Source organism: Muscardinus avellanarius, assembly GCF_963383645.1.
Source record: "Muscardinus avellanarius genome assembly, chromosome: X".
Lineage (NCBI taxonomy): Eukaryota > Metazoa > Chordata > Mammalia > Rodentia > Gliridae > Muscardinus > Muscardinus avellanarius.
This window is the reverse complement of record NC_137792.1, coordinates 109,112,147-109,173,094: the sequence shown is the minus strand read 5'-3', so window position 1 is coordinate 109,173,094 and position 60,948 is coordinate 109,112,147. Positions and strand designations below refer to the sequence as shown.

The following is a 60,948-nucleotide window of genomic DNA, read 5'->3' as shown; positions in this document are numbered from 1 at the left end:
CACACACACACACACACACTTGAAAATAGCTGTGGCTGTGGCTCAGATGTAGAATACTACTGGGTTCAATCCTCAGTATCACCATGCACACACGAGGGAGGGAGATTGTGAAAGTGATTAATGGCATGGGACACTGGATTTTTTTTTATTTGTGTGTGTGTGTGTGTGTGTGTGTGTGTGTGTGTGTGTGTGGTACCGGGGGTGGAACCCAGGGGCCTTCTACCTCCGGGCTGTACTCCCAGACCTATTTTCTATTTTATTTGGAAACAGGGTCTCACTAAGTTGCCGAGAGCCTCACTCAGTAGCTGAGGCTGGCTTCGAACCCGTGCGATCCTCCTGTCTCAGCCTCCTAAGCGCGGGGATTACAAGCGTGCGCCACCACGCCCGGCAGGACGCTGGATTTGACATCAAACAAATTCATAGCTGGCACATGGTCCTGTGATTCCCTTCCTTCTACCTCAGTGCATGTGGGGATTCCATGGGGAACTGTGCCAATTTTCACGTTTTTGCCCCTGTCTCCTATGATCTGTAGCAATGGTCCCTTTCCTCACATTTTATCTTGGGAGCAGTATCTTGGTAGACGAAGAAGAGAAGAATGGCTCTCTACACAATAGCTCTTTGGTCAGAAAGGCAAATCTTAGGTGGAGGGATTTCCAGGAAGGAGCTACAGAGTAGTTAGAAAATAGTGATAAATCATTTTATGTATTTAGTACTTTATTTGTTATAGAAGAAACATATGACTCTATTGACAATCTAGAATTCTGGCATAGCTAAGAGAATCCTGCTGCTTGAGCTGCACTTTCGGTCCCCAGTTTGCCTTGTGGAAGTCCCCAGATTGGAAGGAATGAGCCCGGGAGAGAACCAGCCCTGTTCTACACCAACCTCGTGCCTATGCCTAAACCTAAATAGAAACGGCGTCCCTAAGGGGTCGGTGGAAGGGGCACAGGGTTTGGTGGCTTCTCGTGACTTGGATTAGACAGAGAGACTCACACGTCTCCTCACTGAATTGCCACCCTAAAATGACCAAGGGAGACAGAACCACCCTCCTCTGCTAGCCAACCGCTCTAGCCCTCCCAGGCCCTCTGGTTCCTTCCCCCAAACCTGACTCTACTATTTGGGAGGGATGCCATTGCTGGAACTCCGATTCACTAATCTTTTCTGGTCTGGTTGTTTTCCCCTCACATCCTTTAGATCTGCTCCCTCCCCCAAGTCTTATGTTATATGACATTCAGCTCTTGAGTCTCAAGGAGGCCGTATTTGACTTTGTGTTGGTCAAACAGCTTGCGCAGGGCATTGATGTAGAGTGCATGGTACTTGTCCACGGTCTCCTGGGTGGGCATCACGATCTTGGGGATTGGCAGGGGTTCCCCAACTATGGAGAAAAAGAAACACACATGAGAGTCACCACTTCTACTCACAGTACCCATACCTCACTAGGGGCCACATACTGACCGTATCTGGGGCCATGTCCTTCCTTCAATTTGTTTTAGTACTGTGGATTGAGCCCAGGGGCATTTTACTTCTAAGATGTACCTCCAAGCCCTTTTGATATGTTATTTGGGGGCTTTTTTGGAACTGGACATTGAGCTCGTGACCATTCTACCCCCATGGCTTTCTGTTATTTTGAAACAGGGTCTTGCTAATTTGCTGAGGCTGGTCTCAAATCAGCAATCCTCCTGTCTCTGTCTCCCAAGTACTGGGATTACAGGTGTGTGCCACTACACCCAGACCCTTTCCTTCATTCTTTCCCCTGCTCCAGCTCCATCCTGGCCCACAAGCTCTGAAACACCAAATTTCCCCCATTCTCCAAAGAATGAGAGCAAACGTAGGAGAGAGCTAAAGAGATACACATGAATAACGTGGTTCTTGCAACAGCTGTTGAACTCTCTCCCACCTGGGAATGACAACACTTGTTATCTGTTTAGTTGTCCTCCTCACTCTGCTCTCAACCACATCTACTGGAATTCTCTTGGCCTATCCTAGTTGTCAACCAGGTTCCTTTGGTCTCTCTCGGTGGATGATATGGGATGGGGGATTGAGAAGCCAGGTCCTGCAGAGAAAGGAGAAAGCTCACCAACAGTGGTAATGGGCTTATTGAAAGGCAGGAAGCCCCAGGAACTACGAGTCAGGCCTCGGCCATGGAAGGTACAGAGACTTAATCCCAGAAGCCTTTTGAATGTTTTCTGGTAGGCATTTTGGAAGAACCTTAACCATGTGCCTTCAGCGAAGGTCTCCTGATTGTAGGTCTCATTCTCACCAAAGGAATAGGAGGGGACAAGGTGGGCCCTGCAAAGAGACAGGCAGTATATGAGTTCTCCTGGGAAAGCAAAAACCCTCTGCAAACTCTCCCCAGCAAAACTCTGTCCAAGGTGGGAGACTTTTCCAACCTTCCCATTAGAAGATCAGAACCCAATACCCGACCATGAACCTTGTGTCCTGAACTGAACCCTCTAAGAGAGCTGCTGCAACTCATCCTATGATGGGAAGAAATTAATTTTAAGACATCTAATGACTTTTATTGCAACCAACACCCAGAGTGGCCTTCTAAAACTCCATATGTGGACAGGCCATCTCTCCGTCCCCTTTGGTACTGAGGATTAAACCCAGGAGCATTCTACCTCCAAGGTACATCACCAGCCTTTTTATTTTTTATTTTGAAACAGAGTCTTGCTAAGTTGTGGAGGCTGGCCTCGAACCTGTGATTTTTGTGCTTCAGCCTCGCAGGTATTGGGATTACAGGTGTCTACCACTAGACCCGAATGCCCTTTTAAAAATTCTTCCAGAATTTCTAAAGAAAACGGATGCTCTTTTTGCTCTAGTCCTCACGACCTGCATAGCTTCTCCCTTCCCATGGCTTCCTTGCAACCTATGTAACCATAAGTGTGCCAGGTTCTCTCTCCTCATATTTCTGTTCATTCTGCTCCCTCGGCCAGAAGTACTTCCTTCTGTCTTTACAGGGCCCTTCAATGCTCCGTTCTGATTTTGTCCCCTTGAAGAAACTCTTCTCTTTCTTTTTTGTACAAGGAATTGGACCCAGGGCCATTCTACCTCTGAACTATGCCCCTAGCTCTCTTTATTTTAGAACAGAAGCAGATGCTGGGAGAACGCTTGTTCCCGCTCATCCAAACAATGAATTCAAACTTGGCTGGGAAGATCCTGGGCATGCTGCTGGAGATAGACAGCTCCAAGCTGCTGCACATGCTGGAGTCCCCAGAGTCTCTACGCTCCAAGGGGATGAAGCTGTGGCTGTTCTTCAAGCTCATCATGCCAAGAAAGAAGCTGCCCAGAAGGTGGGTGTTGTTGCTGTTGTGATGCTGCTACCTCGTAGACAAGGGAAAACCGACCCAAGTGCCAAATAACCCCTTACGGGATTCAGCTTAAAGTTTGAAGAATTCCTAGCTTGTCCTATAGACCTCCATATCAAGAACCACAAGTTAAAAATTTAATAGGTCATTTTGTATCAAAAGGTCAATTATGAAGTGCCTAGAATTTTTCAATTAAAAGAATATATTCTCTGGGTTCTAGTATGAAAAAATAAATAAAATTTATGCTTTCATTGGTTCATATTAACTATACATCATACTGAGATTCAGAGTGATAGATGAAATTGAGTGTGGTGGTGCACGCCTGCAATCCCAGTACTTGGGAGGCTGAGACAGGAGGATTGCAGGTTTGAGGCAAGCCTCAGCAACTAAGCAAGACCCTCAGAAACTTAGGAAGAGACTTGGTTGCAAAATTTTTAAAAACAAATTTAAAAGGGCCCAGGTTGTAGTTTAGAAGTAGAATGTCCCTGTGTTCAAGCCCTAGCACCCCAGAAGACAAGCAAAACAAGCACATAAGCAGAATCTCAAAGTGATACATTAATACATGCATGTGTCATTTGGTGTAATTCCCTCTGTATCCTACATTTTCCCCTCTCCTTCTTCCTTGTACATGTTCGTGAAATTCATTCCAGCTTTTATTTTGAAACAGAGTCTCACTAAGTTGCTGAGGCTGGCGACAAACTTGCCATCCTTCTGTGTCAGCCTCCTAAATACTGGCATCACATGCATATGACACCATTCCTGGCTCTAGTTTGAATTTTAAATATCCCCCAGACCTCATATGGTAGTCAAGGCAGCCATGCTGCAGGCGGGACTTGGTTGCTGGGGAAGTGTTCCTGGGGATGTGGCCGGGACAGCAACCATTCTCTGACTCTCTCTGTTCTCTGCTCCCAGCTCCCCAGCATGGTGTCCTGAGGACCCGCAGCTCAGCTCCTGCTTGGAAGCCAGCTGAATGTGGACTGAAATCTCAAGATGTGAGAACAAATAAACTTCTTCCTCTGGGTCTTGCAGGTCGGACGTCGCGGCCACAGCACTAAGGATGCTTACTAAACCAGACTTGAAGGAAGTGAGGGAATGAGCCAAACGGTGATGAGGAGGAATAGTGTCCCAGGCAGAGGGGATGGCTAGAGCCAAGACCCTAAGGCAGGAGCATGTGGCATGTTTGGGGCACAGCAAGGAGGCCAGTGTTCCTGTGCAGAAGTGACCAAAGGGGAGAGCAGTGGGTGATGAGGTCACAGAGGTGGCTGAGGACCAGATTAGTAAGGATTTGGGTTCTTGCTTTGAGTGTCATGGAGGCCACTGGATCATTTTGAGTGTGACATGATCTGACCTACATTAAACAGAATGTTTGCGGCTACCACTGGGAAGAGACCCTTGGAAGTGAAGGGAGTAGAGCCAGAATCAACAAACAGAAGTATTATAATAATCAAGGGGACACATAGCCAGGTGGGTGGTATATACCTGGAATCCCAGTACTTGGAAGGCTGAGACAGGAGCATTGTGTGTTCTAGGTGAGCCTCTGCAACTTAGCAAGACCCTTTTTAAATGTAAAAAGGGCTAGCCAGATGTGGTGGTGCATGTCTGTAATCCCAGTACTTGGAAGGCTCAGTCAGGAAGAGCATAGGTTCAAGGACAGCCTTAGGATTTTAGCAAGATTCTCAGCAACCTAGCAGGATCCTGTTTCAAAACAAAAAATAAAAAGGACTAGGGGTAGCTTAGGGGTAAAATGCCCCTGAGTTAAATACCTAGTACTATAAATAAATAAATAAATAAATAAATAAACACAATAATGATAATAAAAGGGCTGGAGGTATAGCTTAGAGTTAGAATGATCCCAGTAGTTTGAACAGGGAACAGCAGTAGTTCAAACAGGGAATGGTAAGAGGTTGGATCTTGCTTATATTTTCTTTCTCTCTTTTTTTTTTTTTTTTTTTTGGTTGTACTGGGGATGGAACCCTTCTACCTCCGGGCTACACTCCCAGACCTATTTTTATATTTTTATTTGGAAACAGGGTCTCTTAAGCCAGCGCGGCTGGCTTCGAACCTGCGTGATCCTCCTGTCTCCACCTCCCAAGCGCGGGGATTACAAGCGTGCGCCACCACGCCCGGCGGATCTTGCTTATATTTTCTAATGATATGAGTGCGGGTCTGACTTTCACATTGGACTGTGAGTACACAAGTGCTGAGTCTTGTATACTTTTGTACCCTCAATGCCAGGTCCTATGCATGACACACAGAAGGCGTTTGATAACTACTATTTTTCAAACAAGATTGGATACTCTTTGGGGGCATGTTTTTTTTTTGGCACTGAGGATTGAGCTCAGGGGCACTCTACCACCAAGAACATTCCCAGCCCCTTTTTATTTTGGAGCAGGGTTTCACTAAGTTGCTGAGTCTGGCCTGTGATCTTCCTATCTCAGCCTTCCAAGTGTGGAGATTACAGGTGTGCATGGTCACATCCAGCAAGGAGGACATGTTTTATTCGTCTTTGCAATTCCTTTACACCAAGGCCAGTTCCTTCCTTGTTTGGGGAGTTTCTCAGAGACTCTCAGTGAACAGGTAGATAGAGAGGGAAGCCCCCCCTTCCCCAGACCCCCAGCTTACCAGGCCTAAGGGCAGAAGGCAAAGGTCTTTTGTTATTCTCTCACAACTTTGAGTGAGTACAGTGTCCACTGAAGTAGGCCTGGAGTCCCAAACATTCCCAAGACACAGTGTGTGTGTGGGGGGGGGGTAGAAGGAAGCAATCAGAGTGAAGAGGGGGGCCCCTCTAGCAGGTTTTGCAGGAAAGGCTCCAGGGAGCCTATGTCACCCTGACCCAAGAGCCCCAGAACTTAGGGACCCACCCTGTCTTCAAGGCCAGCTTCACAAAACCTTTCCGATTCTTGAGGATGACGGTGGAGGCTCCCGGGTGGCACAAGAGGGCTTCCGCGGCTCCGCCCACCATGACCACCACAGCGTTGCCGGAGCCATTCCTCATCAGCTTGTACTCCAGGGCTGACTTGCTCACTGGGCATATACCTGTGAAAGCAGAGTCACGGAGCACAACAAACCTGGTGCCTGAGGATGGGGTGGGCTTCTCCTAGCCTCTTCCTGCTCCCGGCAGCTCTACTGTTCTCTGCTTGCTTGTGTTCCCTCCCTTCTGCTTTGGCCTTCATTCACATCTTGGGCTGCCCTAGTCTGAGGTGAGTCCTTAGGATTGGCTGCTTGGAGTGGATGCTGTGCTACTACAGATGGGCTGGACAGACTTCTTCTGCTACTTCTATTCACAGTCTGTTGCTTTCCAGATCAAATGTCTTCCCAAGGCCTCTCCTTCTCACCCAGAAACTACAGCTGCCTCAGGACTGCAGAGTGATCAGGGCTAGGCACCGCCACCAATAGGCTTATTCCTGAGAGCAAGGTGCTCCAGGGGAGCCACTGCCTGGGATGTGGAAGAATAGGCAGACCTGAGTGCCTACTCAGGCCAAAATGAAACAGAAAGGAATGGTGGAGTGTTGTTCAGTAACAACCACAGAATCTTTTATCACTTAATTTTTTCAATTCTCTACTGAGGATTGAACCCAGGAGTTCTACCTCTGAGCTATACCTCTGATTCTTTTTAAATCAATCAATCAATCTATCTATCTGTCTATCTATCTATTTATTTATACTGGGAGTTAAATCCAAGGATGTTCTACCTTGAAGCTATATCCCTGGACCTTTTTATTTTCTTAGTTAATTTATTTATTTTTGGTGCTGGGAATTGAACCCAGGGGTATTCCACCTCTAAGCTATGCCTCCAGCCCTGTTTTATTCTTGTTTTGAAGCATGGTCTCTCCAAGTTAATGAGGGCCTCACTAAGCTGCTTAGGCTAGCTTCAAACCTGCGATCCTCTTCTCAGCATCCCAAATACTAGAATTACAGGTGTGTGCCATTATACCCGGCTTTTGTTTGGCACTGGGGAGTGAACCCAGAGGTATGTGCCACTGAGATACCCACCAGCCCTTATTTTACTTTATTTGGACTAGGGATTGAGCCCAGGGATGTTCTACCTCCAAGCTACACCCCTAGCTCCTTTTATTTTGAAACAGATCCATGGTAAGTTGCTGTGGCTAACCTGTGATTCTCTTGTCTCAACCTTCCAACTACTGGGGTTACAGGTGTGCCGCATGGTGCCTAGATCGCTTTGTAATCTCATCTTTACCCCACACTCAGCTCTTATTCTCTACTTGGATGGCAGAAATTGCCTCCAGAGGTCAGCACTTAAGAGAAATTCCCATTCCAGGGTCATCCCAACCTGATAGGGGAGCAGAAGCATCCTCTAGCATTAGAGTGGTCCCACCTGGCCCCTCCACATAAATGTTATCTTACCTTTTCATGTTTGGCTCCAGTGGTTTCCTGGTGTCCAGAGGATAAAATATTCATCCAGAGAGAAGGACATTTGCCACAGGACCCAGGCTTGAAGCCTGGCATCAGGAAGTCGTACTGGATTCTAATGAATGCCTATCTTTATCCTTTGGCATCTATTAGAAGGTTTGACTTCCCAGGATATGTAGTTCATAAACCAAGAGTATATCAGCTGGTCCAAGAGACACTAAAATGTCTTCAAAACACCCTGGGATGAGAACTGCTATATAAATGACTGGCCCAAAGAAGCCAACTGGCATCCTAGAAAAGTGTCTGCTGAATTATGCCTGATTTTTACTTGGCTTTCACTTCTGTTTCTATATGGGCGTTGAACTCTGAACTCAGCCTTCTGGGTCCCCCATGAAAGGAATCCTGGAAACTCTTGTTTTGTTTTGTTTTTTTTAGTACTGAGGATTAAACCTGGGGGCGGGGTTTACCTCTGGACTACACCCCCAGCCTTTGTTGTTTTTGAAACAGGGTCTCACTAAGTTGCTGAAGATCTTGCTAAGTTGCTGAGACTGGCCTTGAATCTACAATCCTCCTGTCTCAACCTCCCAAGTGCTGGGATTACAGGTGTGTGTCACTGCTTCTGGCCTGGCTATTCTTATGAATGCCTGTAACTTCTTCTGCTGTCCAACCCAATCCTGGCTGCCAGATCTTGAACACAGTTGGATGCTTGGCCACATACTCCTGATCCTGGCCCCATGCTTTCTGGCTTTGTTTCTTCACCAAACCCTCTTCTGGCAAGGAGCGAAGCCAGAGGTGGGTTCAAACATGGAACAATTGATTATACTTACCCATGGACATCACATATTCTCGCACAAGTGGGATCCAGAAGATCCCTTCCAAGGTCCCTATAGAGGGAGTGATGGATGGGAAAATCTGGGCAAAGCCTGTGGCCTCAGTGGCAAAGTTGATGAAGGCACCAAAAGAGAAAACGCCATGGGGGTGGTTGCCAATGATATAGTTGTTTTGGGGAGAGAGGTCATGCGTCTTCACCAGCTATTAGAGGGAGAGTGAGTGAGAGGTAGAAGGAAGGCAGGACGTGTAGACTCAGACCCCAGCAGGTGGCTTAAGTTTCCCTCTGTGGAGCCCCAAATCCCTGTCACTCAACAGAGAGGCAGACCTGAGTTTGTCACGGTGGGGAAGGCTGCTATCCATCAGTCCCCCACCATCCATCTTGGGTCTCCACTCTGTATTCTACCTCTGGGCCTTGACCTGCACTGCTAGCCACCAACGCCTGGGAAAACATGGGACTGTGTAGGGCTTGAGAGTCTGGATGTCAAGGACCAAGGGCACCCAGAGGAAGTGTAGTCACCTTTATCGGGAAATAATTTCGGAAATACTTCCAGAGGGTCCAGTTTCGTACCCAGGCTGAACGCCTATCACCTGTGGGTAGAGAACAGGAAGAAAGAGCAGGGGGTGATGCCAGGCCCTCTGCATCTTGCAGAGGTGAGGAGTTCTGCCTGTAGTCCCCAGGTCCCCTGGGATCTCCTACCTATACCACAGTCATAAGTACTGTCTCTGAATCCAACCCCCAAGACATAGTTCCTCTAGATGAAAACCCAAAGATGGTCAGGAAACATCCTGGACCTGAGGGCATCTGCTCAGAAAACTCAACCTCTTTTTTTTCTTTTTTTTTGGCACTGAAGATTTAACCTCAGGGTGTTTTTCTCTAAGAGACACCCCAACCCTTTTTATTTTTTAAATTTTGAAACAGGGTCTCGCTAAGCTGCCAAGGCTGGCCTCAGACATTCAATCCTCGTGTCTCAGCCTCCCAATTCCAGGGGTTACAGGTGTGTGTCACCACGCCCAACTAGAAACTTCAGCCTCCTAATTCTTCCTGGGCAGCTTAATGGAGCCCTATGTCTGCCTCTCTCACCTCTGCTTCTCCCCCCATCTTCATCCACTTCCCTCTCCCAGTGGTTCCATCCATGGCACAACCCCGTCTGTCACTTACCTCGAATGTGACTGTTCCAGTCATAGAAGAGCCAGGCCATGGCAAGCAGGGACAAGAGCCAGAACTGGGTGAACAGCAGGAGGCCCGGTATAAGGAGAATGGGAATAGCACCTGTGGAGACACATGGGTTTATGCCCTTAAGTTTCAGCACATGTCTCGTCACCCCTACTGGTTTCTACCTCTATGCTGAAGGAGCAGGGCAAGGTCAGTGTGGGGCCATACTCTCCTCTGCCTGTACCCTTGCCTAGCTCTGCTGAGGTCCACGCGGACCTTTGAGTCTTTAGAGCTGCCCCCTTCTTGATTGTTAGATTGTTATATTTACTTTTGGTACTGGGGATTGAACCCAGAGGTATAGTACCTCTGCCCCCAGCACTTTTTTAAAAATTATTATTATTATTTCTTTTTTTTTTTTGCGGTACTGGGGATGGAATCCAGGGGCATCCTACCTCTGAGCTACACTCCCAGCCTTATTTTTTATTCTTTATTTTGAAATGGGGTCTCACTGAGTTGCAAAGGGCCTCACCAAGTAGCAGAGGCTGGTCTCTAACAGCAATTCTCCTGTCTCAGCCTCCCAAATGCTGGGATTACAAGCGTGCGCCACCACGCCCGGCTTCCCAGCACATTTTGTATGTTATTGGAGGGGGGTGCTGGAGATTGAACCCAGGGGCATTCTACATCCAAGATACATCCCCAGCCCTAGCCCTTTTTATTTTTGTCATTTTGAAACAGGGTCTCATAAGTTGCTGAGGCTGGCCTTGAACCTGCGGTCCTCCCGTCTCAGCCTGCTGAGTACTGGATTACAGGCATGTGCCACCATGCCTAGAAGATGGCTAAGCTCCTAACTGAAGAAACTGCAGAAGCACAAAGTTCTCAGAGCAGGTCCTCAGCCGGGATGCAAGGACTGTGCCATTTGACAAGTGGAAGAACAGCACACTTAGCCAGTGGGTGATGAGCCCCGTTTGGGGGACTCATGGAATTCTTTCTAAAAGCCTGACCTTTCTTCCTTCCTTTGCGAAACTGCTAAGTCAGTATATTCCAGGGCAGGAAGCATTCCTGCAGCATTGCAGATGCTGAGAAGAAAACACAGATTAGAATGTGCTCTCCTATGTTCCATTCTTTCCCTTTCAAAACGTTGTGAAAGTTGGGCGTGCCTGTAATCCCAGTCCTTGGGAGGCTGAAATGGGATGGGGGCCCTAAATTCAATGACAGCTTCAGCAACTTAGTGAGACCCTATGCAACTTAGCCAGATCCTGTTTGAAAAAAGAAAACTAAAAAGGGCTGGGGGTGTAGGTCAGAGGTAGGATGTCCTAACTTCAATCCCCAGCATTAAAAAAAAAAAAACATGCTATAAAAGTTCCGAAAGGGAAATTTTTTATCTCTTTTAGCAGAGACACAGTGGGCTGTGCACTCAAAAATGATAGATCTTACAGCAGCTGGAATTGAATATCATTTCTATTTCTATTTATTTATTTTTTTCTGCAATGCAGCAGGTGAAACCCAGGTCTTTGTGCATATTAGATAAATGCTCTACCTCTGAGTTACATTCCGTTTTTAAATCTGCATCCATGAAGAAGAAGGGCTAAGTAAACATATCACGAATTAAAAAATACATGGCTAAATGAGTGGCTTTTTCTTGACCAGCTGCCATATTGTGGTAAATGAAAGTTACCACAAGGGGAAGAAATTCAGGAGTTACCTGAAAGTAGATTTGTCTCTTAAATTTTGGGCATAGATGAAAATGGTAGGCAAGAGATTGGACATTGCTTTAAAGAGTCATGTTATGTCAGGGTGTGGTGGCACATTCATGTGATCCCAGTATTTGGGAGGCTGAGACAGGAGAATCACATGTTGGAGGCCAGCCTCTGCTCCCCACCAAAGTCATGTTACAGAATAGAAGAAATCTTAGTGAAGGGCTGGATTTCCCTAAGAAGTACTGGCTGAGATGATTATTGTAAGCATGAGCTATTATAATTAGATGGGAAGTGCTGGGCGTGGTGGCGCACGCTTGTAATCCCCGTGCTTGGGAGGCTGAGACGGGAGGATCGCACAGGTTCGAAGCCAGCCTCAGCTACTTAGTGAGGCTCCCAGCAACTTAGTGAGACCCTGTTTCCAAATAAAATATAAAATAGGTCCGGGAGTGTAGGCTGGTAGTAGAACGCCCCTAAGTTCCATCCCCAGTACCACAATAATAATAATTATTATTATATAATAATTATATATTATATTATATTACATTATTATACATATTATAATAATAATTCCCAATAGATGGGAAATAGTAGAGGAGGAATTTTGTGGGAAGTTTTCTGTGGGTAAAAGTACTGCTACCTCTGGCCTTTCTAAAAAGTGACAGTAAATCTGCTGGTTAAGTTTCAGAAGAAAACTCACATAAAATAAATTAGAATTACTGAACTGCTGGGCAAGGTGGCACAAGTCTGTAATTTTGGCTACTCAGGATGCTGAGGCAGGAGGATTGCAGATCCAAGGCCAGCCTGGGCAACTTAAAAAATGCTCGGGGATATAGCTCAGTGGTAGATAGCTTGCCTATAGCTTGTGCAAGGTTGTGGGTTTGGTCTCCAGCATCACCAAAAAATATTACTAATTAAAGTGGTCCAAGTGTCTATTATAATTATTCCTTCTCCATCTTTTCTTTCTCAGCCTCCTTTTCCCCTTCCTCTTCCTGTGTGTGTGTGCGTGTGTGTGGTACTGTGGTACTGGGGTTTGCGTCCAGAGGCATTCTGCCTCTGAGCCATACCCTAGCCATTTGTATTTTTGTTTTGAAACAGAGTCTTACTAAGTTGCTGGGAGTCTCACTGCATTACTGAGACTGGCCTTAAACTTGTCATCATCCTGTCTTAAGTTTCCCAAGTACTGGGATTACAGGTTTGTGTCACCACGGCTGGCTCTATTTTCTCTTTTCAATAAAAAAACTTGTCATTAATGTTTAGTCCGCACGTTTAATGTTATTTAAGTGATGTTATTTTTAAAGTGTAACTGGATTAATTGTGTCTTATATGTTATCTGTCTTTTATCCACCTGTCCTAAGGCAGTCTACATTCCCTCGCCTGGATAAACACCATCCCTCTTGTGGAATTTATTGGAATTACAGGTGTGGTTCTGCAGGAGACCAAGTCTTTGAGGATAAGCTTTCCAAATCCATCTTGTTTGAATGTCATCAGTGAATGCACTGTGACAAAATTGGGATTGAAAGAGATAGAAAAATCTGGGTGTGGCGGTGCATACCTGTAATCCCAGCACTTGGAAGACTGAGACAGGAGGATTGTAAGTTCGAGACTAGCCTCAGCAATTTAGTGAGGCCCTCGGCAACTTAGTGAGACTGTATCAAAATAAAAAATTGAAAAGGCCTAGGGGTGTAGCTCAGAGGTAGAATGTCCCATTCCCAGGAGAGAGAGAAAGAGAGAGAGAGAGAGAGAGAGAGAGAGAGAGAGAGAGAGAAAAGAAGAAGAAGAAGAAGAAGAAGAAGGAGGAGGAGGAGGAGGAGGAGGAGGAGGAGGAGGAGGAGGAGGAGGAGAAGAAGAAGAAGAAGAAGAAGAAGAAGAAGAAGAAGAAGAAGAAGAAGAAGATGGAGGAGGAGGAGGAGGAGGAGAGGAGGAGGAGGAGGAGGAGGAGGAGAAGAGGAGGAGGAGGAGGAGGAGGAGGAGGAGAAGAGGAGGAGGAGGAGGAGGAGGAGGAGGAGGAGGAGGAGGAATCCACCAAAAGAAAAAAGCTAAAAACCACAGAACATGGAGTACAATGACATAAACACAGGTATGTGAGAAAGGACTGATGAAGAATAAGCACCTGTAGAAGGTGTGGTGGCGCACACCTATAATCCCAGTACTTGCGAGCTAAGACAGAAGGATCACAGGTTCCCACCAGCCCCCCCCAAGTTAGTGAGACTCTCAGCAACTTAGTACAAATCTTTCAAATTAAGAAATAAAAAGGGCTGGTGGTCTACCTCAGAGGTAAAAAATCCCCAGGTTTATTCTCCAGTACCAAAACAAAACAAAATAATCAGACATGATGGCACATGCCTGTATTCATAACACTTGGGAGGCTGAGACAGGAAGATCTCAGGTTTGAGGACAACCTCAGCAAATAGGGAGAGACCCAGTTTCCAAAAAAAAAAATAAAGTCAGGCTGGTGGTGTAGCTTGGAGGTAGAATGCCCCCTGGGTTCATCCTCAGTAAAACACTCTCTCTCTCTCTCTCTCTCTCTCTCTCTCTCTCTCTCTCTCTCTCTCTCTCTCTCTCTCTCTCTCTCTCCCTCCCTTTCTCTCTCTCTCTCTCTCTCTCTCTCTCTCTCTCTCTCTCTCTCTCACACACACACACACACACACACACACACAAGCAACAACAAACAAGCAAGTAAGTAAATAAACCCAATAAGCACTTGTTAAATATAGAGGAAACTCACACTTCCTTGGATATTCTGACCCTGATACCAGGAGACGGTTCCAACCTCTTGCTTATGTTCAAGTGAGGTATAATTGGACAGGATTATAAAAACTGCACATTCATAGGTTTCTACTGAGGATGGTCAAGGCATTCAAAAAGATGTGCAGAAGCAGCAATTTTTTTTTTTTTTTAGTACTGGGGATGGAACCCAGGGGCATTCTATCTCCAAGCTACACCCCCAGCCCTATTTTTTTCGTCTTTATTTTGAAACAGGGTCTCACTGAATTGCAAAGGGCCCACTAAGTAGTAGCTGAGGCTGTTCACTAACTGCAATCTTCCTGTCTCAGCCTCCAGAATGCTGGGATTACAATTGTGGACCACCACGCCCGGCTTGCAGCAGCAACATTCTAATTTCTTTTTCTCTTAATAGATAATGATGTTAACCAATTTTATGTGCTTATTTGCTTTTTGTGTATCCTTTTTTTTTTACAGGTATGGAGATGGAACCCAGGGGCATTCGACCTCTGAGCTATACCCCCTGCCCTATTTTTTATTCTTTATTTTGAAACAGGGTGTCACTGAGTTGCAAAGGGCCTCTCTAAGTAACTGAGGCTGTCCTCAAACCATGATCCTTCTTTTTTAGCCTCCCAAATGCTGGGATTACAAGCGTGGGCCACCACACCCAGTTTGTATATTCTTTGTAGTGAAGAACCTGTTCAAATCTTTTGACCATTTTTTCTTGGGATTTTTTTAATTTTTAGTATTGACTCATGGGAGTTCTTTATACATTTCAGATATAAGTCCTTTGTCTAATATGTGATTTGCAAGCATTTTTTCTCTCAGTTTATCTTTTCTTTTCCCCAACAGGGTCTCTTTCTCTGTGCAAACAGTTTTGATTTTGGTAAAATGCAATTTATTGTTTTTCCTATTATTATTTATTTATTTATTTATTTATTATTGTGTGGAACTGGGAATTGAACACAGAGGCATTCTACCTCTGAGCTACACTCCAGTCCTATTTTTTATTCTGTGTGTGTGTGTGTGTGTGTGTGTGTGTGTGTGTGTGTGGTATTGGGGATGGAACCCAGGGGAATTCTACCTCCAAGCTACACTCCCCTGCCCTATTTTTTATTCTTTATTTTGAAACAGGGTCTCACTGAGTTGCATAGGGCCTCACTAAGTAGCTGAGGCTGTCCACAAACCACAATCCTCCTGTCTCAGCCTCCCAAATGCTTGGTATTACAAATGTGCACCACCAGACTGGCTCTTTTTTTATTCTTTATTTTGAAACAGGGTCTCACTAAGTTGTGGAGGGCCTCGTGTTACTGAGGTTGGCCACGAATCTGTGATCCTTCTGTCTCAGCCTCCCAAATACTGGGATTACAAATGTGTGCCACCACGTCCATCTTGGGATTTTCAATATAAGACCATGTCAACTGCTGACAAAATTGAACTTCTTCCTTTCCAATTTAGATGACTTTTGTTTATTTTCCTTGTCTAGGAACCCTGGCTAGGACTTTAAGTGCTGCTGAATAGAAATGGTGACAGCGATCACTTTTGTCTCGCTCTTGATCTTAGAGGAAAAGTTTTCAGCTTTTCACCACTGAGTAAGACGTTAGCATTGGGCTTTTCATATAAGGCCATTGTATTGCTGAGATATAGTCATTTCATACCTAATTCAGGGAGGACTTGAATCATGAATGCATCTTGAATTTTATCCAATGCTTGTTTTGCATTTATAGCAATAACCAAACGATTTTCATTCTTTATTGTGCCAGTATTATGTATCACATTTATTGAATTTCTTTGTGTTGAACCATTCTTATATTCCAGAGATAAATCCCACTCAATCATGGTGAATGATATTTGTGATGTGTTATTTTATTTGGTTCACTTGTATTTTATTGAGGTTTTTGTTTCTATGCTCATCAGGGGTATGGGCCTAGAATTTTCTTTTCTTGTAGTATCTTTGCCTGACTTTAGTATCAGGTGGAGCTGGCCTTGTGAAATGAGAGGAGAAAATTTCCCTCCTTAGTTTTTTTTTGGGTGGAAATGTTTAAGAAATGCTGATGTTAATTCTTTTTTGTGGTACTGGGGATGGAATCCAGGAGCATTCTACCTCCGAGCTATAACTCCAGCCTTATTTTTATTTATTTATTTATTTTTTTGGTGGTACTGGGGATGGAACCCAGGGGCCTTCTACCTCCAGGCTATACTCCCAGACCTATTTTATATTTTATTTGGAAACAGGGTCATGCTAAGTTGCTGAGAGCCTCACTAAGTAGCTAAGGCTGGCTTTGAACCCGTGCAACCCTCCTGTCTCAGCCTCCCAAGTGTTGGGGCCCACTCGGCAGGACCGAGGTGGCACCCAGGCTTGTTGCCAGCGTGGACTCAAGATGGCGCCTGGGCTTGCAGCCAAGTCACGAGGCTCACGAGGCTGGCGGTGCCCTGAGCCTGCGCAGTGAGCCCTATCAGGCGCCTTACGGATAATTAGTGACGCAACGCCTCGTGCTACCACCTGCCCGCCCAGGAGAAGGTTAAAAAGCGCGCATGCCCTAGCGGGGAGGAAGGAGAAGGAGAAGAGGGTTGGTGGACAGGAAGAGAGTTTCTTGGCGGACTGCTCTGGGCTCCGAGCTGGGACGGACATGTTCACAAAGCCACCACTGTGACCGGTGTGTGCTGCAGCAGAGACGTAGAGTGCCACGGAGGAGGGTTGGTGGAGTGATGAGGGAGGAGATAGAAGACTGATGTTGTTTTTACCTGAGAGGGCGTTGAGAGAGCATTGAAACTGGGGTAATAAAACTGCTTGAGGAAGATCGTGTAAGAGTCGTCACTGCGCACGACAAATGGTGGCCCGTACGGGGACCTTTGCTTTGATCAGAACCTCGGCAGTCCCAGGCAGCTGGCTGGTAAGTACTCCTTTGAGGAGGAGGCTCCGTTTACGGAGGGTTAACTGTACAAGAAACTGGGGTAATAAAACTGCTTGAGGAAGATCGTGTCTTTGATCAGAACCTCGGCAGTCCCGGGCAGCCGGCTGGTAAGTACTCCTTTGACTCCGAAAAGGGAGGAGGAGGCTCCGTTTACGGAGGGTTATTTTCCCCGATCAAAGGGGGCTCCATTAAGGAGGATATTTTTTAGTGTAAGCAAGTTATTTCCCCGATCAAAGGGGGCTCCATTAAGGAGGATATTTTTTAGTGTAAGCAAGTTACCCCGATCAAAGGGGGCTCCATTAAGGAGGATATTTTTTAGTGTAAGCAAGTTAGAGAATCGGGCTGGTCCTGATTCGACAAGATAGGAGTAAATAAGGCTCGCGGATAAGCGAGGCTCGCGGATAAGCGAGGGACAGCGTTGTGAAGGTTCGCAGGTGTTGCGACGAAAAGGTCTAAGGTTGCTAAAGTGAAAGCAGCCATTTTAGAAAATTTGAAAGCGAAAGAGATTTCTAAGAAGGAAGAAGCTCTGTTAGAATTCATAGAAAAAATGAAACGCCCTAAACCTTCCGCTCCTCCCCCTCCCTCTCCTAATCCGCCACCATAGATGGAAGACACCTGAGGTTAGTTGGAAAAGGCGCCTAATGTGTAAAGGATAGGTCAGAAGATTAGTTCCTAACGTAAGAGTTGTAAACTGCTGCTCGGTACCGTAGAGATGAGTTGTTTTCTTTAAGATCTTTGGGGAATTATTTCTACTTTCCCTCTTCCTTTACCTTGGTTAATGATAGTTTAGGTTGTTTTATTGATACCTGTTTTCTGACTTTCTGCTATGCTTCTATGCATCCTTGGAGACTTTGGAATTTCTGCTCTTATTGCTGTAATTGTGGCCTCTGTGGCCGTGGCAGTTATTGCAACCACTATAAATGCTCTATCCTCACATGTGGCTGCTGGCATGGCTCAGCAAGCTCAATTATCTGGACTATATGTATAACGTATGTGCAGTATCAGAATTTCTCCCATGCAGGCAATTTGTTTCGTCAATTAAGCAAGACGCTTCTAGGAACTTGGAGCCGTGAATTTGAACACACCATGATTGAGCTATGAGCATCCATCGCTGCAATTAATTCTACCCGCGTGGAAGTCGCCGCAGTACAACAATGAATGGACTTAATACACGGAACATTGGGTTTTTTTAAAAGACTGGGGTGGCATGGCGTTCTGGGCATTCTTGCTGGTGGTAGCATGATGTTTCATGGTTGGATATATCAGGCGAACTCAACAACGCACACTGCAACAACAGCGCATATTGGTGCAAGCTCTGGCAGCCCTTGAAGCTGGCTCATCTCCCCATGTATGGCTCAGTATGCTGGATCGGTAGTCAGTGACGGGTAAGATCGTCCCCGGGACCTTTCAACCTAAGACAGGGAAACAATCATGCTATTGTTCTCCCAATGACGGGTAAGAATGGTCCTTGAGGGTCGGCAACCTAAGACAGGCACGATCCCGAGCCTTATTTTAATAAAACAAAAAGGGAGATATGTTGGGGCCCACTCGGCAGGACCGAGGTGGCACCCAGGCTTGTTGCCAGCGTGGACTCAAGATGGCGCCTGGGCTTGCAGCCAAGTCACGAGGCTCACGAGGCTGCCTTACGGATAATTAGTGACGCAACGCCTCGTGCTACCACCTGCCCGCCCAGGAGAAGGTTAAAAAGCGCGCATGCCCTAGCGGGGAGGAAGGAGAAGGAGAAGAGGGTTGGTGGACAGGAAGAGAGTTTCTTGGCGGACTGCTCTGGGCTCCGAGCTGGGACGGACATGTTCACAAAGCCACCACTGTGACCGGTGTGTGCTGCAGCAGAGACGTAGAGTGCCACGGAGGAGGGTTGGTGGAGTGATGAGGGAGGAGATAGAAGACTGATGTTGTTTTTACCTGAGAGGGCATTGAGAGAGCATTGAAACTGGGGTAATAAAACTGCTTGAGGAAGATCGTGTAAGAGTCGTCACTGCGCACGACACCCAAGCGCAGGGATTACAAGCATGCGCCACCACGCCCGGATCTTATTTTTTATTCTTTATTTGGAAACAGGGTCTCACTGAGTTGCAAAGGGCCTCACTAAGTAGCTGAGGCTGGCTTTGAACCTGTGCGATCCTCCTGTCTCAGCCTCCCAAGTGCTGGGATTGCAAGCATGTGACACTATGCCTGGCTAATTCTTCTTTTAATGTCTGGTAGAATTCAGTCATAAACCATCAAGTTCTATGCTTAAATTCACTGAGAGGTTTTTGATTATTTCCTTACTCATTATTGATTTAGTCAGATTTTTTTATTTTCTCATGATCTATTCTCTTTTTTTTTAATTTTTGGTGGTACTAGGGGTCCTGGAAGCCCTTCTACCTCTGGGCTACACTCCCAGACCTATTTTATATTTTTGAAACAGGGTCTCTTACGCCAGCGTGGCTGGCTTCGAACCTGCGCGATCCTCCTGTCTCCGCCTCCCAAGCGCAGGGATTACCAGCGTGCGCCACCACGCCCGGCATCTATTATCTTTTAACTTTAATCTTTTATGATCTATTCTTGATAGGTTGTATGTGTCTAGGAATCTATATATTTCTTCTAGGTTATCCAGTTTTTTGACATGTGATTGTTCATAGTAGTCTCTTGTCGTCCTCTGGATTTTTGTGGTACCAGTAGTAATGAATTCATTTCCATTTTAGTTTCATTTGATATTCTCTCCCTTTTCTTGGTGAGTCTAGCTAAAAGTTTGTAAATTTTGTCTTTTCAAAAATCAACTCTTAGGCTGGGTGTGATGGCACATGTTTGTAATCCCAGTACTTGGGAGGCTGAGACAGGAAAATTGCAGGTTTGAGGACAGCCTCGGCCACTTAGGCCCTCAGCAACTTAGTGAGACTCTTTTTTCAAAATAAGGAATAAAAATGGTGTATCTCAGAAATTAGATGCCCCTGAGCTCAATTCCCAGCACAAAAAAATGCCAACTCTTGTTTTTTTTTTATCTTTTCTTCCTTCCTTCCTTTCTTTTCTTTTCTTTTCTTTTTTTTTTTTCAGTACTAGAGATTGAACCGAGGGCCTCTCTACCACTGAGCTACATCACCAGATCTTTTTTTTTTTTTATGCTGATTCAAGTTCAGTTGCCCAAGATAACACTGAAATTAATATTTCTTCCCTTTCTTTCTTTCTTTCTTTCTTTCTTTCTTTCTTTCTTTCTTTCTTTCCTTCTTTCTTTCCTTCTTTCTCCATCCCTTTGCTTGCTTGTTTGCTTTCGTCTTTCCTTTTTCTTTCATTAGTGGAGAGTAAACCTGAGGAAATTCTAACTCCAAGCTACACCCCCAGCCTGTTTTTATTTTATTTTTCAATTTAAACCAGTATCTCACTAACTTGCTGAGACTTGGAACACTCACTTGTTCTACCGCAGCCTCCCAGTCCTGGGATTACAGGTATGTGCTATTATACCAGGCTTTGATCTTTTCTATTGTTTTTTTTCTGTCTCTATTTCTTTTATTTATGTTAGAATCTTTATTATTTCCTTTCACATGCTAACTTTAAACAAGGTTTATTTTTTTCTAGTTCATTGAGATGAAATTTGGTTTAGGTGAGATCGTGTGTGTGTGTGTGTGTGTGTGTGTGTGTGTGTGTGTTACTAGGGGTTGGATCCTAGGGGCATTTGACCTCTGAGCTACACCTCCAGCCCTATTTTTATTCTTTATTTTGAAACAGGGCCTCACTGAGTAGCTGAGGCTCTCCGTGAACCATGATCCTCCTGTCTCAGCCTCCCCAAGTACTAGGATGACAAGCGTGCGCCACCACGCCTGGCTGAGAGATCATCCTTTTTATGTAAGTATTGATCACCTTGAGTATTTGCTGGATTTATGTCTATTTGAGTTTTTTCTAGAGATAGTTAAGTGATTTTTTTTCAGTACTGGGGATGGAACCCAGGGACATTCTACCTCTGAGCTACACCCTAGCCCTATTTTTAATTTTTTATTTGGAAACAGGGTCTCACTGAGTTGCAGAGCCTCACTAAGTCGCTGAGGCTGTCCGTGAACAGAGATCCTCCTGTCTCAGCCTCCCAAATGCTGGGATCACAAGTGTGCGCCACCACACTTGGCTAAATGATTTTGTTTTTTAAATTTCTATTTTTGGAGGAGTGTTGGGGATTAAGCCCAGGGGCATCCTACCTCTGAGCTACACCCCCAACCATATTTTATTTTATTTTATTTTTTACTTGGAAACAGGGTCTTGCTAAGTTGCTGACAGCCTTATTAAATTGCTGACGGTGGCTTCAAACCTGTGATCCTCCTGTCTCCGCCTCTCAAGGACTAGGATTACAGGCATGCACCACCATGCCTGGCTTAAATTTTTATTTCAATTGTTTCCTTATTTAGATGCTATTATTTTATTTATGTATGTATGTATTATTTATTTATTTTGTTATTGGTGATTGAACCAAGGGCTTTCTACCTCCACGTTAAACCCCCAGCTCTATTTTTTATTCTTTTCTTAAACTTCTGAAACAGTATCTCGCTAAGTTACTGAGGCTGGCATCGAATCTGCGATCCTCCTGTCTCAGTCTCCTAAATACTTGTTTTACAAGCTTGAGCTACCATGCCCGGCTTTTATTTTTCTTTTATTTTATTACCTCCTGCAAACCCAGCTTTCCCTAATTTTGCTTACTCTTTCTCCACCTTTCTGCCTGTCTCTCAGACTTCTATGTTTAGGCTTAAATGATACTTCCGGGATGCTATCTTTGCTAAACCCCTGGGCAGAATTAAGGGTTTCCTCCCCTGAATACTCCCTTATTAGTGCTTCCACCGGTTCCTGTTTCATTTCGTCGGCTTGTGTCATTAGTGCCTCGTGTTTCTGTCCTTCTCCCTAGTAGACAGTGACCTTCTTGAACATAACCATTAGCACAGTGCCAAGCACAGGAGATGACTCAGGATAATCGTTTGTCACACTGAATTGTAGTGCAGGGAGAAGCTCCATATCAAAATTCTCCAAGTGGCAGGTGAAAATTAACAGGAAGAGAAACCACAAGTGCCCTCATTCCAAACAAGGAAAGGCCTTCTGAGGTTATGGGGTGTTTGTGTGTGTGTGAGGTTATAGGTGACCGGTTATTTCAGCATAAGCGGAAAATATCTCATTCTGTTATTTTAGAGGCATTCTACCTCTGCCCTATACTGCAGCCCTTCTGACTTCTTTTTTTCTTTTTTGCAGTACTGGGATGGAACCCAGGGGCATTCTACCTCCGAGCTCCACCCACAGTCCTATTTTTTATTATTTATTTTGAAACTGATCTCACTGAGTTGCGTAGGGCCTCACTAAGTAGCTGAGGCTATCTGCAAACCGCCACCCTCCTGTCTCAGCCTCCCAAATGCTGGGATTACAAGTGTGCGCCACCACGCCCAACTCCCTTTTGACTTTTAAAAAGATTTTCTTTGTGATACTGAGGAATGGACCCAGGGGTAGTCTACCTGTGAGCTATACCATTAGCCCTACTTCATTTTTTAGTTTGAAACAGACTCTCACTAAGTTACTGCACACTGGCCTCTGACCTGCGACCTTCTTTGTCTCAGTCTCCCAAGTCTAGCATGCCAGGCAAAAAAAATATTCTAAGCCAGGAGTGGTGGTGCATGCTCATAATCTGAGTACTTCGGAGGCTGACACAGAAGGATCACAGGTTCGAAGCCAGCCTCAGCAGCTTCATGAGGTTCTCAAACACTTAGTAAAACCCCGTTTCCAAATAAAATATAAAAAAATAGGTCTGGAGGTATAGCCCATCTGGGCTTCATCCACAATACCACAAAAAGTATATCATTCTTCTGGGTGGAAACATTATGTTTCAGGGCAACAACCAAAGTCATTAGCAATGCTTGCCAAATCCACTCAGGTGGCTCAATGCTTTCAGAAATCCAGGAACATGGCTGGTTTGTCAAAAAAGATTTTCTGTATCTTTGTGGTTACTTATTACAATGAAGTTAACTATAAATATAAGAACTTGTAGGAGTAAAAGTAAATTTCATAATTCAATAAACATTGCATGAGACAACCTCATATGAAATATTTGTGCTAAAAGCCATGTGGAGAGAGTTGGGGATTACAAGGAGGAGGATGAAAGGAGTGACTTTTGAAATTATCAAAATAAGGCAAGATGATCCCTGATACTGGGTGTTGAGGGTTTATTACAAAACAGCACTTTGTTCAGCACTTAATTTGAATGATCTTATCTAATTCTCTCACAGTCTTCATACGGAGATTATTACCTATATTTTATTTTAGTTTTTATTTGTTTTTGGTGGGCATTGTACCTCTGAGCTACACCACCAGCCCTGTTTTTTTATGTTTTTTATGTTTTTTTTTTAAAACAGGGTCTCACTGTGTTGCAAAGGGCCTCGCTAAGTAGCTGAGTCTGTCCGTGAACCGCCATCCTCCGCTCTCTGCCTCCTGAATGCTGGGATACAAGTGTGCGCCACCACGCCCAGCTTACTACCTGTATTTTAAAGATGAAGAAACTGAGGGTCAGAAATGTCATTAATCTTTATTCTAAGCTTTGGGAAAAAGAGTAGATACCATTCATTGAGTCTTTGTTATGTGACAAGATCTACTTTAAATAGTTTTGTAGATTAGTTAATATTTTTTGGTACTGGAGATTGAACCAGGAGTAATCTACCTCTGAGCTGTACTGCAGCATTTTTGTGTATGTGTTGCTATACCCCTAGCCCTATTTTTATTTTTTTCTTTGGGAAGAGGGTCTTACTAAGTTGCTGGGGTTCCTCTGAACCTGTAATACTCCTGTGTCAGCCTCCCAAGTACTGGGATTACAAGTGTGTCCCACCACACACAGCTCACCCCAGTCCTTTATATTATTTTGAAACTGGATCTAAGTTGCTAAGCATCTCACTAAATTGTTGAGAACTGACCTTGAACCTTCACACCTCTTGTCTTGCCTTTCAAGTACCAAGAGTATGGATGTGCACCACCATGTCTGACTGGATTTGTTCATATTACTATAGGCAAAAATTTTTTTCCTGCCTTCCAGAAACTCTAGATTTCATGTGCAAGTTAATATTTAATACTGAATTTCAGAGCTCTGCATGGTGACACCTGCCTGTATTCCCAGTACTTGGGAGGCTGAGACAGGAGGATTGCAGGTTTGAGGCCAGCCTCAGCAACTTATTGAGACCCTACTAAAAAAAAAAAAGTTGGGGAAGCCAGGTGTGCTGGCTCACGCTTGTAATTCCAGCATTGGGGAGGCTGAGACAGGACAATCTGGGTTCATGGACAACCTGAGGCCCTTTGCAACTCAATGAGCCCCTGTTTCAAAATAAAGAATAAAAAATAGGGCTGGAGGTGTAGCTCATATGTAGAATGCCCCTGGATTCCATCCCCAGTACCGCAAAAAAAAAAAAAAAAAAAAAAAGTTGTGGGCTATAGCTCAGAGGTAGAATGCCCCTGAGTTCGATCTCCAGTACCAAAAAATAAAATAAAAATAAAGGTGACTTTCAGAAGGCTAGGATTTTGACTAATGGATTGGTGGAGGACAGGTCTTTCATGCACAAGCAAGAACTTGAAGAAAGACCTGGAAATGGGAAAGTCCATGGCCTCTGAGTAACACCATAACCTGTGAAATTACAAGGAGAATGAGGAAGGCTTAGGACAGCAGGCAAAGCTGGGAAGGGAGATGGGGACATTAGACCTGATGCCAAAGGCAACGAGAGGTCAGCAAAGGCTGGTGACAGAGGAATGGCAACATCAGTTCCATATTTCTGGAAAACTGTGGAAACAGTAGAAACTGTAGGCTGGGAGATGAGCCAAGAGTGATTCAGGTGCAAGGTACTGGCAGGCCAAAATGGGATGATTTCTCAAGTCAGGTGAAAGATGCCACAGAGGTTGAATTTTCAGACAGTGCATTCGAGCAGATGTGGGAGTGGCGGAGACAGAGTAGCAGATGTCTCGGCAGGGCTGGGGGAAGCCTTGGAATGCATGGAAGTCTTTATGCGCTTCATTTTTAGGGCCTAGTCACCAGTGTTCCTGAAGGCCTGATGAGATCAGGACCTAGGGTGCCTGCTTGTTTCAGTAGTGATAGACATGCCTCTGTGGGTCAGGTGACAAGCTAGACAGAGTCTCGTGGGGTGGCACTATGAATGTGTCCCCAAGTTCATGTGTTGGAAACCTAATCTCCAATGCAATGGTTTGAAAAAGTGGCACTTTTAAGATGAATGGATTCATGTCAGTACAGGAGCAGGTTACTAAGAAAGACAACTTTGTCTCTCTTGCTCCCTCTCTCCTGTTTTTCAGTACTGGGGATTGAATCCAGAGACCATCCCGATGAGAAACACCCCCAGCCCTACTTTATTTTTACTTTGAAACAAGGTATTGCTAAATTGCTGAGGCTGCCCTTGAACTTGCAATTCTTCTGCTTCAGCCTTCTCTGGTAGTTGGGATTAAAGGCATGCACCACCATGCCTGTTTCTTTCTCCTGCACACATTGCCCTTCTGCTTCCTACCATGAACTAGGCAGCAAAAAGTCCCTCTCCACATGTAGGTGCCCTCTCCCCTCTCTCCCCTCTCTCCCCTCTCCCCTCTCTCCCCCTTCTCCCCCTTCTCCCCCTCTCCCCCTCCCTCTCTCTCTCCCCTAGGGTTTGAATCCAGAGGCATTCTCCTTCTGAGCTCCGTTCCAATCCTTTTTATTTTATGTTGAAACAAGGGCTTGGTAAGTTGCAGAGGCTAGCCTTGAGCCCGCTCTCCTCCTTTTTCAGCCTCACAACTACTTTGATGACAGACATGAACCACTATACCTGCTCCATATTATGCTCTTAATAGTTAACAAACTATGTGTTAAGTAGGGAAAAACCCTTCTACTATCTTTTTTGATGTTGGTACTGGGAATTGAATATAGGGGCATTCTACCTTTGAGCCATACCACCAGACGCTTTATTTTTTTATTTTGAAATGGGGGTCTCACTAAGTTGCTGAGGCTGGCCATGAACGTGTGATCCTCCTGTCTCAGCCTTCCAAGTATTGGGATTACAGGCACGCACCACTGTGCCTGGCTAAGCCCAATGTCTTACAGTTAACATTTGCTCTATAACTATTGGAGAACAGATTTTAATGTATCTGGCACTTCTATGGACATCACACCTTATTAGGTGATGTAGCTGTCTTGGCAATCCCCAAGACCCAAGGCTCCTGTAATTTCTAAAAGAACAAAAACAAGATGTTTAACATCTAAGCCAGTAGAGAAATACAAAAGGAATGATCATCTGAACAAAGTCTAGACACCTGGCCAATAAGCACATAAAAAGATTTTCATCATGACTAACCTTTAGGAAAATGCGAATCTAAACCACAACGTGAACTCGGTGTGGTGGCCCATGCCTGTAATCCTAGTACTTGAGAGGCTGAGACAGGAGGATGGTAGGTTTGAAACCAGCTTTAGGAACTTAGTGAGGCCATTTGCAATTTAGTGAGACCCTGTTTCAAAATAAAAAATAAAGCCGGGCGTGGTGGCGCACGCTTGTAATCCCAGCATTTGGGAAGCTTGAGACCGGAGGATCGCGGTTCGCAGACAGCCTCAGCTACTAAGCGAGGCCCTCTGCAACTCAGTGAGACCCGGTTTCAAAATAAAAAATAAAAAAAAAACAGGGCAGGGGGTGTAGCTCAGAGGTCGAATGCCCCTGGATTCCATCCCCAGACCCACAAATAAATAAAATAAAATAAAATAAAATAAATAAACAAAATAAAAAATAAAATAGGGCTGGGAATGTAGCTCAGAGGTATATTCCCCCCATCCCCTGGGTTCAATCCCCAGCACTGCACACACACACACCACCACCACCACCACCGACAACAACAACAAAAACCACAATGTGACATCATTTCCAAGCCATTAGGATAGTTACAACAACAACAAAAGCAGAAAATAAGAGTGTTGTGGAGGATGTAGAGAAATTGGAACCCTTGTGCACTGTTGTTGGAAATGTAAAATGGAACAGATGCCACAAAAAACAGGTTGGTAGTTCCTCAAAAATTAAAACAAACAAATGAGAAAAAGAATTGTCATATGATCTAGCAATTCAACTTCTGGATATACAATCAAGAGTACTGAAAGATGGGTCTCAAAGTGTCTTTATTTTCTTATTATATTTATTTATTTTGGGTACTAGAGATTGAACCCAGAGGCATTCTACCTCCAAGCTACAGCCCCAGCCTTTTTTATTTTGAAACAAGTTCTTGCTAAATTACACAGGATCTCACAAAGTTGTTGAGGCTGGATTCAAACCCTTGTTCTCCTGTCTCAGTCTCCCAAATACTAGGATTACAGGTATGCACCATAGTGACTGACTTCAAACAGGGTTGTATACATTTGTGATTATAGATGTATTATTCAAAATAGCCAAGATGTGGAAATGTGTTCATCAGTGGATGAATGGATAAACAATGTTTAGTGTATCTATACAAGGTAATATTATTTAGCCTTAAAAAGGAAGGAAATATCCAGGTGTGGTAGGGCACCCTTGTAATCCAGGAAGATCTTTCTAAGATTGCATATTTGAGGCCAGACTTAACAACACAGTGAGACCCTGTTTCAAAATTAAAATAAAAGCTGGGCATGGTGATGCACACCTGTAATCCCATACTTGAGAGGTTGAGATAGGAGAATTGTGGGTTTGAAGCCATCCTTAGTGACTTCGTTTGATGCTATTTCAAAATAAAAAATAAAATAGGGATGGGTCATAGCCCAGAGGTAGAACACCCCTGGGATCAATCCCCACTACCAGAAAGCAAACAAACAAATTATTAATTAAAAATAAAAATAAAATAGGTCTGGGTGTGTAGCTCAAAGGCAAAATGCTCCTGGATTCAATCCCCAGTACCACAAAAAGAAGGGAAGGAAATTCTGACATGTGGATAAATCTTGAGGACACTATGCTAATTGAAAGAAGCCAGTCACCTAAAGATAAATACAGAAACAGGCGTGGTGGCACACTCTTGTAATCTCAGTACTTGGGGAGGCTGAGACAGGGGGATTGCAGATTTGCAGCCAGCCTCAGCTACTTAATGAGACTCTCAGCAACTTTAGTAAGATCCTGTTTCAAAATAAAGAATAAAATATGGTGTGGGTGTAGCTCAGTGGTAGAATGCCCCGGGTTAAATCTCCAGTGCCACAAAACAAAATTTAAAAAATGATGAATACCATATGAAAAATATAAATGCCCCTTATTGGCAGCTCTTAGAATGGACAAATTTATAGGCACACAAGTAGTTGCCTGTTAGTGTTTAATGGGTATAGAGTTTCAGTTTGGAAGATGAAAAATTCTGGAGATGGATGATGGTGATGCTTATATTGCATGGTAAATGTACTTAATGTCACTGAATGGTACACTTAAATTGGTTAAAATGATCCATTTTATGCTCCGTGTATTTTATCACAATAAAAAAATCTTTCAAATGAAGATGAAAGAAAAACATTCACAGTTATTACCTATTTCCACTGAGGAAATGGTGCCATCCTGTGTCACTAACATTTCTGCTTCAGTCCCTGATCCAGTCCCAGGGTGATTGCAAGCTGGAAAGATTCAGTGTGGAGAAGTCATTACTAGTAGGCTGACCCTCCCCTTCTTGGTCCCTCACATTTCCAGTTTCCTGATGTGCCTTCTGCTCTTCTGCTGCCCAGCATCCCATAAAAGGGGGAAAGAATAGAGAGAGAAAAAGCACAAAGAAGGAGGAGAAGAATGAAAGAGAAATTCTGGAAAAACAAGTTATTTTCTGGGAGAAAAATAAGACCATTTTAATGAGGAAAGCTGCCTCAGAAGAGCCAGACAATCTGAACACTGGTGTTCAACTGCTACGTACCAAGGCCTTCTCAGGTGGAGGAGACTACAGGCCTCAAAGGATCCACTCCCATTGTGCAGGTCTTCCTCTTACAATCACCTTCCCTCCCTCGCTCCCTCCCTCTCTGCAGTGCGGGGTCTGAACCAGGGCCTTTCCCAAGCTAAGCAAGTGTCCCAGCCCTCAGCTTTTCTTGTGACTTCTTTTCCTTGCTCTCTCAGAACCTCCTTGGCCCATTCTTTCTGGGAGGTGGACTTGAAGTGAAGGCTGCCAACGTGATATCAAGTCTCCAGCCCCTTACTTTTCTAGGAGAGGGATGGAATTGATAAAAAAATAAAATAGGTCTTTTTGAGGAAGTTAGGGTGAAATGTAAAATAAAACAAAAAAGAACCTATGAAAGAGTAGAGACAAAAAGTTTACCCCACCCCAAAATCACTTTCTTGCTACAACTGAAATCAAATTGTAAAAAAGTGAGCAGGATTCCATTTTATTTTTATTTAATTCTTTTCTTCGGTACTAGAGATGGAACCCAGGGGCATTCCACTACTGAGCTACATTCCCATCCCTAATTATTTATTTATTTATTTATTTATTTATTTATTTATTTATTTAGAACTGCGGGTTGAATCTAGAGGCATTATACTTCTGAGTTACACCTCCAGCCACTTTGATTTTCCTTGTGTGTGGTACTAGGGATTGAACATTGTGCCTCTGAGATATTATACACTCTCAGCCCTATTTTATTTATTATTTTTCACACAAAGTTTCACTAAGTTTCAGAAGGCCTTCCTAAATTCCTGAGGCTGGCCACAAACCTGTGATCCTCCTGTCTCACCTGGGATCACAGGTGTGCATCACCACACCCAACTTGATTTTTTTTATTTTGAAACAGGGTCTTGCTAAATTGCTGAGGGCCTTGCTACATTTCTGAGACTGATCTTGAATCTGCTGTCCTCCTATCTCATCCTCCCAAGTATTAGAATTACAGGCATGTAGCCGGGCATGGTGGTGCATGCTTGTTTGTTATCATGCATGGCGTCCTTTTTATTTTTTATTTTGATATAGGATCCTGTAAAGTTGAGTTGTCCAGATTAGCCTTGGACTTGCAATCCTCCTTCTGAGTAATTGTGTTTTATTTATATATTTATTTCTGAGGTTCTGGGGATTGAACCCAGGGCCATTCTACCTCTGGGCTATGCCCCAGCCCTATTTTATTTTTTATTTTGTAACAGAGTCTCACTGAGCTGCTGACAGCTTAACTAAATTGCCGAAGCTGGCTTTGAACCTGCAATTCTCCTGTCTTAGCCTCAGAAGAACTGGGATCAAAGGTATGTGCCAACATGCCTGGCTTTTAATCTTAAATTTAGATTTTTAGGAGAATTATAAGAGGCTTATTTAGCAAAGTGGGAATACAGCTTAAGAGAAGGCTCTGGTAAAGTGTTACATTCCAGAGAAAGTCTCTGGAATATTCTATTTCAAAAGTGAAAAACGGCCGTGATTCCATTTTAATAAGGATTAGTATGTCCACATCTTTGGGGGCCATGGACCTCTGTGGAAGTCTCATGAAGTCTCATGCACAAAACAAAATACACAAACCTACAAAATAGCCCCATTCTATTCAAGACAGCTATCACAATTATTACCCAAAATGTGATATAATAACGTATGTGTATTTCAGTTTATGCATTAAGTAGCCAGATCTAACAGTAGTCCCAATAACTACTGGAATTTGGAAGGAGTTATGGGCATAAATGAAATTTTGCTATGCCTGTAATGACTACGATATGAAATGCAGATCTCTGTAATGTCTGCTCCTAGCGGAGTCACAGGTGCTGCCGGCACTTGGAGTTTATTGCTTCCATTCATCATTGACGGAAATGCTGCCTTTCAACTAGGGTGACTGTAAGTAAAGATACTTTTTTTCATTCACATTCAAAGTCTCCCAGCACAGCCCAATTCTTAGTCTGAAGGCCCTGGTTAAAAACCTCTTGTCTACAGGGTGATGTAGCCTCTCAAGGATTGGAGCCAGTTTTTTTTCTACCTGTCCCATTTCTTCAGGATGACATTATTTCTTCTCATGTCCAGTTCTCAAGGTTGCCTGTCTACTGAGGTCCCATAAGGCCCTAGTTTCTAGCTGGGAATGATTGGGACTGTCAGCCCATTTGACCAGCTCTGATGACTTCCATGCCCTGCATTCATAAAAAAAAAAATGGCACCTATCTCAAAATTTTGCCCAACGAGTCACTCAGGCAGCCCGCAGATTTTCCAGAATTATTTCAACACAACCTCTCTCTCTCTCTCTCTCTCTCTCTCTCTCTCTCTCTCTCTCTCTCTCTCTCTCTCTCTCCCCTTTCTCCCTCCCTCCCTCCCTCCCCCCTCTCTCTTTCTCTCTCTCTCTCTTTTGGTACTGGGGATGGAACCCAGAGTCCTTCTACCTCCGAGCTACACTCCCAGCCCTATTTTTTATTCTTTATTTTGAAACAGGTGTCACTGTGTGGCAAATGGCCTCACTAAGTAGTTGAAGCTGTCCACAAACCGCGATTCTCCTGTCTCAGCCTCCCAAATGCTGGGGTTACAAGCGTGTGTCACTGTGCCCAGTTTTGTACTGGGACTTGAACTCCTGCATATTTACCTCCAAGATACACCTTCAGTCCTTTTTCTATTGTGTATTTGGAAACAGGACCTCACTAAGTTGCAGAGGACCTCACAGTTGCTGTGGCTGGCTTCGAATCAATTCTTCTGTTTTAGCTTCCAAGTACTGGGATTACACACATATACCACCGTTCTGGCTTAGGGAAATCTTTAAACCAGAAAAGCCATAGCCTCACTCATGTCCTCTGTGCCACTGGCCTGGCTCTTCCCACAGGGATGTGGGGGCCAAGCAGACGATAACACCAGAGTCCTTCTCATCTGAGAATGCCTGGCCTTTCGATATGTTTCTCTGTATTCCCAGCCCTTGGGGTTTACTCACCTAAAAGTACATAGAGTGGAATCCAGTGCATAACAGAGAGGGTTTGGAGGCCCTCCTGAAGATCCAGCTTGGAGAAGAAGGTCATAGCCACAGTGTTGTGTTGCTGTGGCAAGAAGCCCAACCAGAAGCTTATATCCTCTTAAGCTGAGTTGATTATAGATGCTTTGTTACAATCTCTTACTGCCAATCTATTTAGCTGCTAGGGTTTTGTTAGACTTGACCACACCTTTCCTCCAGTTCACTCCTCATGAATGGCCCCACCCCAACTTCCTACACACTCACTGGGTTGCAGATCAGACTACCTTATATCCCCAACAGGTATCCTTTCTCCACGTGTACCCAATTTCAATGAGACGGAAATGGCTTTGTGTGCCTATATCTGTGGTAGAAACGTGTGTGAAAAATTAGTTCAGGGAAACAGAATACCTTAGGCTTCAACGGGGATCTTTGAAAAATGGCCCACTAGCCAAGTACAATGGAGCAAGCCTGGCTTCTGCTTCCAATTTTGAGTAGATATGTCCCAATACATGCCCCCTCTATGTGACTGAGTAGCCCCAAGAAGCATCTCAAGAACCCCAGCTAGTCCAGGGGAGAAGAAAAGAAAGAGGAAGAAGCTGGGTATATTGGTACACACTTGGTAATCCCAGTAAGTGAGAGACTGTGACAGGAGGATTGCAGGCTCCAGGCCAGTCTCAGCAATTTAGTGAGACCCTCAACGACTTGGTAAGAGCGTGTTTCAAAAATTTTAAAAATGACTGCCAGGCATGGTGGCACACACTTGTAATACCAGTACTTGGAAGGCTGAAACAGAATGATTGCGGGTTCACAGCCAGCCTCAGAAATTTAGTGAGGCCCTCTGAAACTTAGGCCCTGTTTCAAAAATAAATAATAAAAAATAGGACTGGGGTGTATCTTGGAGGTAGAGTGCCCCTGTGTTCCATCCCCAGTAAAACACACACACACATAATTAATTAATTAATTAATTAGAAATATGCTGGATGTGATCCGGGTATGGTGGTGCACGCTTGTAATCCCAGCATTTGGGAGGCTGAGACTGGAGGATCGGTGGTTTGCGGACAGCCTCAGCTACTTAGTGAGGCCCTCTGCAACTCAGTGAGACCCTGTTTCAAAATAAAGAATAAAAAATAGGGCTGGAGGGTGGAGCTCGGAGGTCAAATGCCTCTGGGTTCTATCCCCAGACCTGCAAAAAAATGCTGGATGTGGTAATCCAGTACTTGTAATCCAAGTACTCGGGAGGCTGAGACAGGACGATCACAGGTTCAAAACCAGCCTTTGCAACTTAGTGAGACCCTCTGCAATTTAGTGAGATCCTGTTTCCAAATCAAAATTAAAAGGGTTGGGGGTATAACTTGGAGGTAGAATGCCTTTGAGTTCCATCCCCAGTAACAAAATAAAATAATAAAATATAAATTGTTGGAGGGCTGACTCTAGGTAGAATGCCCATGGCCTTACTCCATGGTACCAAAATCAAAATTAGGAAGAAGAGAAAAAAGGGTTGGCCTTTGGTGTGTCCCTCCAGGTACATGGGGGAATGAAAGCACAGCAGTTCCCTAAACTCAACTCTGTAGAGTCACATTAATCGCTCTAATGGAGAGATCACACCAGACTGAGAGGGGCAGAGAAGATAAAATTCTGCTTATTTGCTTATTTCCTTGCAAATGGCTAAGGGTCAATGTTCCTTGAACTCATAGAACACTTGATACCACAGCAACCCTTTTGGTTACATCCAACAACTTTTTTATCGCCTCCTGTTTTCAAGGTATTATGCTGGGAATATTGGCCTTTTCCTGTAGTACACCTCACAGATCCAAGCCATATAGATTTTGGGGGACTTGGGGTTTTAACAGCTGTTTCCTCCACTAGACAATACGTTCAAGAAAGGCAGGGATCATGTCTGCCTTTGTCCCCATTGAAGCTTCAACACATAACTGCAGTACCTATCAGATGGTAGTCACTTGGTAGACAGTGATGGAAAAAAAAGTAACTCCAGAGGTCAGGGACCTGGGGACAACCTTTAATTTTGCAAAATCTGGTGTGCAGAAACAAATCTCTTAGCATGAAACATAGTAGATGTTGAGTAGCCATGAACTCCACACACACATGAATAATACAAAAAATTATATAGTGCCTACTGTGTACCAAGCCCTGTGCTAAGCACTTCACATTCATTCACTCATTTCGTCCTTTGGGCAACCCTATGCAGTAGGTAGACTCCTTATTCCCATTTTACAGATGAGGAAACAGAAGGTTCACCAACTTGTGACAGAACTGAGATTTGAACTTCCGTTGTCTGGCTCTAAAGCCCTTTATCCTAACTACTGTAGTGTGTTCCAACAAACGCTCAAACCAAGAATATGAGAGAGCAAGAGCGCGAGAGAGTGAGAACACGAAAACACAAGAGCTAGAGAGTAGTTGCGCTGGGCGTGGTGCCATACACCTGCAATCCCAGTACTTGGGAGGCTGACATAGGAGGATCGCAGGTTCAATGCCAGCCTTGGCAATTTAGCAAGACACTGTTTCAAAATAAAAAAACAAAAAGGGATGGGGGTGTAGCTCAGAGGTAGAATGCTATATCCCCAGCTACATCCAGAACTGTTTACTTTTACTCTATTTTGTTTTCTTTTTGGTACTGATCATCAAATCCACGGCATTCTACCTACAAGCTGCAACCCTTTTCCAGGACAGCCTCGTTCACTTAGTGAGACCCTGTCCCAAAATTAAAAATAAAATTGCTGTGGATGTAGCCCAGTGGTAGAGTACTCCTAGACAATAAATCCTAGTACTGTGAATAAATAAAATAAAAAATATCCAGGTGTGATGGTGCACTCCTTAAATCCAAGTACTTGGGAGGCTGAAACAGGCAGATTGCAGGTTCACAGTCCACCTCAGAGAGTTTGTGAGGCTCTCAGCAACTTAGTGAGACTCACCCTGTTTCAATTAAAAACAAAAAATAGGGCCAGAGGTGTAGCCCAGAGGTAGAACACCCGCGGGTTCCATCTCTAGTACCATAAATAAATAAATAAATAAATAAATAAATAAATAAATATATAAATACACACACACACACACACACACACACACACACACACACACACCAGGGAATGTAGAAAGAGCAGGAAGGGGAGGAAAATGCCCACAGAAAAAATCCAGAGCCTCCAACACCCATGATTAACTAATTGCATTTTAATAAACCAACCAAATCTTGGCAAACTAAGCAAAAAGGAAGAAAAGGTGGCCAAGAAACACAAAAGGTCTGCCAAATTCATTTGCAAATATTTCAGGGTGAAGCGATTTGCAGCCTCAGGAACCCCAAAGACCAGTGTGGAAAGTAGATAAAAAAACAGACACCTGCCCCACACTTGGGAGGCAGAGACAGGAGGATTGTGCAGGTTCGAAGCCAGCCTCACTGTCTTAAGAGACCCTGTTTCCAAATAAAATATAAAATAGGTCTAGAAGTGTAGCCTGGAGGTAGAAGGGTTCCATCCCCAGTACCACCAAAAAAAAAAAAAAAGAACCTTGCTTGGGGTCCTGTGGGGTATGCAGGAGAGAGAGAGAAAAGCCTCCATTATCTCAGCCTGGTCAGAGAAGACTCTGTGGAAGAAGGGATCCTGTGGTGAGGGCAAAAGGACCAGGCAGAAAGGCCTTGGAAGGGCAGTGCAAGGAAGAGGGCCATGAGTTTGCTAAACTGGAAGAGATGGCTATCTGGGATAAGCTGAATCACTAAGAAACTTCAAAGGAGCAACAGAAAAATGAAGAAAGAAAGGAAGTAAAAAGAAAAGATTTAAGGACTGGGTATTCAGAAGGGCTATAGGTAGTGAGAATAGTTCTGAGAAAGAAAATGCCCAGAATTCTTTCTGCATTCAAAGGTTCATCTTCAGCCTTGAGAATGACTCATTTCAAGAAAGCTCCAAATGGCTGAGGTATTGCCATAATTTGTTTTTTTTTTTTCCTATTTTCTTCCTCTGTCATAGTCTAATTTACCTAGGTACTGCAATTTCAGCTTGATTAAACATATTAATGGATTATTTAATGCCAGGCACAATGTGAAGTACTATAGAACAAGATTCCTTCATTTAGCACTTTTTTTCTTTTTGGTACTGTGGATTGAACCCAAGGACGATCTAAATCTGAGTTACATCTCCAGCCTTTAAAATTTGTTTATATTTGAAAACAGGGTTTTACTAAGTTGTTTTACTAAGCTAACCTGTGCTTCTCCTGTCTCAGCCTTCTAAGAGCTGGATGCCAACAAGGTCTCATGTGGTCACAGCCACCCAAAGCAGCATTAGTGTCCCTGAGGCTAAATAACCAAGCCACCCAAGCACTAGGCTCAGAATAATACAATATCTCCCTGCCAGGGCTTGGGCTCTGAAAGCAGGGAGTACAGGGTCAAGAAAGGGGATGTACATTATACATTATACCATTTCATGATATATGAAATGTACATATATCACTACGTACATGAGGGGATGGTATAATCTACTTGCAGACCCCGAAAGAAAACAACTTCCAGCCACGAATTCTATATCCAGCAAAAATATTCAAAATTCAAAATTGATGGATAAATAAAAATCTTCCAAGACAAGCAGAAACTAAAAGAATTGATGAATACCAAGCCAGCAATAGAGAAAATACTTAAAAGAAATAAAACACAAAGAAGATACCAGAACCACAGAAGGTGTGAATTCCACCATATGGGCACCTAAGTGAAGGGGAAATAACACATTATCAAATAGAAAATATAACTCAAAATGACAGGAAACAAGCCGGGCATGGTGGCGCATGCTTGTAATCCCAGTATATGGGAGGCTGAGACAGGAGGATCACAGGTTCGAGGACAGCTTCAGTAAGTAGTGAGACTGTAATCAACCTAGCATGACCCTATTTCAAAATAAAAATCAAATAGGGCTGGGGGTATATCTCAGAGGTAGAATGTCCATTCTATCAAAAGTGACCTATAGATTAATTGCAATCTCTATTAAAATAGCAATGTCATTCTTCATAGACATAGAAAAATCAGACTTTAACTTTATATGGAGAAACAAAAAACCCAGAATAGCTAAAGCAATTCTCAGTAATAAGAACCATGCAGGAGGCATCACAATTTCTGGCTTCAAAGCATACTTCATAGCTATAGTAATAAAAACAGCATGGTATTGGCACAAAAACAGACACAGGCCAATGGAACAGAATACAATACATAGAAAAACATCCACACACTTATAGCCAACTGATTTTTCAACAAAGGTTGAAGAAAAACAGCTTTTTCAACAAATAGTGTTGGGGAAACTGGTTATCCAGTTGTAGAAAAATGGGACTAAATCTCTACCTCTCACCCTGCACAAGAATCAATTTGAGATGGATCAAATACCTCTGGAAATTAGACCAGAGACATGCTTGTAATCCCAGTATTTGGGAGGCTGAGACTGGAGAATTTCAGGTTCATGGCCAGCCACAGCTACTTAGTGAGTTCCTCCGCAACATAGTGAGAACCTGTTTCAAAATGAGGAATAAAAAATAGGGTTCGGGGTGTATCTCAGAGGTAAAAATGTCCCTGGGTTCAATCACCAATACTGCAAAAACAAAAAAGAAAAGAAGAGAAAAGAGAATAGAAGAGAGAAAGAAAGAAGTAGAAAGGAAGAAAGGAAGGAAGGAGGGAAGGAAGGAAGGAAGGAAGGAAGGAAGGAAGGAAGGAAGGAAGGAAGGAAGGAAGGAAGGATGCTCTGGGAGCACTGATCAGTGGCCCACTTCTCAGGCCAGGCCAGTCCAGGCCCTCAGGAGTAGCAGCTTCCAGTGCCATTTCAGGGACCATGAACCATTATCTCCATTTGCCCATGACTAAGGAATTGCTAGGACAAGGAATTTTCAAGGCTAAAACCAAGATGGACTTGTATAATCTTCGACAGTTGACCCTCCTAGCTTGTGTGCTTGTCACTGTTTCCTGAACTTCCGCAGGTTGCTTCCCACGGGCCTCCCTTCCTTTGGTCTCTATACTGTTATCAGTGGGATTGCTGCTAAAAACACTCCTAGCAATCTCTTTGTCCTGTTTCAAACCCACAAAAGCTCCCATTGATTATCCCCAGAATCAAAAAACCAGGCCCCAGATCCTTGTTTTTGCCCTCCTTAAAAGTCTCATTTCCTAGATGGCAGCAGTGGAGCATACCTACAATCCCTGTACTTGGGAGGCTGAGATAGGAGGATCACAGGTTTTAGGTCAGCCTCAGTAATTTAGTGAGACCTTGTTTCAAAATTAAAAAATAAGCTAGGTGTGGTGGCACACATTTGGAAGCCTAGTCCTTGGGAGGCTCAGATGACCAGAGGAATGCAGCCAACCTCAGCAAATTAGTGAGGCTTCCACAACTTAGTGAGACTCAGTTTCAGGTTAAAAAATAAAACAGGGCTGGGGATGTATCTGAGAGGTAGAATATTCCTGGATTCAATCCCCAGTATCCCTCCACACACATACATTAAAAAATACAAAGGTCTGGGGATGTAGCTCAGAGTAGAATGCTCCTGGGTTTAATCCCTAGTACCAAAAAAAAGGCTGATTTCCTGTAGGACTTTAATCCCATATACTTAGGCAGGAGGATTGCAATTTCAGGCCAGCCTGGGCAATTTAGTGAGGCCTGTCTTGAAGTAAAAAAATAAAAAGGTATGGGAATGTAGCTTAGTGCCCATGGGTTCAATCCCGGTACCACATATGCAAAAAGTCTCATGACCCCGTTATTTCAGTGCAAACTAGATATTGCCTAATTACCCAACCAGGAAGTGTCTTTTCCTCTTCTGGGCCTTTGCCAATGGCAGGCTCTTATCAGCCAGACTGACTCCTACCTATCCATCAAGTTTCAGCAAAAAGGCTGTTCCTGGAGACTGCCATTTCATCTCGGTCCCAAGGCATTGAATACATACTTTTGGGGAGAGCACGGATTATGGGGTCAGGTTGCAAGTATAGGCTCTGTCTTAACATTTGGTGGATGGGCAGATTTCAGTATATATTTTGACTAGCAAGTCTATCCACGCCATTCAGAGTATAAAAGCGCATTCAGAAAAAGGTCTCCTTCCCATTCCTGGCCCAGAATGTTCCTCTCCAGAGATATTTCATCTGTATATAAGCAAATAATATCATTTACTTTGTTAAGGGATGAAGGAACAAGCAGTAAACCCTGGAAACAATCTCAATGTTGAAAATCAGGAATTCGTTAAGTAAGCCATTATAGAGCAACATTACATACTAATCCCCAGTCATTAAAAGTCACTAAAGTGAGCTGGGAATGGTGGTTCACACCAGTAATCCTGGTGCATGGGAGGCCGAAACTGGAAGATTGCCAGTTCAAGGCTAGCTTCAGCAATTTAGCAAGACTCTCCGCGATGTAGTGAGTCCCTCCCTGTTTCAAAATAAAAGGGGCTGGGGGTATATTTCAGAGGTGGAATGCCCCTAGTTTCTATCCCTAGTACCAAAAATATCACTAACATTATTGTAAGGCACACTGTGTATTATATGCTAAGCTTTAAAAGCAGACTCCCACACTGAATGCACATGGTGGAAAAGTGGTCCTTTCAATGAGAGACTGAAATGACCTATCAGCCTGAGAGAGAAATGACTGCCTTTAAGGTGAAGTGATTCGGAGGTTTCTTTTATGTAAAGTCCTTTGAATTCTAAAAGAAAGAGGTTGGAGTATTTCAATCTGCCTGATGAAGGAGTGTGATTCATGATGGGACTCATTCATTTGGTAATTCATTCAGCAAACATTTGAATGCTTGCTTTGTCAGGAGGAAGGAACTCCCGAAACAATGCCGAGCTTTTTGGGATGAGCACTGAGTAGGTGTTGGGGACACAAGAAGCCCTGATGGAGAGAGAGGGCTGGGACCGGATGATGTCCTATTAAGACAGTTGAATTCCAGTTCTGTTTGCTCATCAAGAGAAGCAGTATAGCAGGTGACAGATAGGATATAGGTCTGGGAGCTTCTGGGGAAGAGGTCACTTAGTGATAGCCATCAGTACACAGGAGATCAGGGAATCTGGAGGCAGAGGCTGCGTCCAAGTCACCCAGTGAGAAGATTTAGACAAGGTAAGGGGAAGAGATTAAATAAAGCTGGTGAAGAAGTCTATCTGCAAATCTCTCAAAGCCTTTGAGCCGGGGCCTGGGGCACTAGGGTACCAGAAGCTCTATCTGTTGCGGAGTGTTGAAGGGCCTCAAAATCCCTTCCTCTCAGTTTCTGTCCCCAGGCCCCAAGCACTCATGGCCTGCATCTGGTTTCAAGTGTGCTGGAAGCCCTGGTAGATTAAGGGGGCCTTTGACAGACTTAGAAAATGTCTGAGAAGCCCTGAGTGAGACTCTATGAGATGACTTTAAAGATTTACTGGAAACCTGGTGAGGAGGGCATACCTGAAATCCCAGTACTTCAGAGACTGAGACAGGCGTATTACAGGTTTGAGGCCAGCCTTAGTAAGACCCCGTATTAATAATAATAATAATAATAATAATAATAATAATAATACAAATAGCTGGGCATGTAGCTCAGTGTTAGAGCTCCCTGGGTTCAATCCCTAGTATCACAAACATACAGAGACCAGTAGAATAGTGGAAGGGGATTGGGGGAGAGAGGTGAGGAGAGAAAAAGGAGAATCAATGAAGGAAACAGTTCAAATAATGCTATGTGAATATATGAAGGTATCACTACCAAGCTCACTAACATGTACAAGTGTGTTAGTGTGTGTGTATATGTGGGGAATGGGGTGAGATCCAGAGGGTAACATTAAATGCTTTGTGCACTTATGTTTGAATCCCTTTGACCTTACTATGATGCATAACTACAATGTACCAATATAAGTCTATTATAATTTTTTAAAATATACATAAAACAAATGTACTGGAACAAAGATCAGCTAGGGGTGGATCAGGATTCTGGGTGAGTTTGGTCCTGTAGATTGAGGAATGGATGGGTGGGGGTGGGCATCCAGGAAGTTGGGTTTCCGAGTGGGGGTTGTGGCCAACTGGAAGGGGCTTTGGGAGTCAGGCTCTCAGCAGTTGACGACGGCCCCATTGCTCACCTCAGGGACTCAGGATTGGCAGAGTCTTTGGCCTCCATGGCAGAAAAGAATTTCAGCTTGAGCCAGCCAGAGTCAATGACAGAAGTTTATTTATGGAAGTGGGGAATACATTTTCAAGGGAGAACATGGTTCAGCTCAAAGTGGAATAAAGTGTCTTTTAAAGGAGACCCTGTGAGTGAGTGGAGAGGGGCACACAGCATTGGGGGGGAGTTATGACCTTCCTCAGACTCTTCAGGTTCCAGCATTGATGGGTGGTGGCTGGGTGGCCCCTGAGCTTGACCTTCTTTACAAATTTTTTGTTTACTAATCATCTCAGGAATCTCCGGTGGGCAGAGGGGCCATTTTGATTAAGGGAGTGGGCCTACTGAGGCCTCTGTCTAAAATAGAATAGGCCCTGCAGGATTTAGTTAAAGATTATGAAGTTTCTAGATTTTAAAAATATATTTTCCTTTCCTTCCCAGTTCATCTTCTTTCTATCCTACTTCATCACCACAGTGGACTAGGCCAGCCTAAGACACAGCTCAGTTCTACTCTTTTTTTTTTTTTTTTAATCTTTTTTTGGTACTTGGGATGAATCCAGAGACATTTTTATCTCCAAGCTACATCCCTAGCCTGATTTCTTCCTTTCTTTCCTTTCTTCCTTCCTTTCTTCCTTTCATTGTTTTTGTGGTACTGGGGATGGAACCCAGGGCATTCTACCTCCAAGCTACATTCCCAGCCCTATTTTTATTCTTTATTTTGAAACAGGGTCTCACTGAGTTGCCTCACTAAGTAGCTGAGGCTGGCTGCAAACCATGAACTACGATCCTCTGACGCTCAAATTCTGGGGTTACAAGTGTGCACCACCATACCAGCATGATTTCATTTCTTATTTGAAAACAGGGTCTCACTAGGTTTCTGAGAGCTTCACTAAGTTGCTGAGGCCAGCTTTGATTTTGTGATCCTCATGTCTCAGCCTCCCAAGTACTGGGATTATAGGTGTGTGCCAATATGCCAGATTCTAGTTCTAATTTCTTTGAGGGAAGTGTTACTAGCTGAACAAGAAGTTGAAAACTAAGATTTTGTTCATTATCCTTTCATATACATTTGTCAAAAGTGGCCTGGCAGATAGATATGTCCAACCCAGTTCTCAGATCCCAGAGCACACAGTTCTAGCCTTTGCTGGTCATTTTGCCACACCAAGAAAATCATGTCACAGTCCCTTTGGCAGGTAGTGATATATAAAAGATAGATTGAAAAAGCATGGAAGAAATAGGGTTGCAATAAATTTATGATACCAGGTATCTCTAAATATTTTAGAGGTATTTCTAAATGATCAAAACTCCCCTTTAAAAATATAATCACATCAGGCATGGTGGTACACACCTCTAATTCCAGCTACTTTAAAGGTTCAGATAGGATTGCAGGTTTGAGATCAACCTGGGCAATTTCTGAGATCCTGTTACAAAATCAAAAGTAAGGGCTAGGAGTGTAGCTCAGTGTTAGAGCCACCCAGTTCAATTCCTGGTTCTGAGGTAGGATGGGAAAAATAATAAGTAAAAAGGAGACAAACTAGAAAGGAAAGCATAGATTAAAAAAGAGTTAAAATTTAGGAACTTCAGTATCTTTACCCTACAAGGTCTGTTCTTTCTTAGGCAAAAGCCCTTATTAGGCTACACTTTTAATTATCATGGCTATCTGGCTTGTCCTTTCCTAGGCAAAGAGTCCTCAATAAACCCATACTTTTTAATAATAAGGCTTATTTTCCCACCTGAAATTCCTGAGGTGCTTGGTAAACAAAGGATGCCCCCTTCCAAATATCTGATTGTTTGTCATCACCCAGCACCCACCAATGAAATGGCAGGAACATGAAGATTAAAAAAATGGGACCAACCCCCCCCCCATCCCTGCCATGAGCCCTTACCTTACCCATTACCTCAAGAGAGCTTCTATAGAAAAAGGATTTTAAAGACTGCAAAGTCATTCTTTCCCTTTAGATATGGCCCACAGTCTCCCTTGATGTTTCTCCAATTTTCCTAAATAAAACTCTGCCTTTGTCTCTGACTGATGCATGATAATACAATTCTTTTCTATCACAGAGCCAAAGACCCTGCCAATCTTGAGTTCCTGAGGTGAGGAATGAACTCATCACCGCTGACAGTTCAGGGTGTGGAGGAGTGAGCCTGAAGTCCCAGGAGGCTGTGGTAGGATGATCTCTTGAACCCAGGAGTTGGGCACCAGCCTGGGTTGCAAAGTGACAACATCTCAAAGTAAAAAAAAATGCCATAAGCCAGGTATGGTGGTACACTCCTGTAATTCCAGTACTTGGGAGGCTGAGGCAGGAGAATTGCAGGTTCAAAGTCAGCCTCAGCAACATAGTGAGGCTCTTAGCAATTTAGTGAGACTCTGTTTCCAAATAAAAATAAAATAGGCTGGGGGTATATCCTAGATGTAGGAGGATCCTGGGTTCTACTCCTAGTGCCACACATTAAATAAATAAATAAATAAATAAATAACTTCTTTTTATTTATTTATTTTATTGGTGCACTGTATTCATACACCATAATGGGATAAAAACTTGTGTAGATATACGTGCACACATCGCCCAGTTAGCCCCTACCCCACACCATTCCCTCCCCCTCCCTCCTTCCCATGCTTGGCTTAGTGGTTGACATCTAATATTATAGCAATTTATCCAAAATTAACAATGATAATCTCATATAACAGATTCATTTGTTTGATATCAGACTTTTGATCACTTAGAGATAACATTTCAATATTTCTTTTTGCTTTCTTTTTACCAGAGGATATTTTTTCTTTTTTTTTTTAAGGTGAAACTATCATAAATTTTTTCCAGAAAAAATCTATCCTAACATGAAATATGAACTCTAAATACCCAAAACATTCTCAAAAAAGAACAAAGCTAGAAGATGTACATTTTCTGATTTCAAACCTTATAAAGCTACATTAATTGAAACAGTGTAGTACTGTTTGCTATAAAGGCAGATATATAAACCAGTGGCGTAAAATAAAAAGCCTAGAAATAAACTCTTCCATATATGGTCAAGTTATTTTTGACAAAGTTTCCAAGAACATTTGGTGAAGGAAATAATGATCCTTTCACTAAATACTGTTGAAAAATAATAATTACATGAAAAAGAATAAAGTTGGACCCTTACCTAACACCATATACAAATATTAACTCAAAATAGATAAAAGATCTAAATGTAAATCTTAAGACTATAAACTTTTATAAGAGAACCTGGGTCATAACTCTTCACAACATTGAAATTGGCAGTGATTTCTTGGATATGATTTCAAAGGTACAGGCAACAACAGAATAAACAAACAAACTTCCTAAAAAAATTGTACATCCAAAGACAATGTAAACAGAGTTAAAAGTTACTGGTAGAATGGGGTAAAATATTTCCAAATGCTATATCTGAAAGTATATTAATATTCCAAGAAATCCTAAAAATTAGCAACAATAAAAGCAAACACTACAATTTAGAAATAGGTAAAAGACTAAAATAAATAATGAATCTCCAAAGATTTTAAACAATAAACACATGAATATATTCTTCTTTGCTTAGTTGTCTGCTGGATGGAAAATGTTTCTCTGGTTCTGGTGTGTATTACCTATTTCTTCTTTGTAGTTAATCTCTTTGAGTATTTTCTCTAGTGCTGGTTTTGAAGACATAAATACCTTCAGTTTCTGTTTGTCATGGAAGCTTCTTATTTCCCCATCTAATTTGATAGATAGTTTTGCTGGGTAGGAAATTTTTGGCTGGAAGTTGTTTACTTTCAGAGTTTGGAATATGTTACTCCAAGCTCTTCTGGCTTTCATGACTCAGTTTGAGAATTTTGGAGTGATTCTAATTGATTTGCCTCTGATTGTCACTTGGCCTTTTGTTTTTGTTGCCTTTAAGATTCTCTGCTTGGCTTCCACATTGGTCATTTTGACAATTATGTGGCGTGGGGATCCTCTTCTCCGATCCTGTCTAAAGGGAGTTCTATAAGTTTCCTGGACCTGTGTATCGACCTCTTGCTCTATGTTTGGAAAATTTTCTGCTATTACTTCCTTGAAGAGATTGTTGATCCCTTTGGTTTCACCTTCTTTTCCCTCCTCTATTCCGATTATTCAGGTTAGCTCTCTTAAAATGGGCCCATATTTCTTCAATGTCAGATTCCTCCTGTCTGATTTTTTTTTCTAAGTTATAAATTATGCGTTCGTTTTTGAAGTGATCCTCTTCTAGGAGCGAGATTCTATTCTCCATGTGGTCTAATTGATTGTTTATACTTTGAATTGAGGCCTTTACCTCAATGATTGCATCCTTTATGTCTTTTAGACTCTCTCTAAATTCTTTTCATAGGTCTTGTATTATTTCTATAGTTATATTTCTGATTTGATCTTCTGGAGATTCCTGAATTTCTGTGTTATCAGGTTCTGATAATATGGGGTTTGGGGCATTCATTGCTCTATTTTTGTTTCTCTTTCCCATGATTTCAGAAGTTTGTGCCTTCCCTGGGTCACTACAACTTCACTTAGTGTGCTCTGTATCTCGAGTCTGTGGTAATCTCTACCACCGCTACTCCTTCACTGGATTGGACTGCAAAATCTCAGACCCAGGGAGATTATCAAAGTCCCTGGGCGGGCAGTACAGGGATTTCTCCTTTAGGGGCCACAATTTCACTCACGGTTATTGTGCGTGTTGATCAGGAGCCATCGAGGGCGCGGTGAACTCGCTGTTGCTGCTGGCAATATGGTGCCGCTGCCACGCCCTTGGCCGTGAGTCTGGAGCTGCTGGCAATATGGCGTCGCTGCCACGCCCTCAGCTGTGAGGCTGGCATATTTCTTTTCTGGTTTTGAGCTCTGTTCTGAGTCCCTGGAAGAAATGATGAGCTTGACCACTGGGAGTTTTTGATGTTTTTTGTGCTGAAAGAACTGCTGAGTTACACCCGAATGATCTGCAGCTGCTCACTTCAGCTCCATGTTTACCTTTCCTCTCTGGATCCTGGTGCTGTGAGGGAAGATGGTGCCGGCGCGGCCCCGCTGCTGCATTGCAGGCTTGATTTCTGGTCTCTGGTTGTTCTTCTAGTCTTTTTTTCCCTCTATCCCTTGTGTTTACATTTTTTATTTCTCTGCTGATGACATTTTCTGGCTATGAAAAGCACTGATTTTGTGGCAATAGAGATCGAGTTTTAGCAGGGCTCATAAACACTGCTTTTCTCGGTTGCCATCTTCCCGGATGTCTCAATAATTTTTTATTCTTTATTTTGAAACAGGGTTTCACTGAGTTGCAGAGGGCCTCACTAAGTAGCTGAGGCTGTCCTCGAACTGCGATCCTCCTGTCTCAGCCTCCCAAATGCTAGAATTACAAGCGTGTGCCACCACGTCCAGCTTCAGTGTCTTCATGTACAAGAACTTAATGACAATTCCATAATATCATGAAGTACAGAGGTAGTGCTCAAATTTCCCTATCTCTTAATCTGTGGGTTGGTGAGGAAGGAGATATAGAGGAGGCAAGATTAGTAATGAGTTGGCAATTGTTGGAATTGTCTGACAGTTAAATGGGAGATCATGCATTCTTCTCTCATATACTATATATATATATATATATATATATATATATATATATATATTTGGTTTGTTTGTTTGTTTGTTTGTTTGTTTGTTTTGGTGGTACTGGGGTTCCTGGAAGCCCTTCTACTTCCGGGCTACACTCCCAGACCTATTTTATATATATATTTTAAATTTGGAAACAGGGTTTCTTAAGTCAGCATGGATGGCTTTGAACCTGCGCAAACCTCCTGTCTCTGCCTCCCAAACGCGGGGATTACAAGCGTGCGCCACCACGCCCGGCTCTCATATACTATTAATATATATATAATTTTTTTTGTGGTACTAGAGATTGAATCCAGATGTATCCTCTGAGCTGTCCTCCCTGCCCTTTTCAATTTTTTATTTTGAAACTGGGACTCCTTAAGTTGCTGAGGCTGGCCTCAAACCTGTGATTTTTCTGTCTCAGCCTTCCAAGCACTGGGATTATAGGCAGGCAGCACCACACTCAACTCTATTTTGTATATGTTTGAATTGTTTTCAAATAAAAACATATCTTTAAAAAAGAAAATGTTATCCAAGCATGGTGGCACACCCCTATAATCCCAGTACTTGGGAAGCTAGATAGGAGGATAGCAGGTTTGAAGGCAGCCTCAGCAATTTATTGAGGCTCTCGGTAACTTAGCGAGACACTGTTTCCAATCTTAAAAAGTAGGGCTGGGGTAGAGTCTAGGAAGGTAGAAAGTCGCTGGTTTTTATCCCCAGTACCACGCACACACACACACACACACACACACACACCCACACACACACAGAAGTTGTCATAGTATTACAAAGGAAAGATGGCTTCCTCTGTCCCTGTAGCTCCCAACAGGCTACTGTTCTTTTTCCTTACTGTAGTCCATGGTGTTCTATAACTGTCCAAAGGGCTTTCCTGCAGTTGACTTCATTTGCTCCCACTCTGGCCTGTGAGGTTAGTAGGACAGGTATTGGCTGTGTCTTGGAGTGGCTACAATAGGGACAGAGGCCTGTGTCTCTTTGTTACAGAACATTTGTGACCTATGCTGGGGTAAGTTGCACCTTGGCTCAGTGGGTTGAAATGAACCTGTGAGGAAATGTTTTGTAGGTATTGCAAAGAGCTATTGTGCAAGGTGACAGTGGTAATGATATAGTGTTGTTGTAGGGTACCCAGCAGAGATGGGGGACAAAGTGCCCATAGTAATCATGAGCCAACTTCAGGCCAGAGAAGCAGAGGGGGCTTTCTGGAGTTCCGATGACACAGAGTGGTGGTTTTAGAAGTTCCTCTGTTTTCAAGATGATGATGATGATGACAACTACTACTACTACTACTACTACTACTACTACTACTGCTACTACTACTACCACCACCACCATGTTGGTACCCAGGGGCATTCTGCCTCTGAGCTTCACCTCCAGTCCATTTTTATTTTTTTCATTTTGAAACTGGGCCTTGCTAAGTTGCCGTGGGCCTCTCTCTATTGTTGAGGCTTGTCTCAAATCTGCAATCCTCCTGTCTCAGCTTCCCAAGTACTGGAATTACAGCCATGAGCCACCACATCATTCTCAAGTTGTTTTAAATGACAGAAGTGAAGACTTTACCCTGGGGTCACCCAGCTTGGAAGTTGCAGATCCCCAAGAATTGAGATTTTTTAAAACTCAGGACTCTAATTCCATTTTGGGGGGATTTGAAATCACATTATTTAGCCCCTTGCCCTGTCTTGCTTAAAAGGGTGCTGAGGAGAAAAGTTCTGGATAGGACAGATTAGTGTGCCATTGCATTAAAAGAAATAGAACCAGCCAGGCACAGTGGCTGATGGTCATACCTGTTATCCCAGGACATGGGAGGCTGAGACAAGAGGATTTAAGGACAGCCTTAGTAACTTAGTGAGACCTTCAGCAACCTAGCGAGACCCTGTTTCAAAGTTCGAAGTAAAAAGGAAGCTAAGCATGGTGGTACATACCTGTAATCCCAATATTTGGGAGGCTGAGTTAGCAGGATCATAGGTTCCAGGCCAACTTAGTGAGACCCTGCTTCAATATGAAAAATAAAAAGAGCTGGGGTGTAGCTCAGAGATAGACTGCCCCTGGGTTCAATCCCCTGTACCACACACAAACACACACTACAATAAATAAATAGATAAAGGCCTCACCTTACATTTTTCCCAAATCTGACTGGCCTCCAGGCGAGGGCCACAGATGTTAAACACCTTGGCTAATCTGATATGCTGGCATGCTGTACATCTTAGTGATATAACTGTAGAAAGTCACTGACTTCCTGTCTCTAAACCAATTTCCTTCTCTAGAATATGATGATATCACATCTTGGCTGACAGTTTTTGAGAATAAAATAAGCAACATATGAATAAGCATTTAAATGTAGGCATACATATAAGCCTGCATAAATAAGCAAGGTTGAAAGCATTTTGCCAACTACAAAGCTGTATTGCTCCCCGTTCAAAGCTTTGAGGAGTTCCAAACCCGGCTCACTCTAGGGCCCTGGAAGGCCTAGCGCTGGTGGGAGTAGAGAAGGTGGTGCTTTTTTGGGTTTCTGGGCAGCCAGGCCCAAGGCAGAAGGAACTGGGGAGGAGACTGGAGGGAGCAGGTCTTGCTCACGCCTACAGCTCTGTAGCCCCAGCTGAGGGGGCAGGGGCGGGGAGCTGGCAGAACCCTATCTTTTTGTGAGTCAGCTACCAAGGCATTTGCAGAGCTCTGCTGGTGTGTAAATGATGGTTTTTGTTTCGATTTTTTAAAGCTGCTCCTACTTGAAAGCTTTAAGACACAAAAATACAAGCACAAGCAATTGGGAGGTGCATGGAAAATGACCCAAGCATTGTGTATTATTATTATTATTATTATTATTATTATTATTATTATTATTATGGTGGTACTGGGGTTCCTGGAAGCCCTTCTACCTCCGGGCTACACTCCCAGACCTATTTTTTACATTTTCATTTTGGAAACAGGGTCTCCTAAGCCAGCGCGCGCGGCTGGCTTCGAACCTGCGCGATCCTCCTGTCTCTGCCTCCCAAGCGCGGGGATTACAAGCGTGCGCCACCACGCCCAGCTTATTATTATTTTTTGTACTGAGGATTGGACATAGTAGCATTCTATCTCTGAACTTCACACCCTGCCTTTTTAAATTTTTTTTAACCTTGAAACAGAGTCTCATTAAGTTGATAAAACTGGCTGCAAACCTGCAATCCTCCAGTCACAGCCTCCAAAGTACAGGCATGTGCCACCACACCTGACTCTAAGCATTGTGTCTTACTAGTGTGCACTTGAGAAAATTTCTCAGCTTCTTTCGGACTGATTTCTCTTCTGTAAAATGGGGAGAATGCTACCTTGTTTGAAGAGTGAGTAATCATATTAATTGTTGAGAAGGAGCTGGGCATGGTGGTGCAGACTTGTAATCTCCGTGCTTGCTTGGGAAGCTGAGACAAGAGGATCACAGGTTCCAGGACAGCCTCGGCAAGTAGTGAGACTCTCATCAACCGAGCAAGATCCTGTTTCAAAATAAAATGAAAAAATTGAGTTAGAGGTATAGCTTGGAGGTAGAGTGCTCCTGAGATCAATATCCAGTACCACAAGAAAATAAAAGTGTTTCTCAGCCTCCCAAGTGCGAGGATTACAAGCGTGCGCCACCATGCCCAGCTACAGAACAGTATTTGAAGGGAGATTCATAGTGATGTGTTCATATAGTCACAGAACAGTATTTGAAGGAAGTGTTTTGTTTGCCATGGTTACATGGTGTGTGTGTGTGTGTGTGTGTGTGTGTGTGTGTGTGTGTAGTATTGGGAATTGAACTCAGGGGCATTCTACCTATGAGATTCACCTCCAGCTCTATTTTATTTTGAAATAAGCTCTCACTAAATTAGTGAGTGCTGTGGGCCTCAAATTTGTGATTCTCCTATTTCTACCTCCCAAGTATTGACTTTATAGGTATGGGCTATTGTGCCTTGCAATAGCTTGTGTGTGTGTGTGTGTGTGTGTGTGTGTGTGTGTGTGTTACTGAGGATTAAATTCAGGGCTGTGCAACCTCCAAAATGCATACCCAGCCCTTATTTTTTCTTCTGTAACAGGGTCTTGCTAGGGGCTGAAGCTGGTCTTGAACCTTTGATTCTTTCTCAGCATCTCAAGTACTAAAATGACAGGCGTGCCCCCACAATGCTTGGCTCACTACACTTTTTTTGGTGCTGAGGATTGAACCCAGGGGCATCCTGCCTCTGAGCTACACCCCCAGCCCTATTTTATTTTGAAACAGGTGTCACTAGATTGCTGAGTCTCATTACATTGTGGAGGCTGGCCATGAACCTGTGATCCTCCTGTCTCAGCCTCCTAAGTACTGAGATTACAAGTGTGCACCACCACACTTAGCTTCAGTATACATCTTTTAAAGCCAGGATTCAAACCCACCTGACCATTTGCCTCGTGGATATCAGAATGTGTGAGGGGCTTAATTCAGCTAGACCTTCTCTGGAAAGTCCAGTCTTATACAGACCTGGATAGGTTTGGAAATGAACTTAGGGTGGAATTTCAAGTGCAGGAAACAGGCCAGGGCTAGAAGCTGACTGGGGACAAACTAGAGAGCTAAAAACCATTTGCTTCCCCAAATCTACGGAATTTCATCTGTGCTCTACCAGTTTCAGGAGCTTGTGTGTGAGCGTGAGAGGAGTCCTTTACTAAGCAGTACACAAATATATTATTGGTAGTCTTCTTGCTGTCACTGCCCACGAAGCACAGCCTCCTCATCGCCTGACAGCACTCCACTTTCTACTCTGTGCAGGAGGGAACCAAGTCTCCTTTGGAAAGCCCTCTCCTAAGCTAGATTGCAGATGCTGGGATGGGAGGGCTGAGTCATCTTCCTCTTCAAAGAAAACCCAAGTGTACCAAAGCCACATAGCAGAAGTATGTTTTCTATACAGATCATTTGTTTCAACACATGGCTGCTCTTCTAGGCTATCAACCCAGAGCTGAGGACACTGACTTCTTTCTACCCCCGAAAATATCTTTCAACAGCATTTGTGCTATTCCCCAACTCCACAGGCAGCTATCAGCAGGACTGCATTTCTTTTTTCTTTTTTTTTTTTTTGGTACTGGGGATTGAATCCAGGGGTGTTCTACCTCTGAGCTATCCCCCACTTTTTTTGCGGTACTGGACTGAGAATTGAACCCAGGAGCATTCTACTTCTGAGCCTACATCCCCCAGCCCTATTTGTGTGTGTGTGTGTGTGTGTGTGTGTGTGTGTGTGTGTGTCTGGGGATGGAACCCAGGGGCATCCGACCTCCAGACTACACCCCCTGCCCTATTTTATTTTTTATTTTGAAACAGGGTCTTACTAAGTTGCAGAGGGCCTACGTAGCTGAAGCTGGCTGCAAACCTGTGATTCTCTTGTCTCAGCATCCCAAGTACTGGAATTACAAGTGTTTGTCACCATGCCCAGCTATTTTTAAATTTAAAAGCGGGTCCTAGCCCACGGTGGCGCATACTTGTAATCCCCGAAGTTGGGAGGCGGAGACAGGAGGATCACGCTGGTTCGGAGCCAGCCTTGCTGGTTTAAGAGACCCTGTTTCCACATAAAAAGGTAAAAAAATAGGTTTGGGAGTGTAGCCCGTGGGAGTATATCCCGGAGGTAGAAGGGCTTCCAGTACAACCAAAAAAAAAAAAAAAAAAAAAAAAAAAAAAACAGAGGGTCCTAAACTGGTTGTAGTGGTGCACACTTGTAATCCCAGCACTTGGGAATCAGACAGTAGAATCTCAGGTTCAAGACCATCCTTGGCAACTTAGTGAGGCACTGTTTCCAATATAAAAAATAAAATCAGGCTATGGAGCCCATAGGTAGAATGCCCCTGGGTTCATTTGCCAGAACCAAAATAAACAGATAAAAAATAAAACAGGGTCTCAATAAATTGCTGAGGCTGGCCTCAAACCTGCAATCAGGAGTCCTGGCTCAGCTTCTCAAGTACTGGGATTACAGAATGAGCCACTGTATCAGGCTCAGGCCATCAGTTGTCTCTGCCATTAGACAAAGAGGGTCAAAGTGGTCTAAGGCAACTGGCTTCAGAGCTGGACTGTACAGCATGAGGCTTCTATTCACCCTAAGGACAGACTGATGGGTGTTTTTGAGAAAAGCCCTGGTCTCATTTACATACTTTTTCCCTTCTAATTTTGGGGATTAAACTCAAGGCCTTCTGCATGCTTGCTAAATGCTCTACCAGTGAGCTATATCCCCATCCTTTTTTATTTTGAAACAGGGTCTCACTAAGTTGCCCAGGCGGGCCTCAAATTTGCAATCCTCCTGCCTCAGGCTCCCAAGTAGCTGAGATGACAGGCATGGGTCACCAGCCCCTGTAGAGGATGACTCTTACAGCGCCTTGCCTGGAGCTCTCATTTCTACTGGCCAAGGCAAGTAGAACTAGGCAGGTGGGATGGCAAAATAGACTCTGACCCTTTAATCTTCATTCACCTACAGCTCTAATTCCAGAATACAGTGCTGTGTGGCAGGGAAAGTACTGGCTTCTGTTCTCTCCCCTAATAGAGTGTTGCGTTATTTCACAGCATGAGATGTTGCCCACAGGGTTCACGCCATGTGCCCAATAGCAAAGAGAAAGTATGGCGAGCTTAGATGCCGGGCAATTCCCTGTCCAGAACAAAGGCTGATGAACCAGATCTCACTATAAACCCAGAGACCCATAGCTGAACATCCTTGCTCTCTGACCCCATGAAAAAGCAGCTGATACCTATATTTTTACATAGCTCCTATAATAGAAGGGATTTTTATTATTTTTAAGGAGAAGTCATATGGGCATTGATTGCACAAAACCATTTCTCAGTGCTCTCTTCTACTTAAATCAGAACACACCATGATGAGAATCTAATGCCAAAACAAGATCACTGGTCATTATCTAGGGTACAAATACACACATAATTGTTTGATACTTTATTGAATGCAAAAGCAAGCTGTGCTTCATTATACAGAGTTGAAGCAGGAGCCCAAGGAGAGGAGGATGGCCAAGGCTTCCTTGGCAGGGAAGATGTGAGCCCCATAGTCCTGTTGAGTTGGAGGAAGATCAGCCCATGTTCTGTCGGTTGCCATAGCCCCTGGGGTGAGTATCCTTCCAGTCATCCCATTCTCGTGCTCTGTGCAGTTTTTGCTCATCATCCTCTTCCTCCTTTTCTTCTTGATCTTCCTGTTGCTGATCAGGTATTTTGAACTCCGCTAAAGTGGGGATATAGGAAACTGGGCGTGAGAAATCCAAGTCATGGCAATGAGGAGCATTAGGGGTCTTGGCGCCACTCTAAACATGACCACAGACAATGAAGACAGAAATAGAGCTAGCTGTCTGCCCTGGGCCCAGCAGAAGTGGGGATAGTACTTATGCTAATTACTCCTAATACATGCTAAATAATAATAGAAAGGATGCTCTGATTAGGCATGGTGGCACATGCCTGTAATCTCAGTACTTGGGAGGCTAAGACAGGAGGATCACAGGTTCAGGGACAGCCTCCGCAAAAGGCTGTTTTGATATAAATATCAAAAGGGCTGGGAGTGTAGCTTGGAGGTAAGATGCCCCTGGGTTCAATCTATAGTGTCCCCCCCAAAAGGAGAAAAACAGGATGCTCTACATAGTTCTTATAAGAATAACCAATAACCTCTATCCTAAATAAAAACTTCACGCTAATAATAAAACTCAACAATCCAAAACCACTAAAATAAAAAGTATTTATAGTGGTAGTCCACATTCCCCCTTGGATGTGTACTTCTTACTTTCCTAAATAAATCTGCATCCCCCCCCTCTTTCTTGCGATCCTCCAGCCTCAGCCTTCTAAGTATTGAGATAATCCCAACTCCTTTTTATTTTGAAACAGTCTTGCTAATTTGCCGAGGGCCTTGCTAAATTCCCAAGATTGGCCTCAAAGCCTCCCCAATAGTGGGATTATAGACGTGTACCACCATACCTGGTTATGCAATTTTTTCTTATGAAAATCATGGGCATTAGAACCCAGAACAAAGAATGCCTGTTTATGTGTTGTTCTGCATGAACTTAGAACAGGTTCTGATGTCCAAATATCACTTATGCAGTACACACCCAAAAGAAATTAAGCTAACTGCTACATTTTGTTTACATTAGCTTTTTTTCCTTTATGAGGTAAAGCAGCTTTTTCCTGGCCAGCCTGAGTTTGCCCATGAAAAATATTTTCATTACTATGATGAAGAGTGAAATATGTGGGAATCTGATCTCTTCTCACAGTTTAGGAGTCTGATATTCTTTTTCTTCTTTTAACCCTGTTATGGAAAATAAAAGATACCAGAAACCACACAAATAATTTACATACGTTTTTACAAGGAGGTCTTAGAGCTCAATTCCAGTCAATGAACAGTTCTTTTGTAGCCTTCCCAGAAGTGTCTTCTTGTCATCATTCAAATCATGAGCCCCCTCTCCCAATGAAAGTAATCACCGTATTGCTTTTCACAATAATGGCTTCCTAGAGTTTATTACAACTTTATTACCCAAGTGCGCATCTCTAGACACCACAGTCATCCATTTGTACTACATTCATTTTTTTACTCAATGAATTTTAGTACAGAATTGTGCAACCAATACCACTGTCCAATTAAAAAGGGTTCTATCGACCCCCATATATCCCTTGTGCCCATTTATAGTTAATTCTCATTTGTTCCCTCCCCCGGTCCCTGAAACCACTCACTTACCTTCTGGCTCCATAGATTTGCCTATTCTGGACATTTCATATAACAGAATGTGGTCATTTATGTCTGACTTCTTTCACGCAGTATGTTTTTGAGGTTAGTGTTGCCTATTTACAAATATTTAAAGCCGGGCATGGTGGCTCATGCCTGTAATACCAGTACTTGGGAGGCTGAGACAGAAGGATTGCAGGTTTGAAGCCAGCCTTGGCAACTTAGTGAAGCTCTTGACAACCTAGTGAAACCCTGTTTCAAAAAAAAAGTAAATAAAATAGGGCTGGGGTGTAGATCGAAGGTTGAATGACCCTGGGTTTACCCCTAGAACAACAACAAAAAAAATTTTTTTTGCGCTGGGTGTCATGACTTATACCTATAATCCCAGTACTTGGTGAGACAGGAGGGCCAGAGGTTTGAAGTTAGCCTCAGCAACTTAGTGAGGCTCTCAGCAACTTAGCAAAACTTAGTGAGACTGTTTCCAAATAAAAAATAAAAAAGAGAGAGTAGGGCATGGTGGCTCATGCCTGTAATCCCATTACTTGAGAAGAGGATGGCTGAGAAGAGGATGGCAGGTATGAGGCCAGCCTCAGCAATTTAGAAAGATCATCAACAACTTAGTGAGACCCTATTTCAAAATAAAAAATAAGGACTGGGGGTTCAATCCCTAGTGAGACACACATGTGCGCGTACACACACACACACACACACACACACACACACACACACACACACCATTATGAGTTAACTATTGAAGAAGCTGGCCATTTGCCCTGTAGAGTTTCCCAAAGCCTAGGTTTTGCTGATTGCACACGCATGATGCACTCTAATATCCTCTGTATTTCCTATAGCTTGGCAACTGCATGCAGAGACTTCATTCAACTCATGTTGATCCCTTTGGCATGATTATAGGTGGTGTAGCATTCCTCCATCAGGAGGCATATAATACCTGGGTTTCATTTGTCTTGACTGGTATGGATTTGTTCCTCTAAAGTCACCAGACTGTGGTACTATTAGTGACGGTGGAACCTTTACGATGGGGGGGCCTAGTAAGAGGTCTTCAGGTCACAGGAGGCATGCTCTTGAAGGGGACAGTGGTATTATGGCCCACTCCTCTCTCCTGTTCTGGGGGGGGGATTGAACCCAGGCCCTTGGCTTATGCTATTTAGGTATGTTATCACTGAACTATACTAAGTCATCCATTATTCCTTTATGAAGACAAACTGTCCAGTGGAAATATTATCAAAATGTATACTTAGTCCTTTTATTTTTGATACTGGAGATTGAACCCAGGGGGTGTCCTATCTCCACGCTACACTTCCAGCCCTTTCTTTTTTCTTTTCTTTCTTGCAGTACTGGGGATTGAACCCAGGGGCATTCTACCTCCAAAATACTTTCCCTCCCTAGCCCTATTTTATTTTTATTTTGAAACAGGGTTTTGCTAGGTTGATAAGAGTCTGACTACTTGCTGAGGCTGGCCTTGAGCTTATGATTCTCCCGTCTCAGCTTCACAAGTATTGGGATTACAGGTATGCGCTACCATGCCAGGCTTACTGAGTCCTCCTGATATGACCTTAGTAGCATTCTTTCCTATCTTTTATGATGAAATGTTTTGAGCTCATCTTGAACATTCCCTGAACCACACTTGGACTTATTATTTCTCAAAGATATCCTGTCTTTTTTAATAGGTATGGTATTTTCAAAGCCAGGCATGGTGGTGCATACCTGTAATCCCAATACTTGGGAGTCTGAGATACAAGAATTGAAGATTTGAGGACAACCTCAGCAGCTTAGTGACAATCTCAGCAACATAGTGAGACTCTGTTTCAAAACAAAACATGAAAATGGCAGGGAATAAAATTAAGTGCTTTCAATGATTTTTTCTCACTAAAATGATTTTGTAGCTAGGTGTGGTGCTGACCGCTTGTAATTCCAGTATTGGCAGACTGAAACGGGAGGATCACAGGTTCAAAGCCAGCCTTGGCAACTTAGCGAGTCCTTGTTTTCAAATAAGAAAGAAAATAGGTCTGTGGGTATAGCCCAGAAGTAGAAGGACCCTGGGCTCCATCCCCAGTAACATACACACATAAAATAAATAAATGGTATTTCAATAGCACAATCTAGGTTACTAGGTAATGTCATTGAGAGTGGGCTAGTACTTGTTTCTAAAACTTTTCAGTGGATAGAGCAAGAGCATAAATTTAATTTTTATTTATTTTTGGTACTAGGCATTGAATCGAGGAACATTCTACCCTAAATACTTTTTGTCTTTTTTTTTTTTTTGCTATAACTATCATATGTATTACAACTGTTATAATTATAAACCTCACAATGCTGTAAGAAGCCATATAAAGCTTTAAAAAATTAGGTGTGTATGTGGGGGGGGCAGATAGAGTCCTTTGTATTTGCCACTGAACTGTCATCTCTAAGTAGCTGAGGCTGGTCGTGAACCCACGATCCTCCTGTCCCAGCCTCCCAAACACTGGGATCACAAGCATGTGCCACCACTCCTGGCCTTCACTCCTACTTGAATATCCAAGTTTTTGTCTGATATCATTTTCTTTGGCCTAAAGAAATCTATTACTAGTTTTCTGGTAAAGAACTTTTTTTTTTTTTTTTTTTTTTGTACCAAGGACTAAACCCAGGAACATTCTACTTCTGAGCTATATCCTTAGCCCTATTTTATTTTTTATTTTGAAACAGGGTCTTGTTAAGTTGTTGAAGTTGGTCTCAATCCTGCAATGCTACTGTCTTAACCTCCCAAGTACTGGGAATACAGGTGTGCACCACCACACTTGGCTCCCTTTTTTTGTGTTTGTGGTACGGAGAATTGAACCCGGGGTGTTTTACTTCTGCCCTACACCCCCTAGCCCTTTTTATTTTGAAATACGGTCTTGCTATGTTACTGTTCATTGGCTTCAAACCTTTGATCCTCCCATCTCAGCTTCCCAAGTACTGGGATTACAGGTGTGGGCCAGTGTGCCTCACTTGATGAAGAATTTAGCTTTAACTTGTCTTAAAATATTCTAATTACACCTTTATTTTTATGGATATTTTTAATGGCTATAAAATGATGGGTTGACAGTTACTGATCCCCTGGGACTTCAATGATGCTTTCCCATTTCTGTCTCTCACTGTTTCTAAAGGGAAGTCAGCAACAATTCCTGTAATTGGTCTTACCTGGAGAATGTGTATCTGATCTCTGTGTGCTTTCAAGATTTCCTTTCTTTGGTTTTTCAGTGGTTTGACATGCCTATGTGTGGTTGTCATCACATTTAATCTGCTTGGGGCTTGTTGAAATTCTCTATAAATTTATGTTTCACAGATTTGAGGAAATTTTCTGGCACCATTTATGTATGGCCACCCGCCCTCTCTCTTTTCCTTTCTTTTGTGGTTGAGCTATACCACTGACCCTATTTTTTTTAAGTTGCTGATTATCTTGCTAAGTTGCTGAGGCTGGCCTTGAACCTGCAGTCCTCCTGTCTCAGTGTCTCAAGCACTGGGATATCAGACAGGCGTGGGCCACCATACCCAATTCACCATTTATTTCTTAAAATTTGTTTGTGCCCCTTACCCTTATTCTCCTTTTCTGTTGATATTCCAACTGCATATAATTAGACATTTTTACTTGTCACTAAGGTACTATTTACTTTTTCTAATCTTTTTTCCCAGTGTAGGTAATTTTAATTGATCTTGAAGCTAACCTCCAAGCTATGCCCTCAGCCCTTTTTAACATTTTCATTTTGAAACAAAGTCTTGCTAGGTTGCTGAGGCTGGCCTTGAACCCGCAATCCTCCTGCCTTAGCATCCGAACTACTGAGATTACAGTCCCAGCTTGACATTTTCTTCTGTCATTGCTGGTCTACTACTAACTTCATTCAGTGATTTTTAAATTTCAGATGATATATTTCAATTGCAGAATTATGTTTGTAGCTTCTATTTCTCACCTGAAATTTATTTTCATTCATTACAAGCATATTTCCCTCTCTGTCCTTGAGCACATAAATAACTCTTTTAAAGCACTACACTGCTAATTTCCAATGTGTGAGTTACCTTGAAGATGGTATCACTTGATTTTTTTCCTCTTAAATCTAAGTCACATTTTTCTGAAGTTTTCATGTCTAACAGTTTAAGACTGAATCCTGGACATTGTGATTAGTACACAGATGGTTCAACATAAGATGTTTTGGTTTTACAATGTTGTGAAAGTAATATGCATTTAGCAAAAATTGGATTTCAAATTTTAAATTATGATTTTTCCCCAGGCTAGCAACACACAGTATGACTGCCATGATGTTGGGCAGCAGCAATGAACCATAGCAACCAGCAAACCACCTTGAGGGTAAAACCACACTCTTGTCCTAGGTCCCCAAAGTGCGTGATAATGGCCCCCCTGGGGGAGGTGCTAGAATGAATATAGATACAAATGCAAATTTGTAGCTGCATCTTTCTGGTTTTTTGCTTAAAAAAGGTAGATGCAGAGAGAAAGAGAGAGACAGACAGACAGACAGAGACAGAGAAGATATCCAGGGAGAAGGGGTGATTTTTATTCTCAAAAGGGGCAGTAAGCCAAATAAGTTTGGGAACCCCTGCCAGAATGCTGAATTGCTAAGCTGTGACATCTGCTAGGCTATGTGAATTAAACCTGAGCTACACCTCCGGCCCTTTTTATATTTTATTTTTAAATAAGGTCTCGCTAAGTTATTAAGAGTATCACTAAGTTGCTAGGCTGTCCCTGAACCTGCAATCTTCCTTACTCCGCTCCCAAGGACTAGGATTAGAGGCATACACCATCATGCCCAGCTCTAGTTTGTAATTTTTAATCTCCTATTAAGTGCTTGCTTTATACAAACTTCTCTGTCATTACCAGAAATAGAACTGCTGTCTATGGCTATCTAGCTGTTTTTTTAGGTCTTATTTGGAGAGATTCGAAAACTGCTATTACTGTCCCCATCGTCCTACAATAATCTGCTATTTAAAATTGTCCTACATGCTAGGTATGGTGTCATACACTTGTAATCCCAGTGCTTAGGAGGCTGCGACAGGAGGATCACAGGTTCGAGGACAGCCTCAGCTACTTTAGTGAAGCCTTCTGCAACTTAGTGAGAGCCTATTTCAAAATGAAGAATAAAAACTAGGCTAGGAGTTTAGCTTGGAGTAGAATGCCCCTGGGTTCAATCCTTATTACTAAAAAAAAAATTTCCTACAATAATCTGCTATTTACTTTATTAACATGACACTATCTAAAATTTTGTTTTAGGGAGTACTAGAGGTTGAACCCAGAGATGTTCTACCTCTGAGCTATACCCCCCAGCCTTATTTTATTTGGAAACAGTCTAAGTTACTGAATCTGGCCTCAAATCTGGGATCCTTCTTTCTTAGCCTCCTAAGCACTGAGAAAACAGGCATGTACCACCATGCCCAACTTATCTAGAATTCTTTTTATTTTTTTGCCCGGAATCTATTGCTCAGAACCTCGGGCCAGACTGTTCCTAAAGGCCAACAACATTTGCTCAGAATTTGTCAGGGAGTAAGGAAACAGCAATATTAATATTTATTTTCCTCCCTCCCCTTCATACCTGGTGCTGCTGTGGCTATTCCTTGATCTGGTAAGGCTCCATGTTTCTGATGCTGCTCATACCAGTCACTCACCGTCATAGTTGCCAGACTTGGATAGCCAGCTCCGAATACTCTGCAAAAATCACAACGCACTTAGAAATCTAAACAAAAGTAGCAGCATTAAACAGCCTTTTCATTTTGATGACATGGCCTATGTCTGTTTCAGCCTCAGGCCTCAACCCAGCTCTCTTTGGAATAGTT

At 43.3% G+C, this 60,948-nt stretch overlaps 2 protein-coding genes across 2 annotated transcripts in view; both read right to left on the bottom strand.

The window, feature by feature from the left end:
* Positions 1-1,217: 1,217 nt before the first annotated feature.
* Positions 1,218-31,884, bottom strand: DGAT2L6 (diacylglycerol O-acyltransferase 2 like 6; the record flags this gene model as incomplete). Its single annotated transcript, XM_080719159.1, has 7 exons — positions 1,218-1,372; positions 2,075-2,286; positions 6,167-6,341; positions 8,504-8,708; positions 9,025-9,095; positions 9,667-9,777; positions 31,800-31,884. 7 exons carry the CDS (start codon positions 31,882-31,884, stop codon positions 1,218-1,220), a joined length of 1,014 nt encoding a protein of 337 aa, XP_080575285.1.
* Positions 31,885-53,497: 21,613 nt separating this feature from the next.
* The window catches only part of IGBP1 (immunoglobulin binding protein 1), a gene marked incomplete at its 3' end in the record, with an annotated part of 21,729 nt that continues 14,278 nt past the window's right edge, over positions 53,498-60,948 (bottom strand). Inside the window, exons 5-6 of the mRNA XM_080718426.1 lie at positions 60,708-60,820; positions 53,498-53,646 (exon numbers count right to left, since the gene is read on the bottom strand). Coding sequence (XP_080574552.1) covers positions 53,498-53,646; positions 60,708-60,820 — 262 coding nt within the window. The remainder of the gene's footprint in view (positions 53,647-60,707; positions 60,821-60,948) is intronic.